We start from the raw sequence: 72,089 nt of genomic DNA, 5'->3' as shown, positions 1-72,089 counted from the left end.
TATGCCATAAACGCAAAATGCCAAAAAACGCATAACGCCAGATCACTGTCAGAGTTCAGCTTAATCTGTTTCCAAGATTTTTCAATTTTTGTATAAGTACATATCCTTGGCAACTTAACTAGACGGGCATCTGAAGCTACCTAACGAACCTAACCTACCGACCTATTGATTTAGTGTGACATCCGTGAAAACATTACACTTTGTGGAAAAAAGCGTAGGTAGGTAGGTAGGTTAGGTTCGTTAGGTAGCTTCAGATGCCCGAAGGGCAAACCGCCCAGAAATAGGAGCCCCGCGAAGCGGTGCTCCGTCTAGAACGGGTCGAGGGGTTTCGTACAAAAACGAAAACAAGGTTTGGATGATATCAAATAATTTGCTGGGTGTCATTAGCTTTTGGCATTATGCGTATTTGGTTTTTATACAGCTTTGGCATTCCACGTGTTTGGCATTAACAGAATTTGGCAATATACGTCTTTGGCGTTTCGCGTATGAATGGCGTTTTGCGTTTTTGGCATTATGCGTCTAAAGGGTATGTACTTGTAGCGACGCGACGAAATCGCGGAGTGAGCCACGCCACACCACACGCCACAGTCCACGGAAAGTCTAATCTAACTATGTCTCGCTTCGAATGATGGTTCCTATGACGTTCCGATTTTTTTTCTTGGGATGCCCAGTATAGTGGACGTTACCGATGTAAGGGTTAAAGTCTCTTTTGGTTGGGCTTAATGGGCGTAACAACTTTCTTTTTATTAATTTTAAAATTAGGCCCAACGTTAAAAGGAAGACTTAAAGTAACGTCATAGGCACGTGATCACTCGACGCTAGGGGTCCATAAATCATCTTAGTCATGAATAAACTTAGAATGTGTTCAGTTCACTTAAGTAACACAATTTCTAAATGATGTTTATTGAGCGTAGTTGAGAACGTAAACATAATTTCAATATTTGCTGCATGCATGTGATTGCACAGTTCTGTAGCTTTATTCTGAAATTTTGGATACGATGTATTAAAATAATATTAAGAACAAATTGGATACATACTCACAAATTTTGAAGCTCAATTAAATTTTCATAAATGTGAAGTCAGACCACACAATTACCCAATTGCAGAGCGCCTCCATCGTTGAGCGCCTCTGCAAAACTGAGCATGACTTATAGACGTTCGTTTTGACAAAACATGCAAGTTTTGATTTTTAGCTAAGGGTTCCTTGTAAAAAAACCGGACAAGTGCGAGTCGGACTCGCCCACCGAGTATTCCGTACTTTTTAGTATTTGTTGTTATAGCGGCAACAAAAATACATCATCTGTGAAAATTTCAACTGTCTAGCTATCACGGTTGATGAGATACAGCCTGGTGACAGACAGATGGACAGACAGACAGACGGATAGAGGAGTCTTAGTAATAGGGTCCCGTTTTTACCCTTTGAGTACGGAACCCTAAAAAGTAGTACATTATTGTAAAATATATTTAGTTACGTATCTAAGCGATTTAAAAATTATTAGACATAACGTTAAGACGAAACGTTTTACATAATCGTGAAAATTTGTAGATCAGACTCGCAACTTTTTTGCAATAGGGACATTTAGAGACCTTTTACGAATGGCACAAAGGGGCGTTTCACGAATGAGTATTATGCGCCAAAACCGAGATACACATTGATTTTATATTGTTGTTTTTTCAACCGTTTCTGAATTAAGTTCTCACAAATTAATGCAGTAGGTACGTGGTACGTATGAGGAGAACTCATTACGCTCAGAGTAATTACGTTATCAAAGAGATATTATATGTACTGTTAGTGTGTACGATTGTTTTAACGTAAACATTACTTGAGCAGGCACTGTCTTTTTCTTCTTCGACCTAGCGTTCTTAGGGCAAAGATAGGATCTATAGTACAGCCAGACGAAACCCATACTCCGAGACCATGCACTCTTGCCGGAGCCTTGAGTCGATAACGCGCTCTAAGAGATATAGCGCTATACATAGATATGCAATATTCAGTACAATACATAATGAATCACAGAAGAAAAAGCTTGCTATGCTGGAAGTTAAAAGTTCCCAATATGATACCAAAATATTACAACTATGAAAAAAAGGTTTAATTACTTAAGTACTTTTAATGCTCACATACTTATACAAATTAATAATCGTAACTACAGATTCAAACTGAAATAGATGTCATATCCCTACTAAAGAAAAAGTGACGAAGCCCTCCAGTGCGGAGGCCGAATTCGAACCGGCATCTTCAGCTTACGCAGCTAACGCCCTGGACATCTAGGCTACGCACACAGGCTACGCGACCACGGCCGGTCGTGGTACTTAGTATATGACATCTGTCGTATAGTAGTGTAACTGTTTAAAAAACACAAATAAATTTTCTTAATACAATAATTTGATTTGTTCCCTAAGTTGTACAGATACAAGTTTGAAGTCCTGATCACTGCCAGCAATCGACACGGGGCACAGGGTCGCGTGTACAACTCCTCGTTCCCTCGGGGGCCGCGTCTAAGTTTGACCGCGGTATATAAATCTTGCCACAGTGGACCCCAAGGTCTTGTTTTAACGCAGAGACAGCTATACCCTGAGGACCCATCCCTATTTGTTGCTAGCTCTTACTCGTAATATTTGTCCCTCGTATTTATTGGGTGGAGTTTATTAGCTCGATAATCGTTCCCTGTGGGAAGCAGGCGATAAAAGTGTAACAATAAATGAAGTCTCATATTATAAAACAAATATAATGAACTTCCAAAGTGGAAGTTTCTGTTGCGATAATTTTCTTATCTATCTTTCTGTATAAGACTAGCACATACATATAAGTGTCATTCAGAATTTTCTTTTAAACCTTAATAAGAGACGCATTTTTTAGCGTCCAGGCTAAATGGAACTGTATGTAACGGGGTGTCATTCAACAATCCCTTTTTTTTTGCAACCCTCTTATCAGTTCCGTTTTATACATGCATGCAGTGGTCCTTCACTTTGTAACCAAAACCAATAGTTATATGATCCAATAGTTGCCTGAAAATAATGATTTTTCATTTTATTCCATTTCAAAAGAACCACAAAGATTTTCTCATGAATTTGTTCAATGCTCATCTGTGTCATTGGTAATTACGTTTTAGGATCCCTCCGAACTGGATGATATATCATAACTGTTAAAGAGACACTTGTGTCTTCTTTAACGAAAAACTATTTATACAACTTTTAAAGATTACTTTGCTGTAGATTAATATGTAGTACCTAGTTAGGTACATGGCTGACCTAAGAAAAGCATTCGCGCCAAAATTTAATTACTGAAACAGATAAAAAAAACCCACGTTGTGGCAAGGCGGACCCGGCGATGCGCACATCGCCTTAACGAAGGATACATGACAGCGGCAGTACAAAAATGGCGGTGGCCGTCATTAAGCCGAGTGCCCTTACATTTAGCGCCGCGGCGCGTTAACAGCTACGGAAGAAGCTAAAAGCCTGGTTTCAACTTGCAAATTAGCCACGCCTGCTGCATAAAACACGTAAGCTAAGAGATTACTTCCTATGCCATACGTTGGTTCTTAAACCGACTCACAACGCGTCAAACCTGCTAAAATTTAACCTCTATTCCATAAACCTTAGAATCTAATTTTAAGCTGGCCATTTTTATCGACATGAGAGGTTGGTAAAGTTGGGTAGATTTGACATTTTCGCAGATTCAGTGAGGCGAGCCGCCCTAGTTACCTACATGGCTTTAGCTTTTCCGATTGTGTTCATGTTATTCGCTGACCCGAGACGCGAGCAGGTATGAAAGGCAATTGACTTTTTGGGAGTTATAGTGAATGATGTTATTAAAAAATACGAGTACATTTTTTTTACACATTTACTTATTTCCTATTGTACAGAGTTCTATCTCATAAAAAAACTAACCTATATTCCTAACCAGTACCTCTACCATCAGCTGCCAGAGTAAATTTCCAGAATAAATGCGTAGGGCCGTAGCCAACAGCACGGAGGCCCTTTAAGACAAATTAATCTAAAAGCAAGGGATACACGTGGCGGATACCATCCCCGAGCGCACAATATGATACATCCGGAGATGGTGCTGTGGTGGTGATGGTGATGGTGGTGATGGTACTCTTGTGCTGCGATGGGATCTAAGAGGTCATAGGCTATTGATATGCAAGTTGCATGGACTGGATAATGGGCTATGGGAGGAGACTAACGGACACCTGCCGTGACAATCAGTCTCAAATTTGTTTAAGACAGGTGGTGACTCGCCTACGCATTTACGAGCCCCGATGCATATGTTTTCGTCTAGTCAGACCATTTTTTGAGGTTCTCGCGTTTGTACAAAAATAATAAGTTTAAAAATCAATAACATTTAATGCTAATGCTAATGTATAGGTAGTTTAATTTTATATGGTAATATTCTCCAATAACTAAATCCAAATACAAGAAATACCGTTTGTACTGAAAGAAAAAAAACGATTTTCTATTTTTTATTTCACGGGTAGGAATATAACAGATGTGAAAAGGGCTATTACAAGGGAAAGCAACACGGCTCTACCAATGTACTGACAATTTTGTTTCGAGTCCATGCATGGTAAATAGTGTTAGTATAGGTACAATTAATATTTACATGTAACATAGGTAAATAAATTATGGTTAGTTATTACATAGGACACAAAACAATTACAATTTTTTTTATTAAAGTTACACAACATAAAATTACATCTTAGACTGGATGCTCCATCTAGTGCAATAAGAGTCTCATGCAATTTTATTATACGATCAAAATAAACTAGATTAAACATTACTATTACGGTTCCCATTACTGGGTCATTTTATCTTTATCTGTAAAATTTATTAGAATAAACAAAATTGTTGTGTGGAACTAGACGAACTAATTTGCATCGGGGCTCGTAGTGGGCCCCACAACGGCCGCACGCGCGGTGCGACAATAGTGCAACACTTCAGAGCGGCTGTGAGGTTGTCGAGAGGTGAGTATGCGGTAGCCAGATCCCGGTAATCCGTTCAGCAGGCCGCCGGCGTTGTGACATTTTACACTTCCAACTTGGAGCATAGGTCCCGCTCTTGCGACTCCACTCTGGCCGGCCAGTCAAGGCGAGCGCAGAGGCAAGGGCCAGATAAAAGGGCCCTCTGGAATAGGGGTCCGCGGTGTCGCCACTCACCCTCAGCTCGCCACAAGCTATTTTTTTTTCATTCCCCACCGTACATTTAATAAATATGGTTTATGGTGGGTAATAAATAACCCGACCAAATTACGTATAGGTTATTATTGGTTTGTTGTCAGGAATGTTAAAACGTACGCACGCATATAGCTCATCTATAGCATCCTACCATCTATAGTCCCTACCCTACCACGCATAACAGCGGTATGTAACATTTGAAAACAAGTTTGAACTTATTAAATCACATTTAGAAACGGGTCTATCGCGAATTTATTTTGTTACCTTTATTTACCGACGTTTCGACACAGGTTTCACTGGTCGTGGTCGTGGTCGTGGAGTTAGCCGCGACCACGACCAGTGAAACCTGTGTCGAAACGTCGGTAAATAAAGGTAACAAAATAAATTCGCGATAGACCCGTTTCTAAATGTGATTTAATATGTGTTTAAACCGCGAAAGTTTTAAATGTTAAGTTTGAACTTGTACTTTATCGCGCGAAAAACGATAAACGGATGAATTTTCGAATAAGATACGGTTGTTAAGCGTGGTGGCACGTAAAACAAATGCAACACGAAAACCCTCGTACGGGTGCTAGTGACAGAAAAATGTCACTAATGACTAATTGGCTTAACTTTTTAATTGCTTAACTTTGTGTCGCCCGCCTCACGGTAATCGCAGCTGGGCGCGTGTTCCCGTTTGCTGGACGAGCGCAAGTGAGTACTTGACAAAACCAGCTGATACGGCCATTTTATATTATCCCAGTCTGAATTATTTAACCTTATAGGGATTCTCACTCGGACTGTCACTAGTTTTTTTTACTCAGTACCGAATAGAAGATTTTGACTCAGGTTGATTTTGATTAGGTTGGTAGTGACCACAATGGTCACTACTAACATAACTACCACCACCACCTTACCATTACCTTGCCAGTTATCACCCACCGCAACATTAGTAGGTACCACTGCCTTATATCGAATCCTGGTAAGTGCATTTATGTTTGCTATAAACAAATACGTGTTCTTAAGGTATGGATGCGCTTCCAAAAATTCGGGATTCTCACTATATGTCTATATATTATAATAATGGGGATAAAATAAAATAATGGGCAGGAAATAATAATTAAATTAAATATAATTAATTAGTATAATTTTAGATTTAATTGTATAGTTTTAGGTTAAGTTTGATCTCACTGCGATGCTATTTAGTCAATGTTATGTACTCCATAATTGTCATATATATCAGTATTTATTACCTTTTAAAATGTTGTTAGTGTAAGTTATAATATGTATGATGTGGATGTTCTTAAATAAAAAAATAAAAAACAACAATGTGAAAGTCGCTAGGGACCTCATACTAATGCATCTGTGACAAGGTACGAAATGGTATAGAAATTAAATTCCATGACCGTATTATAACCAATGTCTACCCTTATAAATCAATTGCATTGGATTTCACGGGTCTATAAATCCCGGTCTTTTGATAGGCTCGCGTGGGGATATAGATTCAATACGTAGAGGCCCTTTGGAGAGCTTTAATGTCATGTAGAACGACTGCTGGAACCCGTTCACAGGCGCATCAATAGACATCCATGAACCGGTTTCAGCAGGCATTGGGGCTGTAGAAAAAGTGAACAGTATATCGGTCTATGGACTGAAGTTTAGGTGGCCAACGAGGCTGGGATATTGTAAAGACGTCCGGACACTTGCTATAACAATGTTTTCACAAGTTATCGAGGCAGGCGGTGACTTGCCGCCCACTAGATGGGCCCCTGAAACTGTCATCGTGAAGACAATCAGGAGCAACACCGGTGTGAGCGGCTCAGGGGTGTCGAGAGGTGTGCGCCGCTTTAAATCAATTATTGTTAATATTAAATATGTAGCAAAGTTTTTGCTACATACAAGTTCTGATCGTAAATGTAAAAATGGTCGCGGTCTTTTAAAATGGGAGAGTGAAAGTGTGCTAATTGCGGGTGACGACCCGCTACTCCCGCTAGATGAACCATATACCTAAGACGTTATATTATGGTATATCTGCCTAAGATCTGAGTTCTGGTGTGAGGGTCTGAGCCATCTCTTTCTCATTAAGCTTAGTATTTCTCGGCAAGCGTTTGTAATTACATCCATGACCGAGGGAAAAGATCCGTGAGATTAATTTGCGAGGAATTAGCCGGTGAGGAAAGCTCTGCCGTAGGCTGTTAAGGTTCTAAGCGACGCTATTTGCTCACCCAAGTACTGTCTGAAGCGTACAGCAAAGGTGGAGATAAATTGAGGGGAACGAAGGAAGTAACGTCTTACCGGTCGTCGGTACTTTACAATTTTCGCGACCGGTTAAGTCGGCGGTACTAGATATTTTCATATTCAGATACAGAAAATGCCTAAGTAAGCTAGACTAATTTGTATCAAGCAGATACGTCTGCGAACGAAGCTATGATTTTTTTTATTTAAGAAAAAATTAGGCCAGAACAATCGGATCGGGGTTCCGAAAGGTCGCAAGTTCGACTTGCCTATTTTTCCTTTAATTTAGAAATGCAATACTTTATACGAAAACGTGCACAGTGCAGCTAACAAGCTGTATATGCACATTCATACCATTTTGTGATTACTGTATGTATCAATATAACACAAATTATATATAAATTAAATAGTTTGTGCTCGCACTCAGTTGCTCTAACGCGGTTGAGCGCACGCAACTAAAACGTTTTCGATATCATTATGATACGTTTGAAATTCACAGACGAGAATAAGGTCCCAGGACTGATCACTTACCAGCTAGACGCAGCATGTGAAAATACTGAGTTGTAAACAGATTTAGTTTTCATCTATGCTGATAGATATGCGCACTATTTTGATATTGTACAATCCGTTTCATGTGTCTTTAAGTCAATATTCAATACTAATTTAATATTTGAACGTGACTACTATTTTCAGTTGCATCCACGTTTATATTACAAATATCAATAAATATTGACTTCTAAAAGAAGACTTGTGCAATTGTTGTTCCTATACTTAAGTGGCTAAGTAATTAAACTAAGTCGTGTGGCTCGCAACGGAGTACATAGGTACTTTACTTAGTAACCGCGATTCTTTGTAAATGTTTTACGATACGGAGTCTGGTAAGTAGTCTGTCCCAGTAAGCATGAGTGTAATATATGGCGCAGCTGAAGTGTTTAATACAGTATCAAGCAAACGGATGGACGCTTTGATAAACTCGACGATGTCCAAATTAGTTGCATTCTGCAATATCATGGAGTTCATGGACCGGTGCCGGCAGGCAGAATGCCGGTGCGTGTGAAGGGGAAGGTGTACAAGTCCGCAATCAGACCGGCACTCACCTACGGCGCTGAATGCTGGCCTTTGAAGAAGATCCATACTACAAAACTGCACACAACCGAAATGAAGATGTTGAGGTGGGCAGGTGTCAACTCTACTCGACAGGGTGAGAAATGAGCACATCCGCGGCAGCTTTAAGATCCGTTTGCCGCACACCCATTTTATATGAGATAATCTGATACATTATTTTACGCGGTAATCGTAGTATCGCATCATATAAAGCTACTCCTTTTCTTTCAAATCCCAAGATATGACGCAAACTCTACTGGTTATACCAATGGTGAACATCATAATATTGTTCTTTTTTCAGCGACACTCATCTAGTAGTTCAAACTAACAAATGTGCGTTTATAAAATTAAAAAAAAATTTTGTTGTTATTAATATTATTCTAATAGTAAATGTGCGTTTCTATAAAAAAAACCGCAAGTGCTGTCAGAGCACGACTGTTTGTAAAAGTATGATTTAAACTATCCTTGGGGCTTCCACAGAGCAACACTAGCAGAGCAAGCTATTGCTTCATATTGTATGTATCCTAATACCTTAGGCTTATGCTTGTTGTATACTAATTTTCTGTTACATATATATTTTATAAACCTCCAGGTCCTTTTAGTAGTAAGATCTATCATATGTGCGTACTATGCACTTCTGACATATGTATCAAATATGACTGTATGTGTTCTAAGTAAAAATAAAAATAAACACTTTTAAACGGCTTCGCGGCCCGGCCAGTGTAGAAAATATGAACACGAACTAAATGTCTGAATGTTTATTTAGTTGGCTGGAGGCGAGACCGCAGCACTTTAAAAAAAGCTAAAACTTTGTGGTGCTCCAAATAATGAACACCTGTTCTAATATGTACGGGTGTTGTTCCAACTTCTCTCACTTAAAACTTGTATCAAAGTAAAAAGTATCTTTTTAGGGTTCCGTACCAAAAAGGTATAAAAGGAACCCTTATAGTGCGACTGTCCGTCCGTCTGTCTATCACATTGCTAAATATCTCGATAACTACTTAAGCTATCGATTTGAAATTTGGAATAGTTATGAACAACGCTAGCCCGGACATCTTGGAAGTCTATTTTTTAAATATTTTTTATTAATTATGGAAAATACCCAAAAAGAGGGGGCAAAATTTCAAACCTTAGTTACCAGGTCAAGTGGGATATCATTTGAAAGAGCTCAACAAAACAATATTTTTATTTGTTAAAAAACATTTACTTATTTAATTTGCAATTTAAGCCCCTTTGCGGGTATTTATTACAATTGATATTTCTATGAGATTACACTATAAACACCTTCTTTGATATAAATCAAAAATTGTTGAAATCGGTCGACATGATAAATAATTATCCCTGAAAAACCAACATACATACAGGTCGCGCAAATTAGTTAGCCAATTTGCCGATAGATGGCGCTATAAACAATTATGCTTAGCCATTACAATTGTGCTTCTGGTAAGTCTCGTCATTCTAGTTACATGAGAAAATTTAGTTTGTACGGAACCCTTCGCACTTGACCGGTTTTTTTTTACTTCGAAGGAATTTAACTAAAATTGACCTGGATCGCTCATATTAAGCTTTTTTGCTAAGAGCTATAATGTCATTAGGTAATGACATTACGTAGTGTAGGGATAGAAATAGAACGCTGTAATGACAATATTTATGTCGTTCGTCTGTATATAATACAAGCAATAAGTTGGGCAATATTTTATAACAGAAACAACCTTTACTGTGCTCAGAAGGCAATTTGTTAATTTAATTTGATTTGATAATAAATATATTGTTTGATTTACATTTAACACATTTAATTCCGGACAAATATGTACCATCAAATACCAAAATATAATTTCAAAAACGCACGCTCTCAAAAAAGCAACAACGGTATATTTTAATTATAACAACTTGCTGCATGAACACTATTTTAAAGGAAATAAGCGACGTCTCTATTTTTGCTTAACCCGCCTGCAGCAAAATAGGAGTGCTGAAAATAGCCGTGTTGTACCAAAGTTCACACTCAAAAATGCAAAGACTGCCGTTTCAAATACCGGGGCATATTACTCGCTGTCTAAAAAGCGGCCAAAATAAACTACAAATGCAAAACTACCTGATAATTAAAGTAGGTATTTTTTTGGTATCCGTACTCATAAGAATAATTTAGGACAATTTGACTTAATAGCAACACGTGTTTTCATATAGTGTAGAAAAATTTAAATTTAAATTTTTTCGTAGATAGGTAAAAGCAATCTAAAAGTGGTCTTGCTGCAGAAATGCAATGAATTATTCTATACCAGTAAACCTTTAAAGAAAATAGTTTTTTTATAAAGGTACAGTGGACATGCTTAATATCCCTGGTGATATGATAATAATATACTCTTGGAGACCCTATACATCTCTAAAGATAATTTGATAAGTTTATACAGGGTTACCTTAGCCATTGGACAAAACCTGAAATCCCACGTAGGCTTACTTCTCAGGAATGCCCTAACGTTAATATTTTTTTAAATTAGAAAGAAAGAAAAAAAATTTTTTCAAACTAAAGTATTTCCAATAATTGAAACAAAAAGAAAGATATTGTATTAATCATTGGCAACGTTTTTGACAAATTGTTCGAAAATGTGCGGCAAAGATGACATTTATCAAAAAATAAAAAAGATAATCAAAAAGGTCAAAGAAAATTTCATACTTTTTATTACCTCAGGAGCTACTAGCACATACAGGCTGCTCCAAAGTAAAAAATCGTAATTTGTTAATTTCTTCGTAACCGCTACACCGGTTGTTATGATACTTTGTATACTGGTTCTAAAAACCCGCATATGTACATTTCGGCTGTGTCCAATGGCTAGGGACACCCTGTATACATATTGTATTTTAAAATTTTTGGTGTTTTATTTTTATTGTTAACTTGACGTGTATAAGTGACCTTGTGGCCTATTTGCTAAATAAATGATTGAGTTTGAGTTTAGCCATTACTCGAAAATTTCGCTGGCACACGCTGAAACTTAATCCAAGGGATGTATTCTAAAATTGAATCACATCGCGCCGCAGTGCATAGATTAGTATATGTCACCGCAGTGCTTACATACCAACGTCGTGTCACTACGTCACTAGAGGAATACGTAATTGTTATACGTGTAACAACTGCTGAAAACTTTAGCCTTTTATTGCTGTTATGTGAAAGTTGTTTTTAGGGTTCCGTAGCAAAATGGCAAAAAACGGAACCCTTATAGATTCGTCATGTCTGTCTGTCTGTCCGTCCGTATGTCACAGCCACTTTTTTTCGAAACTATAAGAACTTGGTAAGTAGATGTTGAAACTTGGTTCGTAGATGCATTCTGTGAACCGCATTAAGATTTTCACACAAAAATAGAAAAAAAAAACAATAAATTTTGTGGTTCCCCATACATAGAACTGAAACTCGAAAAAAAATTTTTTTCATCAAACCCATACGTGTGGGGTATCTATGGATAGGTCTTCAAAAATGATACAGAGGTTTCTAATATCATTTTTTTCTAAATTGAATAGTTTGCGCGCGAGAGACACTCCAAATTGGTAAAATGTCCCCCCCCCCCGGAACTTCTAAAATAAGAGAATGATAAAACTAAAAAAATATATGATGTACATTACCATGCAAACTTCCACCGAAAATTGGTTTGAACGAGATCTAGTAAGTAGTTTTTTTTAATACGTCATACGTACGTACGTGTATACGTTTATTTATTTATAAACCGTAAACCGCAATTTACCTCTCACTCACGTTTCACATAAAAAATACATTGTTTAAATTGTGTAATGTACGGAACCTTCGGTGCGCGAGTCCGACTCGCACTTGGCCGGTTTTTATTTCACAATTTTTAATAACACCTCTTAAAATTTGGGTTCAATTATAGAAATAGTAAAATACTTAGATAATTAACATTTATAATACTGAGGTAGGTACTCATTAAAGGTATGTAATAAATTATTATCCTTGATGAACAGGTACGAGTGAAGAAAATATTTTAGATAGACATAGGTATATATTGAATGAACAAATTAAATCTAAACAGTAATGGATAAGAATCCAGTAAGTAATAAAAAAATATCTTAAAAAAATTAAAATTAGTTATAACTTTGTTCCCGAAAATACTGCAACATAGAGTTAAGTTTCTTATGTTTGATATTTTATATTTTATACGAATAAAAACATAGCTACAAGACTATTTAAAGGGGCCCACTGACTATCAGTCTGCCGGACGATATCGGCCTGTCAGTTGTTCGGAACTGTTAAATTTTTGTTCTAACTGACAGGCCGATATCGTCCGGCGGACTGATAGTCAGTGGGCCCCTTAAAATTTTTGTTCTAACTGACAGGCCGATATCGTCCGGCAGACTGATAGTCAGTGGGCCCCTTAAGATGGTTGGTTCCATAACAACTTTATCAGAGGCAATTCTTTGAAAAATACAACCAAGAGATTAGAAGCACCTTTTAATAAAAAGTTAAGCTTTTGACATGTTTAGCGCCACTTGCACCATCCCACTAACTGTAATTTTCCGTTGATAATACCATACGTTTTCGTTGCTCAGAGAAACTTTTTTTAAGTATATACCTACAGAGATTGTGGTTATATTATAAGGAATTGGGAACTCTATCTATCCACTCTAAGAAAAAAACAAAATTACTTTCTATGAAAATATTTTAAGTAGACACACAACTATTTGTCCAGCGTTGGACACTGGAGGCCTTGGTATTTTTTTTTGCATCGTATATGATATTTATTTCCGTTTCTATCTATCCACTTCTTTTCTATAGAAATCTAACAAAAAAATAATCGACAACAAAATAAAATCGGCCCATAAATAGTTCGCAAGCAAACCTACATATTGTATGTTTAGGTATCATTACGGTAGATATATCTTTGTCATCTTTTCAAGTCGAACCCATAAGCTATGTATGTTATACGGAATGAAAGGAGAGGGATCGGGGCCGGACTCGGGCAAACTCCGAGTTGCGATAACTCACTTATTGATCCCGTTTGATTATTTCCATTTATAACATATCGTGTTCGGATCACAGCTATTTGAAATCGTAATTGGACTATTTTTACTTTTCTGAGCAGGAGAGGAATGTCAATTTAAAAATTAAATTTACGATTTAACCAAATTTATTTATTTATTAGATTGATATAAAATTCTGCTTTCACATTTTTATTTCAATACATTTATGGTATTAAAAACTAAATCATCTATATAATAGAACTAAATTAAAACGACTAAATAACACTTAAAAATTTGCGATTGTCAGACATTGTACATACACTAGACTTGTATTGACCGGGATATAGACCGTGATCCCATCAAAAACATTACATGTTAAAAGATGCAGGTCTCGCAACGCAGTTCTTCTACTACAAAAAAGTTTTGAGGTGTAATGTGATGTAAAACCAAGTCGGTTATTTTAGTCAGTGCCAGGGAGTGTTAAAACCGTAAGAATACTAGATACCTTTATTTTTTTAATACATATAGTGACTTGGCAATCGCACGGCTACATAGTGACATAAGGATAATTCGTCAACTATTTAAAATAATCCTAATTAAACATAGCGCGAGCCCTAATGACGTGCAGTTTGAGCAATACACATACGAAAATACGAGTACAAGTAAAGCATTGTGTGCGATTGCCAAGTCATTATATTTATTTAAAAAAAAGGTATCTAATATTCTTACGGTTTTAACACCCCCTGGCACTGACTAAAATAACAGACTTGGTTTCACATCACATTACATCTCAAAACTTTTTTGTAGTAGAAGAACTGCGTTGCGAGACTTGCATCTTTCAACATGTAATGTTTTTGATTGATCTCATCTCTTTTTGTATGCAGTCCTTCTTTTAGTGTACTAATGCCCATACCCATACACATCTTCATTCATACTTAAATCGTACAACGTAGTGGACCTATACTTAACCTACTAATTGTATGAACTGCAAACGTAACTTTGTTATCGCATATATTTATATAGGATTACAAACTTACTTGTGCAGTTATTAAATCTTTAAAACGTGACTGATATTGCAGTATTTTTAAGTTTTTATTAGCTTAATACGCTAAAAACAAATTACGTTTCAAATTTGGAGCTTGTGGGTCTGCTAGAAGTATCTTAGAATTATGATGATCGTGAGTGTGTCAGAACTTTGACATGCAATAATTCTTAAACTACATGTTCAAATTACATGTTATTGAGAATATATCTAAATCATGTTATGCTCTATACGTCACTGAAAATTCAGGGTTAAGATAAGATAAGATAAGATAAGATAAGATAAGATAATCATTTATTGCATAATTATAGGTTGTTACAGAAAGGTGGATTACATGTATTTTAGTGGAATCACTATAATTTGCCTTAAGGCGTACAATATTTGTTTACTTAAATCTATATTACCTAACTATGTATTTACACTATTTACAATGTTTTCATGTTGGTTCTAGCTTTAGCTATCACAAAATTACAGTATGTTGAAAATTGCCTGAGTGGCTTCTAGAAAAGGATGGTACGGCCGCGCCTCTTTATTTTGCTCGACTTTGCGGGGGCACTGCCGTGCCCCCAGATTACCCGGTCAATATAAGTCTAGTGAAACTAACCGTGAATCATTCAAAACTCTAATTGTACATACATATGTACTTTCTTACTAGCGACGCACATATTTTTTAATTTTATTGTTTAAAAAGCTTAGTTATGTTTTTAAAATAATCATACATTCATAAATTTGCTCATTGAATATCCTCTACTACAAAGGTTCGATATCATGTCTGATGTCGAGTCTCTTAAGGTAACAAACTAATAATAAACACTACTTTAGTGATAGACATAGATTTATTTAATAGGTAAATACATAGACAACATCCATAACTCAAGAACAAAATAAATGATTTATCTATCTATCAAAATACCTGTGACAAACACGCAAGTAAATGCCCTTACCAGGATCTAAACCCGGGACACTCTTTCTTTAGAAGCTTTAGCCCTCTAGCCAGCAAACCAGGTAAACGTACCCACCTAATTGTTCGAAAACTAGGCAAGCGACAGGTTTGTTACAAGCTTCTATTTAACTTATTATTATTCGTTGTTGTGACGCTTCCAAAAATGGTTTATTTGCCCTTAACAGACGGCGGTGGAGCTTTGACCGGAAATGGAATTTAAACCCGTTCTAATGAAAAAGGAAATTGAGGAAAATTTGGCAGCGCCGCGTGCTCAAGCTGTCAGAACGAAATTAAAATAAAACTGTGGGTTAATTAGCCAACTCAAAACAGATATTTGGAGAAAGTGTAAACTAGCGCCGTCTATTGGGAACAGGCGTGTTCAGATATTTGTGACCACCTTGGCTTCCGATGGCGACTGTCCATACGTACTGTTAGAAGTATTAGAACAAATTAAATTATTTTCAGAAAATACTTTAATTTGTTTTTATTTCAAGTAGAAACACTACTATATAAATTATAAACTGAAATATATGTCATATACTAAGGAAAAGGTACCAAGGCCTCCAGTGCCTCATGCTGGAATCGAACCAGCGTCCTCTGCTATCGCGGCATGTGCCTGTGCCATTCGGCCACCGGGCCACAGCGGCATAGGTCGAAATTTTCCAAGTATATGCACTTCTTACTGATGGCTATATCCCTAAGGTAGAACAGTATGGTTCGACCTTCTAACTGAATCATCCATCATCCATGTGATTCAGAGCTAGCGAGCGTTTATTTCAGTGTACATATGTAAATCCAGAGTGTCATTAGGCATTAGTATGTCGAGCACTGGGTTTACCTTACCTGTTTCTAGTCAGCATGTACCTCAATAGGGAATATTACGCAAAACTGCATAAAGGGCGTCACTAGCACAATCACAGGGCCTAGCGCATAACACGAAAATCCAAAGTTTGGTTTCTGCCTCTCTATCACAATTGCCTATTCGATCGATAGAGGCAGATAACGAAATTTCGATTTTCGCGGCCACCTGTAAACAAACCGCCTTGATGCATCAATGTCATAGTGAAAACTAAGGCCTAAGGGTTTAAAGCCTAGTATGTATAAGTTACTCTATGGTTTCGTATGTGCATTAGTGCTGCACTGTGAATATTGCAGTAATATTCCCTATTAAGCGTGAAATCTTGGAGGATATAACCAAACGGAGACGCCTTGTCTGTAATTTTCTGTACAAAACGGTCTGCCGATTTTTGCGGGGGAGGGGGCACGTTCGTAATCGTATAAAAAAGCCATGTCTGATAAACGTCAGTCCATACAATGTGTATGACCATTAGTCATAGAGTTTCGACAGACGGGAACGCCTGTTAATTACTACTCCGTTTGGTTATATCCTCCAAGCGTGAAATGCATACAAAGATATTTGGGTAATTAATGATTAGAGTTGTGGTCGATACTGGTTTGTAATTAGTTTGGTTAATTAGGTATATTAACTAACCTGTGTTTGAATTATAAATTGAGCGAAAATAGCTAAATGTTTTGCTTTTTGACACTAAACTGTGTTTTAGCATGAAGAATGTATAATATTTATGTCGTTCGTCTGTATATAATACAAGCAATAAGTTGGGCAATATTTTATAACAGAAACAACCTTTACTGTGCTCAGAAGGCAATTTGTTAATTTAATTTGATTTGATAATAAATATATTGTTTGATTTACATTTAACACATTTAATTCCGGACAAATATGTACCATCAAATACCAAAATATAATTTCAAAAACGCACGCTCTCAAAAAAGCAACAACGGTATATTTTAATTATAACAACTTGCTGCATGAACACTATTTTAAAGGAAATAAGCGACGTCTCTATTTTTGCTTAACCCGCCTGCAGCAAAATAGGAGTGCTGAAAATAGCCGTGTTGTACCAAAGTTCACACTCAAAAATGCAAAGACTGCCGTTTCAAATACCGGGGCATATTACTCGCTGTCTAAAAAGCGGCCAAAATAAACTACAAATGCAAAACTACCTGATAATTAAAGTAGGTATTTTTTTGGTATCCGTACTCATAAGAATAATTTAGGACAATTTGACTTAATAGCAACACGTGTTTTCATATAGTGTAGAAAAATTTAAATTTAAATTTTTTCGTAGATAGGTAAAAGCAATCTAAAAGTGGTCTTGCTGCAGAAATGCAATGAATTATTCTATACCAGTAAACCTTTAAAGAAAATAGTTTTTTTATAAAGGTACAGTGGACATGCTTAATATCCCTGGTGATATGATAATAATATACTCTTGGAGACCCTATACATCTCTAAAGATAATTTGATAAGTTTATACAGGGTTACCTTAGCCATTGGACAAAACCTGAAATCCCACGTAGGCTTACTTCTCAGGAATGCCCTAACGTTAATATTTTTTTAAATTAGAAAGAAAGAAAAAAATTTTTTTCAAACTAAAGTATTTCCAATAATTGAAACAAAAAGAAAGATATTGTATTAATCATTGGCAACGTTTTTGACAAATTGTTCGAAAATGTGCGGCAAAGATGACATTTATCAAAAAATAAAAAAGATAATCAAAAAGGTCAAAGAAAATTTCATACTTTTTATTACCTCAGGAGCTACTAGCACATACAGGCTGCTCCAAAGTAAAAAATCGTAATTTGTTAATTTCTTCGTAACCGCTACACCGGTTGTTATGATACTTTGTATACTGGTTCTAAAAACCCGCATATGTACATTTCGGCTGTGTCCAATGGCTAGGGACACCCTGTATACATATTGTATTTTAAAATTTTTGGTGTTTTATTTTTATTGTTAACTTGACGTGTATAAGTGACCTTGTGGCCTATTTGCTAAATAAATGATTGAGTTTGAGTTTAGCCATTACTCGAAAATTTCGCTGGCACACGCTGAAACTTAATCCAAGGGATGTATTCTAAAATTGAATCACATCGCGCCGCAGTGCATAGATTAGTATATGTCACCGCAGTGCTTACATACCAACGTCGTGTCACTACGTCACTAGAGGAATACGTAATTGTTATACGTGTAACAACTGCTGAAAACTTTAGCCTTTTATTGCTGTTATGTGAAAGTTGTTTTTAGGGTTCCGTAGCAAAATGGCAAAAAACGGAACCCTTATAGATTCGTCATGTCTGTCTGTCTGTCCGTCCGTATGTCACAGCCACTTTTTTTCGAAACTATAAGAACTTGGTAAGTAGATGTTGAAACTTGGTTCGTAGATGCATTCTGTGAACCGCATTAAGATTTTCACACAAAAATAGAAAAAAAAAACAATAAATTTTGTGGTTCCCCATACATAGAACTGAAACTCGAAAAAAAATTTTTTTCATCAAACCCATACGTGGGGTATCTATGGATAGGTCTTCAAAAATGATACAGAGGTTTCTAATATCATTTTTTTCTAAATTGAATAGTTTGCGCGCGAGAGACACTCCAAATTGGTAAAATGTACCTTATCTCTACGCCGATGACCTTAAAATTATCAGACCTATTAAAAATTCTACTGATCGTATTCTACTTCAAGACGACTTGGACAGGTTGAGTAATTGGTGCTCCCAGAATAGAATGACGTTGAATGCCAAAAAATGCTTTTACATCTCTTTTACTCGCAATAAAACTATTGTGCCCACTTGTTACACTATCGGAGGCACGCAACTTGAAAAGGTTGATACAATCCGTGACCTGGGAGTAACAATAGATAGTAAGTTAAATTTTAATGCCCATTACACAAACATCATTAAAAAAGCGTCTCGTATGTTAGGATTCCTATTAAGAAACGCTAGGCAGTTTAGGTGTGCTCGTACTAAAGTATTGCTTTATAATACACTAGTAAGAAGTAACCTCGAGTACTGCCCCCAGGTTTGGACACCTTACTACGAGGTGCATAAGAATCGAATTGAGAAGGTACAGAGACGCTTTTTAACACATTTAGGATATTCCTCTTCCAAACGCCGTAAACTCACATCATATAGTAAACGAATGAAATTCTTTAGATTTATTTCACTAAGTAACAGGAGAAAAGTGCTAGATTTAATGTTCCTCTACAAATTAGTTAATAGTAAGGGGCTGGATTGCCCAGAATTGTTAAGTAAGATTAAAATTACTATTCCTGCTAGGCTACCTCGTCCTGGTTTGTATAAACTGTTTAGCATTCCATTTGGAAAAACAAATTTAGGTCGTAATTCTGCCCTTTTAAGAATGGCAAAATCATACAATCACATCCCAGGCTCTGCGGGAGTTGACATATTCAACGACAAACTTGAACAGTTTAAAAGAAAGGTGACGAAATATGTTGGCTCACTGGATGTCCCAAAGTAGTTAGTTAGTCATAGTTTCTTAATAATTCTAAAGTAATACAATAAATAATTTCTAAAATATTAATAAAATATTTTTATAGTAAATATTTTAGTTAATGTAATGTACTAATTCCATATAGCCATAAGTTTACTGCATGTTCACTATTGTTCACAGGTACAAGACACTTATATAAGTTGTGGTTACCTATAATTAGATAAGCATCAGTAATGATTGTTATATAGATTTAAGAGCATGTAAGATGTATTATCTGTTGGTAATCCTAAATAAAGAAAATAAAATAAAAAAAATGTCCCCCCCCCCCCCCCCCCCCCCCGGAACTTCTAAAATAAGAGAATGATAAAACTAAAAAAATATATGATGTACATTACCATGCAAACTTCCACCGAAAATTGGTTTGAACGAGATCTAGTAAGTAGTTTTTTTTAATACGTCATACGTACGTACGTGTATACGTTTATTTATTTATAAACCGTAAACCGCAATTTACCTCTCACTCACGTTTCACATAAAAAATACATTGTTTAAATTGTGTAATGTACGGAACCTTCGGTGCGCGAGTCCGACTCGCACTTGGCCGGTTTTTATTTCACAATTTTTAATAACACCTCTTAAAATTTGGGTTCAATTATAGAAATAGTAAAATACTTAGATAATTAACATTTATAATACTGAGGTAGGTACTCATTAAAGGTATGTAATAAATTATTATCCTTGATGAACAGGTACGAGTGAAGAAAATATTTTAGATAGACATAGGTATATATTGAATGAACAAATTAAATCTAAACAGTAATGGATGAGAATCCAGTAAGTAATAAAAAAATATCTTAAAAAAATTAAAATTAGTTATAACTTTGTTCCCGAAAATACTGCAACATAGAGTTAAGTTTCTTATGTTTGATATTTTATATTTTATACGAATAAAAACATAGCTACAAGACTATTTAAAGGGGCCCACTGACTATCAGTCTGCCGGACGATATCGGCCTGTCAGTTGTTCGGAACTGTTAAATTTTTGTTCTAACTGACAGGCCGATATCGTCCGGCGGACTGATAGTCAGTGGGCCCCTTAAAATTTTTGTTCTAACTGACAGGCCGATATCGTCCGGCAGACTGATAGTCAGTGGGCCCCTTAAGATGGTTGGTTCCATAACAACTTTATCAGAGGCAATTCTTTGAAAAATACAACCAAGAGATTAGAAGCACCTTTTAATAAAAAGTTAAGCTTTTGACATGTTTAGCGCCACTTGCACCATCCCACTAACTGTAATTTTCCGTTGATAATACCATACGTTTTCGTTGCTCAGAGAAACTTTTTTTAAGTATATACCTACAGAGATTGTGGTTATATTATAAGGAATTGGGAACTCTATCTATCCACTCTAAGAAAAAAACAAAATTACTTTCTATGAAAATATTTTAAGTAGACACACAACTATTTGTCCAGCGTTGGACACTGGAGGCCTTGGTATTTTTTTTTGCATCGTATATGATATTTATTTCCGTTTCTATCTATCCACTTCTTTTCTATAGAAATCTAACAAAAAAATAATCGACAACAAAATAAAATCGGCCCATAAATAGTTCGCAAGCAAACCTACATATTGTATGTTTAGGTATCATTACGGTAGATATATCTTTGTCATCTTTTCAAGTCGAACCCATAAGCTATGTATGTTATACGGAATGAAAGGAGAGGGATCGGGGCCGGACTCGGGCAAACTCCGAGTTGCGATAACTCACTTATTGATCCCGTTTGATTATTTCCATTTATAACATATCGTGTTCGGATCACAGCTATTTGAAATCGTAATTGGACTATTTTTACTTTTCTGAGCAGGAGAGGAATGTCAATTTAAAAATTAAATTTACGATTTAACCAAATTTATTTATTTATTAGATTGATATAAAATTCTGCTTTCACATTTTTATTTCAATACATTTATGGTATTAAAAACTAAATCATCTATATAATAGAACTAAATTAAAACGACTAAATAACACTTAAAAATTTGCGATTGTCAGACATTGTACATACACTAGACTTGTATTGACCGGGATATAGACCGTGATCCCATCAAAAACATTACATGTTAAAAGATGCAGGTCTCGCAACGCAGTTCTTCTACTACAAAAAAGTTTTGAGGTGTAATGTGATGTAAAACCAAGTCGGTTATTTTAGTCAGTGCCAGGGAGTGTTAAAACCGTAAGAATACTAGATACCTTTATTTTTTTAATACATATAGTGACTTGGCAATCGCACGGCTACATAGTGACATAAGGATAATTCGTCAACTATTTAAAATAATCCTAATTAAACATAGCGCGAGCCCTAATGACGTGCAGTTTGAGCAATACACATACGAAAATACGAGTACAAGTAAAGCATTGTGTGCGATTGCCAAGTCATTATATTTATTTAAAAAAAAAGGTATCTAATATTCTTACGGTTTTAACACCCCCTGGCACTGACTAAAATAACAGACTTGGTTTCACATCACATTACATCTCAAAACTTTTTTGTAGTAGAAGAACTGCGTTGCGAGACTTGCATCTTTCAACATGTAATGTTTTTGATTGATCTCATCTCTTTTTGTATGCAGTCCTTCTTTTAGTGTACTAATGCCCATACCCATACACATCTTCATTCATACTTAAATCGTACAACGTAGTGGACCTATACTTAACCTACTAATTGTATGAACTGCAAACGTAACTTTGTTATCGCATATATTTATATAGGATTACAAACTTACTTGTGCAGTTATTAAATCTTTAAAACGTGACTGATATTGCAGTATTTTTAAGTTTTTATTAGCTTAATACGCTAAAAACAAATTACGTTTCAAATTTGGAGCTTGTGGGTCTGCTAGAAGTATCTTAGAATTATGATGATCGTGAGTGTGTCAGAACTTTGACATGCAATAATTCTTAAACTACATGTTCAAATTACATGTTATTGAGAATATATCTAAATCATGTTATGCTCTATACGTCACTGAAAATTCAGGGTTAAGATAAGATAAGATAAGATAAGATAAGATAAGATAAGATAAGATAATCATTTATTGCATAATTATAGGTTGTTACAGAAAGGTGGATTACATGTATTTTAGTGGAATCACTATAATTTGCCTTAAGGCGTACAATATTTGTTTACTTAAATCTATATTACCTAACTATGTATTTACACTATTTACAATGTTTTCATGTTGGTTCTAGCTTTAGCTATCACAAAATTACAGTATGTTGAAAATTGCCTGAGTGGCTTCTAGAAAAGGATGGTACGGCCGCGCCTCTTTATTTTGCTCGACTTTGCGGGGGCACTGCCGTGCCCCCAGATTACCCGGTCAATATAAGTCTAGTGAAACTAACCGTGAATCATTCAAAACTCTAATTGTACATACATATGTACTTTCTTACTAGCGACGCACATATTTTTTAATTTTATTGTTTAAAAAGCTTAGTTATGTTTTTAAAATAATCATACATTCATAAATTTGCTCATTGAATATCCTCTACTACAAAGGTTCGATATCATGTCTGATGTCGAGTCTCTTAAGGTAACAAACTAATAATAAACACTACTTTAGTGATAGACATAGATTTATTTAATAGGTAAATACATAGACAACATCCATAACTCAAGAACAAAATAAATGATTTATCTATCTATCAAAATACCTGTGACAAACACGCAAGTAAATGCCCTTACCAGGATCTAAACCCGGGACACTCTTTCTTTAGAAGCTTTAGCCCTCTAGCCAGCAAACCAGGTAAACGTACCCACCTAATTGTTCGAAAACTAGGCAAGCGACAGGTTTGTTACAAGCTTCTATTTAACTTATTATTATTCGTTGTTGTGACGCTTCCAAAAATGGTTTATTTGCCCTTAACAGACGGCGGTGGAGCTTTGACCGGAAATGGAATTTAAACCCGTTCTAATGAAAAAGGAAATTGAGGAAAATTTGGCAGCGCCGCGTGCTCAAGCTGTCAGAACGAAATTAAAATAAAACTGTGGGTTAATTAGCCAACTCAAAACAGATATTTGGAGAAAGTGTAAACTAGCGCCGTCTATTGGGAACAGGCGTGTTCAGATATTTGTGACCACCTTGGCTTCCGATGGCGACTGTCCATACGTACTGTTAGAAGTATTAGAACAAATTAAATTATTTTCAGAAAATACTTTAATTTGTTTTTATTTCAAGTAGAAACACTACTATATAAATTATAAACTGAAATATATGTCATATACTAAGGAAAAGGTACCAAGGCCTCCAGTGCCTCATGCTGGAATCGAACCAGCGTCCTCTGCTATCGCGGCATGTGCCTGTGCCATTCGGCCACCGGGCCACAGCGGCATAGGTCGAAATTTTCCAAGTATATGCACTTCTTACTGATGGCTATATCCCTAAGGTAGAACAGTATGGTTCGACCTTCTAACTGAATCATCCATCATCCATGTGATTCAGAGCTAGCGAGCGTTTATTTCAGTGTACATATGTAAATCCAGAGTGTCATTAGGCATTAGTATGTCGAGCACTGGGTTTACCTTACCTGTTTCTAGTCAGCATGTACCTCAATAGGGAATATTACGCAAAACTGCATAAAGGGCGTCACTAGCACAATCACAGGGCCTAGCGCATAACACGAAAATCCAAAGTTTGGTTTCTGCCTCTCTATCACAATTGCCTATTCGATCGATAGAGGCAGATAACGAAATTTCGATTTTCGCGGCCACCTGTAAACAAACCGCCTTGATGCATCAATGTCATAGTGAAAACTAAGGCCTAAGGGTTTAAAGCCTAGTATGTATAAGTTACTCTATGGTTTCGTATGTGCATTAGTGCTGCACTGTGAATATTGCAGTAATATTCCCTATTAAGCGTGAAATCTTGGAGGATATAACCAAACGGAGACGCCTTGTCTGTAATTTTCTGTACAAAACGGTCTGCCGATTTTTGCGGGGGAGGGGGCACGTTCGTAATCGTATAAAAAAGCCATGTCTGATAAACGTCAGTCCATACAATGTGTATGACCATTAGTCATAGAGTTTCGACAGACGGGAACGCCTGTTAATTACTACTCCGTTTGGTTATATCCTCCAAGCGTGAAATGCATACAAAGATATTTGGGTAATTAATGATTAGAGTTGTGGTCGATACTGGTTTGTAATTAGTTTGGTTAATTAGGTATATTAACTAACCTGTGTTTGAATTATAAATTGAGCGAAAATAGCTAAATGTTTTGCTTTTTGACACTAAACTGTGTTTTAGCATGAAGAATGAAGTCTAGTAATATTGCGTTATCGTCGGTCTATCATACGTAACGGTGGTATTCCACCTGTATCGTCCCATTTCTTGGTTCAATGTGTATTTGCGTCTAACATTTTGCTTAAAGAAAGAGTGAGACGAAATGCGAAACGAGAAAAAAATTAATATTTAAGTGGGGCTCCCATTCTATCTATCTATCTACATTATATTTACATTTATTCACAGATTAGTAGTAATTTGACATTCTCTCCAACTTTATAATGGGTTCCTTACAAAGGTAGATCGAATCAGTTCAGTTGGAAGTTAGAAACAAAATGTATTAAAACGTATATAGATGTTTATGTTTTATTAACTGGAAGGCTATAAATATATCACAAACTATTATTATCACCGCAATAGTTGGAACTACAGATGATGTGGTGCATAATTGTTATCCATCGTATTTTCTCGGAAACGTTCGTATTTGTGATGTTACTTCAGTCAACCTCAGTACTTTTTCTACCGAGACTGACTGTCATAGCAAGACACGATCGTAAGTTTCCGTGAAGATACGATGGAAAATAATTATGCACTACATCTGTAACATTTTTAAAAGTAATGGTTCTCACATTAATATTTGTCCTAGAATAGATTAGGAAGTTTCAAACAGACCCCATGCGCCAGAAGCCTGTATAAAAATACGATAGCTATTGCAATACCCTAGTTATAATATTTCCTGTTATCTCATTCCCTGTTGATTGTACCAGGTAATTATAACCGTGTTTCCACTGATGACAATCGAAACCAATATGGCGGATCACGCGCTTACATTCGTCCGGGTAATTAGTCAAATTGAAAAACAATCGACGATACACGATGTATTTTTGTAAGAGGGATTGTTGAGCGATATTAATAGAAGGATGCCATGCACTACGATACGTAACGGCAATGTGAGATTAAATACGACTACGTAATTAATTAATTGGATAAAATGGCATACTGGGTGCAAGTCATGCTGGGGTTTGGAATAAACGATGTGATTCTTGGACCTAGCACCAGTGTTTTAATAATCTTAAGAATAATTGTTTCTTGATCTTATTAATTAATCTTGTCACACATTTTAGTGTACAGATTTATATCGGCACCTATTGTGAAACTGCAATCGTGTTGCTGTATTATGCTATGTATTTTGCGAAACATGTTTTCGAAAGTTTACTCATTACATAAAGGTGTTTCACGTAGCCAAACACACATTAAATTCACCTCTATAACATTTGCATAAAAAATTAAAGATCTTTTTTGAAAACAGCATCACCACTAACCTTTGCTCGCAGGTAATTAATCTACTTCTTAAAAACCAGAACGTCACTATTTCAAAAACCAGAAACCAGTCTAATCTCAGTGGGTTACTAAACGCGAAATAGGTTGCAAACTTACACGCAAGTAATATAGAAAGCGGCCATGATGATTCGGCCCCTAATGGACATACACTCAATTAGGTTTTATTGCCGCAGCGCCGTTCAATTTAACGCCTACTGCGGCCTCGCTCGAGTACTTCTCTATATTTTTTTTATTGACATCGAGGGAGACGATGATTTCTTTTTCACTGAAGTAAATGTGACCCCGTTTGTATTCACCCGGTATTACTTCAATATATAGTCGAGCATGAAACTCATTTTTTATCGGAAAGCGTTGATTCTTTTCAATGGAAATTGTTAACGCTTTCGACTGCTTTAGGGACGTTTACAAAAACATTTCATTGTATCGCACATCGTTAAATATCATATTTGACAACTCAATAGTTCAAAATACATGATTATAAAATGTATAATTATGTAGGATAATTGTTGATATACATATAAAAAATTATATTTATTTGGGATACTTAACTCTTCAGAATCACAGTTACTGTTACTCTTTAAAAAATGTTTTAAAAGAGTAAATCCATCAGGAAACTTGTAAACTACCTACTTATATCATATATACATTTCCACAGCCACGTTTGACTAGACTATGGTGGTCGCATTATTGCCTACAAAGCTCTTGGCTCTGATATTTAATTCCGGTATAAGCAATTAATTTGTGTTTTCTAGCTATCCATGTATAAGCATGTAGAGTAGGTATTTCGTTATCTTGTCTAGGCTTTGCCTAGGTTGGAACTAGGTTAATCTGTACAAGATTGTTATTTTTTATTATAATAAACCATGTTATACTTTTACTAACATTTGCTAGGGCTAAAAGACTAAATCATTATTACGCATGGAGACATCAATTAAAAACAATATTTTTGATTTGAGTTATTTAAAGATATACACGGTGTTTCATGACCCACTGAAAACCTAAGGTTGTTCAGAATCGATAGGAGAATCGATCGCGCTGTTTTAATGGGGGTAATTTTTTTATTATCTTTTATTATTTTTACATGCCCATTCTACAGGCTTATAATGCAACAATATCAATAACTAGCATTTGACACGTTACTTGTCAATGAGCAACCAGGGACCGGCCCGCTATCCCTTATCGGGGTTTTATAAGGGTATTGCATAAGGCTTAACTCACCATACCCTTTGCCAGACGAAACCCTTTGTTTTGGTTTTAAAAACCCTTATATAAAGCTACCACATTTGAGTAATCGGTAGCCCAAATACCCTTACAAAACCCTTATCATCCGCTCACCAACACCTTGCATATTGCTTATAAGGGTTAGCCTTATAAAGGGCTTCCCTTTTAGCATATAAGCGTGCTAATTTAAGTCGTCTACCTTGTTCATAAAGCACACATTACTTTGAATCCGAGCGATCGTCGGCGGCGATGGCGGCGTTCTTTGACTAGGCACGTATTTTCTTTCCTTTTCATACACTACCGTAGATATATACTAATCCTGTCTCTTTCACGCAAAGGGAAACCTTTATAAAAAGCGCTTAAAGATAAGGGTAACCCTTATTAAGAGCTAGCCTTATTTTTGGTTAGCTTTTCGGTAAGGGTTAGTCAAAGGTAAGGGTATGAATGGGCTTGCAGTTCAAAAGGGAAAGTCTTTCAATGTGTTAGCCGTGTTTAAGTGTCGCCCATTGAAAGGGTTTTATCGCGGAAAGGGTTGTCCGGTCCCTGTGAGCAACACCCTTAACTGGCCATTGGTTGCAGTAAGGTATGCAAATGGTCTGTCAACAGTGTTTCGATGGTAACTAGCAATTGTTTGATGTCACTAAAACGACGAAGCATCTTGTGTAGAATTACCAGTCGAATGGAATTGTTGAGAAAACTAAACAACTAATATTTTTTTTTAAATTTATCGGATTAAAAAATAAATACTCAAGATGAGTTCAAAATAAATAAAAACTGTTGGGGTGTCTGAGGTTTTCAGTGGCTCAAGTAACACCGTGTATAAGTAAACGCTAAATAATAAATTATAATTAAACTTATTTTTCATATACTAAAGAAAACCATCAGTAGGAACTTTGATGTCGCCTAAAATTCAAAAGTTGGTTGACATCATAACATCAAATTTAAAACAGACCCCGATATATAGGTATATCGACGCCGTGTCTCTTAGAAGACATAAGTACATATCCACATTAGCAATTGACTGCCAACTATGAATTTTCCTACCTCCTAGGTTTTCTTCTGTTCCTCATTATACGATTGAGTATGCTCATTTTACACCGTATATCCATTTTCAATATTAATATATCAAATAAAGCAAGGCTTTAAGAGCAATTTCAACCTGACACGCTATTTGTAAGCCATGCCGAGTTCTGCGTTACTTACACATGCTCCAATATCATACGAGCCTCTTGTTTCTGAGATGTGTATTGAAATGTCATTATTAAAGCAGGTAATAAGATTCACATGCCAAATCCCTATGTGTAATTCAATATTTGTAAATTAATGTTAGTACGTGTATAGATATCGCCAGGAGAGTTGAGGTGAATGATTACAGACATGTAACTTAGGTAACAGTTTTTTTCTAATAATACAGTCACATTCAAACATTATAACAAAATAACATAAAAAGTAAAAGTTGATTAACACAAGTGTTGTTATTTGTACTTGTTGTTGTTATGTAAGTACCTAAACAAATTTACACGCAGTGGGCAAAATAATCAAAACCATTGAAAAGATCCGAATGCTACCTTAAATCCCATTCTTAATAGAAATAGTTCTCTCTGAATACATTTCAGCACAAATAGCAGGAAAGTTATTTCACAAATTCGCGCTCGATTGGACTAGTACTCTGGGCGCAGCGTTTCGAAAACTCCGAGAAGTACTTTTTACAAACTTTTCAATTGTATTTGTGCCACAGACTTTGTTACAAGTTACAAATTTCCTCGACTGAAATCACAAAAATTAAAGAGTCATTCTTATTGATCGAATTGCTGTTGATATTGTTTTTATCTCTTTTTAAGTGCTTCTCGATTTTTCTTGAGTATTTATATTTTAATGAAGGTTCATGCTTACTCGTCGCATTGTTTTGAACCAAAAACTGTTTACGTCGTCGAAAATTGAATGCGGGCTGAAAATGGGGCCGAAATGTTAATCGATCCGTAATTTTTTTTCATGAAACCACAAAACTATAACTAGTTATTGGTTTAAGCCAACCACAAACTAGCCTAATCATAATTATATCCTCTTCATTTTAGCGCTTTGTTCGTGGCATCTCAAAATAACCCAGGAGCATATATGATATTGATAAAGCTTGACGTATGTAATCTATGTATATCTGTTATATGTATCCCTTCGAATATATGTATGTATACTTCCTAATACCCACATACACGCAACGATCATGTTCCGCGTGAATGCCATTTTACACTGGTCTGTAACTTTTTTTCGTACATTTTTTCCGGTAAATAATATAAAAACTTTTCGCGCATGAGATGCGGTCCCGAATCCCGCTTAAGAAAAACCAGGTTTCACTATACTTACATATAACAAAAATAAAGCTTAACATGAATAGATCCTATGTAGTTAAACAAAAGCTTGTCAAAAACGCTCCACTGGCACTGCAAGTGACGAATGTCTGGGAACTGAGAGTAAGTTTTAAAGCATATTCGTCGGGACAAACCCTTTCGCATTACACGCTTGCTGTAAGCTACCGAATAAAGCCACAGGTCACTACTTATCACTAGATGCAGCATTTCATCGTTATATCTTGTAACCAGACTTTTTTTAGCTTGGACGTCTAGGCGTACGCGGGGCGATGCATCCTTATACTCTCGACATGCCATGTACATATTTCTTTTATTTATTTAAAAAATGGCCACCTACCGGTCGTACCTACGATCGGTGTGGCCAGTGGGTAGTGCTAGTGACCCTGTCTGTGAAACCGATGATCCTGGGTGCGAATCCCGGTAAGGGCATTTATTTGTGTGATAAGCACAGATATTTGTGCCTGAGTCATAGGTGTTTTCTATATATATATGTATATTTATCTATATAAGTATGTATATCGTCGCCTAGCACCCATTTGCTTAGTTTGGGGCTAGGTTGATTCGTGTAAGATGTCCCCTAATATTTATTTATTTATTTAGCTTACGTGTGACAACATCGTAATGGCAACATATGTAGATTATAAACATAGGTAAGGTACCTAATCAGTTTTTATTTTAATAAACAGCATTTGAAAGGTGACATGATGATGGCGGTAGCCTGACGAGCAGTCTCAAAAGTAGGTATTAGCTCTTTACCCATCACGACAAATGGTGTTCCGGACATTCGAAGCCAACACGTACCTACCTATGCAGTAGTATGCAGTATGCAGAGACAGCACCCGCCAGTGTATTGAGAGTTGATAGAATCTAAAATGAACTATAAGTATAGGGTGAAAGCGATGGACCAAATACGTGGCTATATGATAAAAAACGAATCAAAACGATAAAACCAGCGGGCGATGGGGTCGTCACAACGCCTAAGTACCTATTATATATAATATTGTCTTCGGTTACCGCGATAGTTACTCATGAAATAAAACTATGAAAACGGATTATATCGCGTATATTGAATTTATAATACATCCCGACGTTTCGAACCCTTTACAGCGTTCGTGGTCAACGGGTGACTGAGGAAAAATTACAAAGTGCAAAGATACCCACATACTAAAATAATGAACAATCATAGACTACAAACTTTAAGGCTGGTTGTACATGCAAAATCGGTTCATAAGGCTAGTTATACTAGCTATACTATGTGGGTATCTTTGCACTTTGTAATTTTTCCTCAGTCACCCGTTGACCACGAACGCTGTAAAGGGTTCGAAACGTCGGGATGTATTTATTATATAGTTTATGTTTATTATTATAGATTTAAAAGTTTATAATTTGGTAGCTTTGTCATATACGTCTGTGTCTGATACACATGTCAATGTGCTTCAGTTTACGGGTTCTAATATTTGGTAATCTATGACACCGAATAAAACCACCGCCGGCGCGGACGGTACTCGTTATACGCTGAGAATTAACGAGATTACGGCTGTTACTGTAACGACACTTGTTTATTGACCACAAATCCTGCTCCGCTAGATTTACCTACATCTGCAGCCTTTAATTTGTCTACAATGTCTACTCCGTAAAACAAAAGGACAAAAAGTTCCCTCCAAATCCAGAAATCTTTCTACGAGTATATTACATTCGTAATACCAAAATTTATAAAATAAGTCATGTTAACTTTTCATTTGGTGTTTGTAGATGTACGTCTATCACCTTGGCTAGGCCCTCTAGTCAACTGACAATCGTTTATCGACAAACACCAATTGAAACTTTGATAATGTATGAAAATAATCACGTGACTATTCGCTCACATCTCTGTCATCCGGAGAATTTTATTATTTTCAAATATATGTCGATAAAAGATTTGGTTCTAACCAAATCTTTTATCGACATATATTTGAAAATAATAAAATTCTTATACCATTAGCATTTTTATACCATTTTCGTCCCTTTTATAAATGGGAATTTTATTGACTTTAGAGGGGACTGCATATAGCTAGTTTCTAGTTTACACGTATTTGTCCTTCTGTCTGAATTTATTTACTTTTCAAACGCCCTATATTTGTAGATATCCAGTTCATTACACTCACGAGGTACGCACACAACCATTTTAATGAAACCCACGCCCGCGCGATTCGAAACTTCGTTTTCTCGGCTTTTAGTATTTAATTGTTACGGGCAACTTAATTAACCAGGCAGTGTTAATATATACCGGTCGTTATGAATGACCAATATAGCATCATTTAAATTTTAAAATGTATCACGTTGACCAGTTTAAGTATGCAGTTTTACTTTGCTCATTTGCTACAATGCTACAAGCATTATTGTATACAGACCGGTTAAATTAATTATTTGTCCGCAAAGCTTAAGATCTGCTACATTAAGCGAATTTTATTCCACTTATTTATTTATCGTATGGCATTACAGTTACTGGATTTAAATTCCACTGCCGAAGCAACATAATTAGTAGCGGGGGAAATTTCAGACGGTTCTTTATTTTAATTCTTTAGTAGGAACTGTCAGCATTAAAAAAATATGTCCAATATAAAAACCGGCCAAGTGCGAGTCGGACTCGCGCACGAAAGGTTCCGTACCATTACACAAAAAACGGCAAAAAATCACGATTGTTGTATGGGAGCCCCACTTAAATATTTATTTTATTCTGTTTTTAGTATTCGTTGTTATAGCGGCAACAGAAATACATAATCTGTGTAAATTTCAACTGTCTAGCTATCACGGTTCATGAGATACAGCCTGGTGACAGATGGACAGACAGACAGACAGACAGCGGAATCTTAGTAATAGGGTCCCGATTTTACCCTTTGGGTAAGGAACCCTAAAAATTGTATCTTCATTATCGCTGTATTATGAAGTAAAAAGTAACATTCATTTCAGTTTTCGAAGGCCGCACTGACATAAAGTGAGAGCTGGGAGGGCAGCCATTGTCAATGGACAGGGAACCTTGCCACGAACACTAATCGCTTGCGGTATCTACACGACCGCTTCTCTATACATATGTAGTCCCCATTTTCCTTCCTGAACATGATGAAAAATATTTTTAACCAATTTATTGTATAATTATCTGGGAGACCGAGCTCTGCTCGGAAAACATACAAAAACTCAAAAATGCGCGTTTTCCCAGAGATGACCTAACTAGATCGATTTTTCGCCCCCGAAATATAATATATATAGCAAATTCAATCGAAATCGTTAGAGCTGTTTCCGAGATCCCCGAAATATATATATGTAGATATATACAAGAATTGCTCGTTTAAAGGTACTGTATAATTAACTGCCGTTTGACTTTTTTCGATTTTTTGAACATTATGAGTTAGGAGCGAATTTTATGCAAATTCGAAAAAATTGCATAGAAGTATTTACTATAACATAAATATCCAGAGAGGAAAATGGGGACTACATCGTATGAAGAAGCGGTCTCGTGTCGTCATCCCCTTTCGTCATAATATGCCCAATATAAGTAACATAACGCGGGTGAGTTCTCTAAACCGCCATAGCCACGCACTTGTCGGCCGGGGTGTGGAGTGTGCTTGGTACTCGAGTGCCGTTGTTCCCCGCTGTCCTAGCAGCGATAGCACACGCCTCGACGCCACACCTGGTACTATTGTCGCTAGCTAGCGAGCGCGGCGATCGCTCTGAAACAGTCTGACTCGCAAGTACACTTGCAAATATTAACAAATAATAATATGTACAATATGAGTAACATATCACGGGTGACTTCTTTAAGCTGCCATAGCCACGCACTTGTGGCCCGGGGTGTGGCGTGTGCTTGGCACTATTTAGGTACTCGAGTGACGTTGTTCCCCGCTGTACTCGTAGTGATACGAGTAGCACACGCCTTCCACCTTCCACCTAATTATGGTCGCTACTTAACGAACGTTCAGGACCATTCTAATCACTTGCATTCAGAGATCTAACACAACTAGGTATACATAATCAAAGTAATGATGCATGTTTGTATTTAAGAAAATAGTTTTTTGATCAATTTTTTTTTTTTCAAAAAATGGTACAACATGAAACAATGAGAACAATGGGGAGTCAGAATTTGATATTTTATTTAACATATTTTTGCAGTTTTTGGACAAAGTTTTTATAAACTGAAGTAGATGTCATATATTAAAGAAAAAGTGACGAAGCCCTCCCCATAAAGCATCTTAGTTAGTTTTCTTTTCGATATTTAAGTTATTAAAATAAAAAGTTTTTCCATAACTGGGAACAAATCAAATTATTTTATTAAATATTTTGATTTGTGTTTTTTAAGTAGTCACATTACTATACTGTCTGGTAAGCATTTACCACTTATACATTGACCTACAAAAGTGCATACCTAAGATAAGTAAATGTTTACTTAGTTTAGGTATTGTTACCAAATTTCCATGAGCGACAGAAAATACAAATTCGTCCCGGTATTAAAGTTTTTAACTTGACCTGTACCTATTTTGAGTTGAATCTATGAATGTACTAGTAATTAAGTATTTTTTTTTTGTACAATTTAACCTTATGCTAACAAAACCCTAAAACTAAACCTTAAATATAAAAAACTTCCCCCAAATCACCCCCTTCCGGCATGGTCGCAAGGACGCTAGCGGCGTTACCCCTCTGCACCGCCAGACTTAGCCTCTGGGCAAAGAAAGCGCCCGCTCTATGATCGCCTGTGATGCCTATCAACCGGACCGACACTTCCTTTACAAAATTCTTGGTGTCGGTCGACCACGGGCCCAATGTCTCCATTGCAAGCGCCGCAAACTCGTACTCATTCGACAAGAACGCGTATTTGCGGCGCTTGATAGTTTGGGCCTGGTCCGCGGCAGTCCCAGGCTTCCGAGCCGACCCTTCCACGTGGGACGGAGCCAGCGTGTCCACGCAGGTGGCGTCCCACGCCAAAGGGCGACCCAGACTCCAGCCATCAGGTCTCTTCCCGTCAGCTGCGCAGAGACCTGACGGCTCCAAAGTCGCTGGGAGAGAGGCAGTGCTGAGGGCGGTTAGTATAAATTGTATATTTACCATTGTATAAAACCAATTAGCATAAGTTTTAAATGAATAAATATTATCTTATCTTATCTTACTATATATAAATTATAAACTGAAATAGATGTCACATATAAAAGAAAAAGTGACGAAGCTCTCGTGGTGAAGGACGGATCCGGTCATTTAAATATCAAAAAGAAAACTAACTAAGATGCTTTATGGAGAACAAATTATATGGTATAGTTAGATTTTTTTAAGAATATTCTTTTCGTGGCCCACCAATAACGATGTTTCCAAATCAGAGACCTTGTATCTTGGCTAAGCCTTCATCGTCAACTCGCCTAAGCAAGGGGAATCATAGCCCTTATTTTTCATTTGTTTCTAAGGTTCAATTACCGCAATGGAAACCGGAAACCCTACGATACTTCTATTATGCAGCGTTATAACACCGGCAAATCGCACGCCGACTCCCTCTTATAAGATACTCGTAGGTACCCCACTCAATTTAGTACGAGTAAGATGCAGAATTACAGTAGCAGCAAAAAATATTTTATAGGTATTCCTATTTTCTTGCAGGCATTCATTCGAAAATCCGTGAAATTAGACTTTATATCATGTAAATAATGATTGTATCATCATCACGATCATATAACGATTGTATCATCATCACGATCAGAAAACCTCGGGCAAACTAATTATTTTAAAAATGTAACCTAGTTTGATAGAATTTTCCTTTTCATACGCCCCTTTATTGTAAATTTCATCGAAATCGCTTGAGCCGTTTTTGAGAAATTACTAAAATAAATATGCAAATGTACATTTGCATTTAAGTACCTGAAAAAAGATGATAGCTTATTTTCCGCTACGTAGGTAGGTTGCAAAATGAGAGTGGTTTCGGGTAATATTTATTTCTAATAAATGCGCACCTGCAGCCCAGCTGTACAGGTATTCACATTGATATTTCCAAAAGTTTGAACATCAATTATGGAATTCATATTTTTTCATAACGTAAAATGTGCCTACTTTGCTCCTCTCTGATGATGTTGTTTTTATATTTTTAAAATTGTAAAGTGCCTTAAAAGTAATAAGGCATTACTATAATAATTGCTAATATAATTATTTTGCGTTGTTTATCCACAGTAGAATAAACATGGACGTTTTTAAAACTACGCATAACCGCGTGTTTAAAGGAATTGATTGTTAATTTAGTTCTCTTAAATTACGTACTTATTAAATAAAAAGCAACAAAAGTTATCATAAGAATCGACTTAATATCGAATTTGTCCAAAAGCCTCAATCCAGGGTCATTGTATAACGTAAAATAAAGAAAAAGACATCACGAACAAATATATTTTGTGTCTAGTATTTTTGTTGTGAAATATTATATTGTAAAATATGTCCGAGCTTTGATTTTTCCGCTATCACTGTTGATGCAACGGGATTGGATGTCATGGCTTCATTTTTCATGTCAACTGGATTTCTTTTATGCTTTGTTACAATGCCGTGTTCCAAAAAACATTTTGTCGAGAGCGTTGATCACTTCCAACAGATCGAGCTACATTATCCCATCAAAGTATTTAATTAGGGACCTAAGAAGTTGCTATTTGTGCACATTTACAATCCTATTTCTCTTTATAGCAATTTCATACATAAATATTTCAATCGGTATTTTTTCTTTATTAGCCAATAAAGGAAAAAAATCGATTCGTCACTGGGAAAATGAATCGCGCTGGCAAGCATCAATTAGGTACCAACACTCCTCCTGAGACCCAGAAGCATTTGTTTTGTTTTTGAATTTGGAACCCTTAGTTACTCAACAAAAGTTCAAAATAGGTTTTGGAATATGTACAAAAATTTGTACATTTGTTTTGTTTTGTATTTGTTCTTAGGAGGTTATCTTATGTCGCTTGGGCAAACTAGTGCATAGGTCCAATAGAAACTAGGTAATCAGTATATATTAGTGTTATAGGACTTATTTTATGGCTCAATTTATTGTTTTTATCTTTTCGCTTTGCTACCAGACAGTTAAAAGCGACCCGACACTAGACAGTTGGATATCCAAACTGTAACACGGTTTTACATTATGATTAATGTCCCTACGTGACAAACAAGATTCCGAGGGCGAATTTTTGTCTACTATTTGCATAGATAGGAAACTTTGTGATTAATTAGCAACCGTTGTACTGAGAAATGGGGGCTGCGTCTGACCACTTCATTCTCCTTTGACAAGATTAATGGTGTTGCGTCACGCAACCAATGTTACTATCTCTCTGCCTGCTTTACTTCATATTAAAGTAACACCCTGTTTAGACTATGAGATGGTCTACACGTGTAACTGTTAATGATGTTTATGCTTAAGAGGAAAGGGGACGATCGATTCTCCATACAAACGTAGTGCTCCGTTTCCTCCCTGGATATTGACATTATGGAAAATATGTTTACAGAATTTTATGTATTTTACACAGTACAGTGATTCTAGTAATGTCACTCTAAATAATATAGAGCCGTTTCGAAGAACTATAAACAAGGTAGATTTATGTACCTAAATACAAATAACCTCGTCTAATTTATAGTACCTACTTAAAATCAATCAATCTTCTTTTTTAGAACGTAAGAGCTTAGGAGCTTAATTTAGTTATTTAGTGGTAAAATAACTATATGTACATATAATACTGGGATGTGTGCTCTTCTTAATATACATAAACGACCTCCCAAAAATTACTAACCATAAATGCGTAGTATTTGCCGACGATATCTCCCTCCTATTTAAACACGATAATGACTCAAATAATAACTTTTCACACATAAAGGAAACCTTCTTTGACATATCACAATGGCTACAAGACCATAACTTAATTATAAATACAGCTAAAACAAAGACTATACAATTTCGACCACACCAGAAAAGACCGACTGACTTGACATCACTATTACTAGATTTAAACATAAAAGAAGAGACTGAATGTACCCTGCTAGGACTAACTATTGATACCCACCTAGACTGGAAAAAACATATAGCCAAAGTTAAAGCAAAATTATCTTCCTTCCTTTACGCGTTCAGCATCTTAAAATCAAACACACATATCCAGTGCGCCCTGTCCGCTTACTACGCATATGCACAGTCCTGGCTTAGTTATGGTTTACTGTTGTGGGGCCATAGCAGTGACGCTCACGACCTCTTTATAATACAAAAAAAATGTATCCGTATATTGGCAAATATTCCACAGACCGACAGTTGCAAACCTCATTTTCAGGAACTTCAAATATTGACTCTCCCCTCTCTGTATATCCTGGAAATAACTTCATTCGTCAAAAACAATTTACACCTATTTGAATTTAATAAGAGTGCACGTCGCAAAAATAATCTCATTCTTCCGGAACCAATCTTAGATATTTATAAAAAAGGACCGTACTACCGAGCAATAAAAATATATAATAAGCTACCTACAGAAATAAAAAATACACAAAAAAATCACTTATTTACAAATAAACTCAAGTCCCTTCTATTAAAAAAACCATACTATACCATCGAAGAATTTATGCAGGATGATCTATTATGATAGTAAACAAAGTTCCTATACTAAGAAAATATTAAAAAGCAATAATATAACGTTAAGAAGTGTTATACTTATTATATTTAATTTATTTAGTATTTAGTTAATGTAGTTTTAAGGCTAATTGTCATACCCTACCAGGGTGCCATGTGATCTTTTTTAATTGTAACATCTATTGTATTGTACCATGGTTTGCAATAAACGACTTACTTACTTACTTAAATATTAAATATATATGTCGCAGGCAAATTGTAAGAAGCCGAAGACAAATTGTAAAAAGTCCGCATTTTGTAAAATACCTTATGTCATTAACAGCACAGCTTGTAATTTGCGCACGCGTGGCGCTGCACATCAAAACTATGAAAAACGCTGCCGTGGGGTGTCCGTCAAATCTGGAGTTCGTCGGACTTATTAGGGGCGTAGGGGGCGGGGGAGGCTTTTGGATCTGGATGGCTCCGGCGCTGCGGAAGAGTCGCCCTTCCGCCCTCGCATGGCGAAGCACGGTCACTGCACTCGGCTCCGCAGCTCCAGACCTGCCCCAGCCGCTCGCCTCGCTCGTTCCCGCACTCCGTCACAGCGGGCGACGGCTGCTATCCCTCCGCGCCTCTGATTTCGCAATTGCTGTCTAGGGGTAGGACAGACAAGACCACGTAGATAGTGGGGTGCTCTGATTCGGTTTTGGGTGACATGAGATTTTGGTGGCCGTGAGGTGAGGATGCCGGTGTGGTATAAAAGTTAATAAAAATTAAAATTATAAAACAGCAAACCATGGTCACCGTCAGACAACCATCACGTTCATGTTGACATTATTGAGCGCACATACAATTTGCCTTCGGAAATTTACAAACGTGAAAACGTTTGTAAATTGACGACACCGTTTGTAAACGGCGGATTCTTACAATTTGCCGACGACATCTACATAAAATGATGGCACCTTGTTTCCGATACCTAGGTAAGTTGTCTAAGTAGGTACATAAATAAAAGGCATACCTAAGTATGACGTTACTTTGGTTCGTATGACGACATTACGCTTCACAATGAATGACCTGTGAATAATGGCCACAAATAACATTAATATTTTAATAAATTCGTCAGTCATACTCAGGTAATGTGTACTATAAAGTTGTTCAGAAAATTCGTTGGGCCTAGAGTTAGAAAAAACTCGAGTCTACTATGTTTACTGAATCCAGCGCTGAGACTGCGGCTGCGCTTACAAGAATCCATTACCTTTTCTTAGAATCTATTGCGCTAGTTAGGCCTGGCTCGTCCCATGTCCCACAACGCCCTTGACGAGGGGTGACCTCGGACGGAGCTGACAGATCGAATTATTATTTTCGTGTTATTTGATGCATTGGAATAAAAACTACCTCTTCCGAGATTAGTTAGGGGTATAATTGACAGCAGTACCTTTTGATCGGTGTTTATGTTAATTATTAATATTTCAGGGAAAATAACCTTCGTAAAAATGTTAGGTTATGTGTCAAAAGCTAGCAAAATCTGTTATATTTGTTTACATTTTTGCAAGTTCTATTGACGACGACTTTAGGGCGCAATAGTGGGTAAATTGAGTGCCCGGTATATTTAGAAAATACCAGGCAGCTGCGTACGAAGAGCTGTTTAATTAATAATTCCTAGCTCCATCCATTCGCTCTCATGCGTCGGCTCCGACAGGTGGAGCCACCTAAATGAGTAAGCACGCAGCACGGACCATTAAACGAAATCCATACGTTACCTCAATATATTACCATGTGACTCGGCACAACATTCGTATTAATCACTCTGGTGTAATACGTCGAATGGTTTCGCATTCGTTATTTAATAACACTGAGGCGTATTCTGATTGTAATAACTGGTTGTGAATTCGACCTGGATTTGTAATGGATATGATCTGTCGGTGTCGTGATATATTTTTTTAACCAGAAACATCACTTAACACTGACAGAACCTGTCAGTGTTAAAAGTGACGTTTCTCGTTAAAAAAATATATCACTTCTGATGATATTCATAGCAAATCCAGATCAAATTCTTAACCTGTTATTACAATCAGAATACGCCTCAGTGTTCGAATAGGTGGTCGTTACGTCGTATATAAAAATCAGATGATGTTTTTTGAATTACGACCGCAGATAAAAATGAATTTCAGTTTATTCAGTCATATTTTTCAGAAGTCTGTTTCCATAGAAAAAACATTTGCGTTTTATTTTGTCATATTATATATATCGTTGTCTGAGTGCCCAAAACACAAGCCTTCTTGAGCTTATTGTGGAACTTAGTCAATCTGTGTAAGAATGTCGTATAATATTTATTTATATATAGGTAAGTAATAAAAACAATAGGTACCTACAGTTTATTTTAATAATAAGTAAAATGATTACTTTATTTAAATTAGTTTTAAAAATTAGTTTTAAATGATTCACGGTTAGTTTCACTAGACTTATATTGACCGGGATATAGACCGTGATTACCTTTTGTATTATTTGTGAGCTCCCGATATTTCGACGCAGTTACATGCATCATGTTCACGGGTGACTGAAGATAGCGGGTGGGTGTCAAAGTTGTGTAGACAGCGCTCTGTCTACCCTCATTCTTGCGCGTCGGCTGCGTTCACTTTCAACGTTACCAACGGTCGCATTCACACTTGTTGGTCCGGTCGCGTTCACAATCGTTAGTCCAATGGTTGGTTGGCAAAGGTAATCACGGTCTATATCCCGGTCAATATAAGTCTAGTTTTAAAAAATCCATTAAGGTAGTGTAGTGTGTACTGTAAGTAACATTTGATGCATTTCTCTGTTTGGCAACGAAATAGTGTTTCGAAGCAACAAGCGTAAAGAAGCACTTAATTTCCTCAAGTTTATAGTTAGGGAGCATTAGTTCCGATTGGTAGTTAGGTTAGTTTAACTGAGTCAGTAGTGCGGGGAAGCTCGAGCAGAGCTGGAGCCCGATTCAGGTGTAACAACTTGTAACGGGTTTGAACTGATCGAATTTAAACTGTTGTAAGACATACTAACATTAAATATTTTTTTCTACTCCCGTACATTTATTTGTCATATAAAGGGTCGTGCACACATCTTTAAAACCCTACCTTATAGTTGTCAAGACAAGTCTTTAGTCTATTTACCAAAAACGCATTTGTGCATACATTTGACACTTTTCGATACTTCGTGTAATTACCACTTAAAAAATATTTTATGAAATACATTGTTGCCAACCTTATTTTAAATGTCATCACTTAACAAATAAGTGATCCATAGACATGTTTTTTTTAATTTAATTTTGTTTTAATCCTTCAACAGGAGTGTCTCTGATTATACAATTTAAAATAGGTAGAAACCGTAGGTCCACTAGATGCCATGAAAAATATTTGTTTTTACAATTTTATTTCAAAGTAAGTGCTTGGTCGTAGAAAAAATATTGTATGCAATCAAAAATACTCGTGGCGTCTTCATTAACGCCTCGCCTTTCGGCTTCGCCTCATATTTTTACACACGCCACTCGCCTTGTTTGTCCTCTCTTAAACAACGGTTGCATAAAATACTATTACGGTTAACTCACTTGTTTTTAGTCACTCACGCGACATGTTTGAACATGGTTTTGATACGACCCCGACGATCGTCTTGGTGATTGGTGTGCATCTCACGCACGACTTTCACTTCATTTTGCACCAATCAGCGAGTGCTGCGTGTGCTTCGAGGTCGTATCAAAATGAAATCAAAACCGTAACACGTTATTAAATCTGAATTGGGCTTCTGGAATCTCTTTGCGGCGACAGCAGACCGCAGCGGTCAGAATTCCCTGTCACTTCGGGGAACGGAATATATGCGCTGATAGCAGCATACGCTGATAGCCGAGAGGTAAGGCGTGAGGTTTACAAATCGTATGTCATGACTCGTGTTTCAATTCCCGGCTACAAATGAATTTTATGGAACTTAAGTACAATATGAAGGACACATTTTTAAATTAAAGGTAAAATTCACCGCTACGGGCAAGATTCCAACTTGCGACCTTCTGGAACACCGTTTTAATCGCTCTCAACAACTAAGTTACCGAAGCATAGTTCTTGAGAGCTTTTAACATGCGAATTTTTGATTCTTCGTTTTGGAAAAAATGGATTGCATTATTACGTTAATTTAAAAATTAGTAGTATCGTTTGCAGGCGTATTTGTTTCATAAAATATTGTTAATTTAACTTAAATTTAATTTCAATAATATAGCTAATTCCAATAAACTTAGATTTTACTGACTCAAAATCACGAGTTTTACCTCCATACTAAGGTCGGCGCTTGCTTATGAACTTGAACACCTTATGTGTGAATGTCACGCCCTCGCCATACAAAGAATGAAGGACTTTGGAACAGGCTACCTGGTACCAAAGGAATTCAAAAAGCTACCCATAAGGTCCATCATCCGGCATATGGAGATGGTGGGGAAGGCTCTTGAGTAGCGGACGGATCTTTTCTAGGGGGTAACTGCACAAAAGATCCCTATGGGTCGAAGTGTATCCGAAAGGGCCCCCGAAACTATAAGATAAGATAAGATAAGGTCGGCGCTTTCGCCCTTTTTTAAATTTACATTTTATCCTTATCCGTATTATGAACTGTCATTTTCGTGCTATTTTTAACTTGGAAACTTATAATTGAACTTGACTGGCTGCTGGCACAAGCACAAATTATAACAAAGACAGTTCGGGCATTATGTTAGGAATTAGCAAGGTAGAATCGCTTCGCGGTGACGGCAGACCGCGGCGCGGATAGATCCCTGCCACTTCGGGACAAGTTAGGTACCTAATATAGTGTTTAACCGAAATGAAACAGTAAGTGAAAATGATAAACAACGAAGATTTGTTGTTAGGAATTCTGCCGATTTAATACAAAAGTAAGGTGAGATAGGATAAGATAAACTTTGGGAAATCATATACTGTGTTATTTATTTATTGATTTAACCTTAATTGCACATTGCAAGAAAGTACAAATGGTGGACTTAATGCCATAAGGCATTCTCTATCAGTCAACCATTGAGCCAAACAGAATAATATAAAATATAAACTAAAGAACTTTAAGCCTAATTCTGATTAAGGAATGTGAAGGTTTTGATTTTGTTGACTCGAAGTGCACCTCATGCGCACCATTAGGCGCGAGCGAAATGCCTCAAATGCCTAATAACACGTCTCGCAGTGCATTTCATTTCACTTATCAGCATGCGCGGTGGTCAAGGTAATATGAAAACAAAATCAAAACCATAACGAATTGTTAATCTGGAATCTGCTTCCTGTTGATTCCTGTTCAGTTGGAATCGTAATGTTCGTGCGAGTCACGTTAATTTTCATGGCGCAAATATATTTTAAGAGCGCAAAGTAATGATAAATTAAAAACGAATGCAAGCTTGATTAGCTTTATAAAATAACATTGACAATATATTAAATATATTAATAACGGGTCACTCACGTGTTTTAAGTCGAAAACGCTCGACATGTTTCACTCCGTACCGAGAAGCGTCATCAGGAGCTTGCGTCGACGGTGACGGACGTATTAATATATTTAATATGTCTGTGTCTCACGGAAGTTTTGTTATTAAAATTGACAATATATTTAAATTTCGGAAAATGGACCGTAAATTTAGATCGAAACTCCCACTTGTTTAATTGCCCCTCGGACGCAAAGTCCCTTAAAATAACACAATGAAGCTGAAATTGTCCGTATTGATGGCCATAATATTAATCTCCCGGTAATCGGCGTGTTGTGGTGTAGCCATCGTCCCATCCGACCCAAATGAGAAAACTTTGATACCCTGAAACAATGCTGGCTTCGAGGGTCGATCAGGGCCATCAGGGGCGCCGCGCGCCGATACAATTGCTTGCCGAGTTGATCGGTCTTTCTAAGGACTGATTAGGCGATGACGAAGCAATAGCGATACATTGTAGTTCCTATAACTTTACTGTCGTTCGTATTATTTGAGAGCAATTAAGTGTCGAAATCGTCTGTCGCCTTTAACCCATTATAGGTACAATATAGGTATATTGTAAAGTCAAAATTACCACCCTAAAGATCTATCTTTTTGTATTTTTTCTTATGCAGAATATTTAGGACCATGAAGAGGCAGTGAGGCTTGAATCGTGGATTTTTTAGGGTTCATTACCTCAAAAGGAAAAAACAGAACCCTTATAGGATCACTCGTGCGTCTATCTGTCTGTCTGTGTCTGTCTGACTGTCTGTGTCTGTCTGACTGTCTGTGTCTGTCTGTCTATCCGTCTGTCACAGCCTATTTTCTCCGAAAGTACTGGACCAATTAAGTTGGGTACACATTGTAAGTTTGTGACCCAAAGACGGACATGTAACGTAAACAAATGACTTTTAAACATAGAGGCCACTTTTGGGAGGTAAATGAGAAAATTAAAAAATAAAGTTTTTAAAACTATGTCGTGTTACCTTCATATCAAATGAAAGAGCTCATTTTGAGAATCACAAATGTTTTTTTTTGTAATTTTAAAATAAATAATGTGCAGTCAAGCGTGAGTCGGACTTATTTACTTAAATTTGATCCGACTACTATGGGTTTTTAAGAAATTTCACTCACGTTTCACATAAAAAAATACATTGTTAAATATTGTGTAATGTACGGAACCCTTGTAACGCGAGTCCGTTAAAAGGTTAAAGCGTTCGTAAAATTATCATCATCATCATCATCATTCTAGCCTTCAATCGCTCACTGCTGAGCATATGCCTCTCTTCGTGTACGCCACTTAGTCCTGGGCTAATCTCATCCAAAAGTGCCCCGCGATTTTTCGAACGTCATCCACCCAACGAGCCAATGGACGCCAGGCGCTTCTTTCATCCGAAAGCGGCCACCATTCTGTCAACATTTTTGGTCCACCTGCCATCACTGCCTGGCAACGTGTCCCGCCCAACTCCATTTAAGCTTGGTAATGACGTCTCCCACGTCTTGCACCTTGGTGCTTGGTTGGTAAAATTATATTGTATTGGAAGTGTCATCGTTCACTGCTAAGTGAGTCCTCTAATTAGTGGTCTGTGCAACTGGCCCTAAGTCTCATTTCAGTTAAGACAATCACGAAGTCTTTACTTGATAGTGGGCTCGTTTGACAATTAGATTTTTTTCTTAAAATTTACGCTCAGGTACAGTCAGAAAGATTTTATCGTACGCAAGTTACAATCACAAAGGGATTAAAATTAGGTTTAAAAAAAACCGCTTAAACCAGCTCTCTAATCAACGTGTGCAAAAAACTTTCTACTTTAGTAAAAACACAAACGAATCGGCTGCAGCCCGTACACGTAGCTCATTTCCTCGGTAATGGCGTTATACTCCGCCTCCATTTTCAATTTCCTTTCACCCCTTTCTGCATTTTAGGTAGATGTCCGTTTCGGCCGACGCGGGCGGCGCGGCGGTTGTAATTGCCCTATATGACGAACCTGTCGAATGACTTTAAATATTAACCTACTATGTTAATGAAAAATGCGTGTCAGTTCAAGCATATGGAGATACGACACTAAAAAAAATAACGAATACCGTGTATCTTCACGATAACCGTTAATTATGCAGGGTATTTTTTAGACTATAATATCGGCTGAATTAACATTGTACGAATAACTAAAGTAACTTACATCTTTGATTATAATGGTATTTCTTTTTTGTACTAGCTACTGAATTTTTAAAGGAAAAACGTCGTTTATTACTTCGAGGTTGCACTGAAATTACCGACTGAAAATAATGCTACAGCAAAACAAATGCAAACTGTAATTCTTCCCCATTTCAGGTGTTCAACACTACAATACCTACAATTTAATTCTTTACACTGCCATCGTTACTTCCTATACATACATTCAAGCTGCGTTCACTTGGTTAAGATTTTTAGCACTAACAAATTGACATTTCATAATTATTTTTAATTTTCCTAAAATCCAAAACCATTTCGAACGCAAAAACAGAGCTCATAAAATATATTACAGTACATATGGTACTACTTTCTCGCACTAGTGTGTAAAAGAGCACTTTTCGTGCATATGTCGAAAGTTTAAAGGGCCATATGTACTGTAAAACGTTGTACGACACACGTGCGAATAGGTAATTCGCAACTCGTGTCGATTTAAAACACTCCCTGCGGTCGTGTTTTAATTTATCGCCACTCGTTTCGAATTTCCTATTTTCCGCACTTGTATCGTGAATAACTGTTATGGTATCTTAATTTATTTTCTATAATAACCAAGTCAAGGACAAACTTATTATTTGAATGAATGAATGAATGAATATATATTTATTGCCACAACAGCGAATACAGAAAACACAATATCAAAAAGTTACTTAACCTATAAACATTATATCTATAATCTATAATCTTAACCTAATATCTGTAACTTAATAACTAAACATTTGCTGTGACAAATGGTTTGTGCGTCAGCATAATGCTGCCAGCATCAACACAGCGTGAGTGACACTGCAGCGCTGTTTTTCAGCCCAGACCAAGATACCAATTAAAATAAATTAAATTAGCTCCGTATTTAACTACACAACACAAATACAATTCTCACTTAGCCAAATCTCAAACTTCAATTTATATAAATAACAAAGTGCTGAAAATCTCTAAGACTACTCATCTATTTTTATTTATTTATTTATTTTATTTTTACCTAGGTACGCAAATTTGCCGTTTCCAGTTGTTTATTAAATATTAAGCGTTTGCAGTGTTTTTTAAATGTAATCAAACAACGTTTATATCTAATCGGTGGTGGTATATTGTTCCATATTTTTGAGGCAGCGTACCTAAAGCTACCCTTAAACCCTGCATAATTATGCTTAAACACCATTAACTTATTTACTACACGTGTGCCTTTAGTATTTGAAGAGGGGCCTCTATTTTTCCATTATCCTATCATGAAATCCTGAAATTATGACAAGAGCACTATTTGCAAAGTAATAGAGTATACTTAAGTATACACAAAAAATATATTCTCAAATCAATCCAGACATCTTTTAGATATCGGAAAACATAAAAACAAAAGTAAGATTTAATAAATAAAAAATTAAGTATAATGTTACTGAAATCAGTTTCAAACTCAGTTTGCAATAGTTTTCTTCGCATCAATAGGAAAAACTAAGCACATTACGTAACCACGTCAAAAATTTAAAGGGCAATATGTTGTGGAAAACATTGTACGATACACGTCCGAATTTCATATTTTTCACACTTGTAATCATGTATCGTCATGTATCGTAAATAACTTATAGCAATTCCAATCTTAAAATCGTATTTGACTTGCATTTCTTTTTTTATCATATAGACGAGGTGTATGACTCTTAAATTACCAATGACATTGTTGTTGTCGCATAATAAACAGATTTAACATTCAGACGATCTATACTTTCATGGATTTAAAAGATTTAGTAATATTTCATAAGCACTGGTATATTATTACGCTCGAAACCCACTCCGAGTGCTATTAGGGATCCGTGAAAATATTAAAATATAAGAATATAACTTTTGTGAATGTTTTATGAAATATTAAACGGATTATATCACGTATAATGAATTTAACATACACCCAACGTTACGAGCCCCTTACAGTCAATGGGAGCCTGAGGAAAAATAAATTTACCACTGTCGAAATTACATTCTGCAAAACTATCCACATAAAAAAAAAACTCATTTTTTTTTACATAAACCTAGTTATACATTACAATTATGAATTACGTAACACTATTTTATCATACTAAATATAAAAATTCCAACACCATTCAAAAAATGGTCTCACAGTCCTGTCTAGCTTGTTCCTTTGTCAGATAAATTCTTTGTTAATATTTTCATTATACGCTATAAATGAAACCCTTTAAATGTTTTTATTTTATTATTGAATATTAAAAAACAAGTACCATCAGTAAGGAAAATTAATCTAGACCGGGACGTCGTTAAGGTAAAATAATCGAAAAAAGAGTTAATACCTACAAAATTAGTTTACAGAAGACAAGATATAAAAAATATAGGTATGTAAGGAAAAAACAGAGGCACAAAACTTATTTAAAGTTTTATGTAAAACATTTGTTATTGTTTTATGTACTTACAAAGCAAAATATATTTTCAGGCATTGGCGCATTTCAGATGGGCGATGGGCGTATAGGGTATTCATCGAATCGAGGCCACTTGGATACGTAACTCACAAAATTACATAGGGATCCCGTTGTTTGACATAATTATTGAAAGTCATCCAGAAATGTAAAAGTAATTCAAATCTCGATCGGGCTCCTGCACATTATTGCTATGTCGACGACACACTGTTATTGACGTCGAATTGGTGTCATCTTTCTTAGAAATGCGTTTCTGAATAACCCTCAAGCTGTCTGGGAGGCAAATTAGTCTAATTTACCCGCAAAGGCACTACTGATTTAGAGCATGAATGTGGTGTTAATTCAGTATGTTGCTGAAAAGAAATTTGTTTTTGCCCGTAACGTTACTATGTTCCCTTTTTCATGATGGGAAAAGCTTTTTCTTTTTCTGAATTTGGACATCGTGGATGCATGGTTCATAAGTTACAAACTAAGTTAGCGACTGGGACTACATAAGTAATTAGAGTACCGTATCACCACTCATTTTAATTGTATAAATAAATATATTATTAATCTGAAGAGACGATTCCGACATGTTCCAATTAAATCGATTGAAAGCAAAAACATTATGCAAAAGCTACGGAACTCTTGTGCCGCTGTTTATACCGACGACTGACTTACAGCGGTATATAAAGCCAACTCTGCAAAGTTGAGCCACATTTTACCGCAAACATGTCTGAATTTACGAATTTCGAACCAATGTTTCAAGAAACGTATAAGTTCATATTGGATCGTATAAAGTCGAATCAGGTATTTGTGTTCTTTTTTATTTGCTCTTGTTTTGTTTTATTTTTGTGTGTAGATAGATATTATCGTTTCTAGGCATATATATATACGTTTTAGGCATTTTAGATATTTAATTTATAAGTCTATGTAATTGATCGCTGGCGTCTGTGTTGCTACTATTCTGATGTTTAGAAAGATTTTCAGATGAAACACAGAACTAAGACTTTGGTACAGTGAAACAGTGATATCATACAGATTATAATCCATTTAGGCGTTTCTTGTATATGTTGGAGCTTAGAAAGTGTCCTTTTGCTGGACTACGAGTCTCTTCCTTAACTTCCATCCTCCCGATTTATAATAACTTCTGACCATTTGTTGAGAAATGCGTCCAAGTCCTACCGAAATTATTTTTTCTCCTCTCTTTCAGATTTATATAATGAATGAAGGGTCATGGCGGGGGTGTTTGTGTTGGATTAAGCTTAGTGTGAACATCCTGGCGGCAATCAGCCACACGTTTGGCGTGTTCGAGAGGATCGGACAGGGAGCTGACTTAGTACAGCTATCCACTGATTTGTCAGCTGTACTTATTCTTTGGCAAGGTAGCAAAATAATGGAAGCACAATTAGATTTTTTTAATAACAACATGATTAATTTTGTGTGATACGATTATCACTTGTGACTACGTTTACTATGTCGTGCTTTAAACTAGAGGCTCTGTGAGCTGTAGACCTTGTGAGCATAACATCACCAGAATCGGTTGAGAATTGCCACTTGCAGGAAACATACGGACATACGAAAGCATTTTTGCCCGAGCTGAAACGGTTTACTAATGTATTGCCAAAAATCGTTTCCCAAAGTATTACGCAACTATTTTACGCAAATTATCATTTGGCAAAAAAACATTTCGCAAATTTTCATAATCCAACCTAACCTAACCCAACCTAATACGTCATTTTCATTTCGCAAGTATGGGGTTGGGAAATGAAATGGTTGCGAAGTAAAAAACTTGCTAAAATTTCATTTGGCAAATGAAACTGATGCCATAAGTTTGTTGGGAAGTGAAATTTGGCGAAAAATATTTTGGCTAAACGGCGGTATCCCAGCTGAAACAGAGACCTTCGCTAAAGCTTTGTCAATAACAAAGTATGTATCTATACATTACGAAAAGGTCTCTAAAAGGGATTTACAATTAATTGCAACTTGCACTTTCGGTGGCTAAGATAACAATTTCTAACTACACGATCGAAGTCGCTGGCCGTCTTAGTTGACCAGAGTATGTCATCTTCTTTTAGCGTCCCTCTTGTACATACAATTCTGTCTGAACCGAAAGTTGCTAAAGAACTTCGTTTTACACATGGGATCGAAATGGCGGACCGACGATCAGCTGCACCCGGACATGATCGCAGTCAAACATGAGTATGTTACCACATTCCTCAGATTTATTACGGGTAAGAATTAAGATAAGCTTTTAATTTGCTTGGCACCGACTTCACATATATCAGTTGCTGGCGCATATAAAAGGGATAATATTTGATTATTTGATTTTATCTATTTTGTTTTTCTTTGGTTATACGAAATAGTTAGGTACCTATATAATAAAAAAAACTTTTTTGGCAATACTGTTACTTTTGCCTTCTAATTTGTAAGGTTTCCCGGAACTAAATAATCATGGTATCTACATATTTATTGTACTATAATATCCGCGATTGTTATGCCATTTAGGGTCCTAGCTAAATTGGTTGTTCCGTACTTACGCTATGAAATGTCCAATTTAGCTAGAACCTAAATCTAAAATAAACAATCTAAATTATTTTCGAAAAAATAGGAGAAAAATTATCTAAAAAAGTGTCTAAAAATTGTTAAAATGAATAAATTGTGACGATTCTTCACGATTCTTTACCTATGAGTTTTAACATGCGACTTTTTCATTATTGAAACATGTACATGTTCATCGCGATGCACATACTACGTAAGATTATTTCGTCGCCTCTGACACACATTGAATGAATCGGAGACATTTTGAAGATTTTTCGATTTGCCGCTTCACACGCGGGCGGCGCGATTGATTGACTCCATGATTCGACGACGTAACGTTTCCCATTTATATGAAGATCTCCGGAGGGCGAGCGATCACCTAGAAATGGGGGGTTGGAACTAGAGATGTGGGGAGGAAACATTCCTGGAAGCCTTGTTCGATGCATATGGGAGAATTCCCAAAACGAGGGAATATTTGAACACCGTTTGAAGGTGTAACGACATTTTTTTATGAAATCGCCTGTAATTGCGTCGCCAAACTGTAATTGCGTCCTTTTCATGTAGGTATGGGCTCCCAACTCAACTATAATATTCATAAGCAAACGATGTAGTCGACTATAATGAATTTGACCAATTACGTGGCGCCGCGGTCCAGTGGAAAAGATACCAACGCGCTACTATTTCATGAGTAATATTCATAGAAAAATGACTCGTAGAAAACGTATTGTATACAATAGTGATATATTCAAGCTTTTCAATCTTGTCTTCATTAGGCCACTCAGCTAGCTACGTGGTCTAAACACGGTACTCGACTCAAAATCTCTATTATACACGATTGTATAAAATACTATTGCGCAGTACCTAATCCGAAGTAAAAGGTTGTGTCACATGGAGTGAATTGATAGGTATTTTGTGAAAATATTATTTTACCCGACATATAGGTACATAGATGAACAGGTAAGCCAGTGGCGGAGGCCTGATTCTAACCGGCGGCTTCAGCTTACGTGCCTAACACTTTGGACCTCTAGTTAGGCTATCCGGCCACGGCTGTACCCGTCAGACTAGGTGTTATGGAAGGACGGTTCGAATCCGGCCTCCGCCACTGTAAGGTTTGGTCACTTTTTCTTTAGTATATGACATCTTCTTCTGTTTATAATTTACATATAATATATTAGTGTGACTACTTAAAAACGAATCAAAAATATTTAATAAAACAATTTGATTTGTTTTCTAAGTTGTAACAACTAACTAATTAAAACTATTTATGGTAAGGTGCCCGAAAAGACACTGCCGGTGCCGACGGCGTGCGGCAGTAGGAAAAATTAAAGTCCTCAATATATCTTTGAGCGAGCAATATTCCCATGAAAGGAACCTCACTAACGAGTATTCCGTTTCTTACACGACACGCCTCCGTCATGTCGTTTCTAATTAGTTATTGTTCAGGAATTACAGCGGCGAAGTTTGAATGAGCATTTTTATTATTATTTTCCGCAACAAAAATAAAACAAAGAAATAGCAAGCCTCTATTTTCTGTTTCTTGATGTATTTACTGTTCTGTTGCGCTGACAGCACTGCATACACTCGTAAAGTACGTTCATAAGTGTGATGTCCGAATAATAAATGGGCAGATACGCTAGCAACACTGGTATGCTGTCATGAGGCTTGGGTTAAGCGGTGCACTGTATCGATGATAATAATTTGTTTTATTTCATTGTCCAATGTGTTTCATTATCCAGAGTTCATAGATTGATGAACTAAAATGTGAACAGCACAATAAGTATAGAGTGTCTACCGCGGAAATCAACATTCCAGCGGAGCGGAAAAGAGATGTGGATAAACCAACTCTATTGGTTGATTCCTGCATGTCCTCTCATTTCCGCTCATATCTACCTTAAATGCAAAGGCAGCTCACCTTGTTTTTAGGGTTCCGTACCCAAAGGGTAAACACGGGACCCTATTACTAAGACTCCGCTGTCCGTCCGTCTGTCTGTCTGTCTGTCTGTCTGTATGTCTGTCCGTCTGTCACCAGGCTGTATCTCATAAACCGTGATAGCTTAGACTGGTATGTTATAAGGTTGAAATTTTCACAGATGACGTATTTCTGTTGCCACTTTAACAACAAATACTAAAAACAGAATAAAATAAATATTGAAGTGGTGCTCCCATACCACAAACGTGATTTTTTGCCGTTTTTTTTTAAGTAATGGTATGGAACCCTTCGTGCGCGACTCCGACTCGCACTTGGCCGGCTTTTTTCAGTAAAGTTTACAAGTTATCAGCAGTGTGAACAATGATTACCTACATACACTATCTAATACAATTCATTTCTTTGCAGTATTCTACAAAGCTCTAAATATCTACATGTTTATGTACCTAATGCCGCGTTTAGCGTATATAGCTGTGAAACATTTCATTTTAAAAGATAGTGTGACTTTCGTGACGCCATTCTATGTGAAGATGCCATTCAAATTCGATGACAACTTTTTACTGTACAGCCTCGTGTACTTGGCCGATTCTAAAATCTGTAAGTACTCCAAGGATTTATTTTTTCACCTCAACAGCTCGAACAAGGATACTTTGCTACTTAAAAACAGTGAGCAAAACCGCATTTTGCTCACTGAGTAAGACAAAATGACATTCATGTGACCTTTATATTCAAATGTTATTGCAACATGCAGGAATTGCGGAGCCTAATACAAATTTGAAATACTTGGATTCCATTATCTCTGTCCCTTTCACGTCATTAGCAAAAAGAAAGAGACAAAAAAGTTCAAACTACATTCAACGGTATACGGTAGACGGGTTGTAATAAACCCCCGAACGCGTCGTTCGAAAACGTCAGAACGCATAGTTCCAAAACACGTACGAGTACCTATTAATTCTTAATAATTATTAAATTAAAATAAAGTTTAAAAATTGATGAAAACACTATACCTATTTTACGTATTTTATTGTACAATTAAAATACTGAACTTAAAAAATACACAGATTATCACGCAAAATAAATAATTTTACTTTTAAGGCGGTTCCCTGAGCCAGAAGGCGAAAAATCTCCTTATATGATCATGTTTTTCTAAGAGGCGTTGATATTCGTAGACGTGGGAAAATATATGTAGTTATTGACTATATTTAGATCAGTACGGTTTTTACTCACTATTATTTTTGGTCGCTTTTGGCGACATGTTTCGGATTCTTTGGGAATCCTTCCTCAGGCACGAGTGTCCGCGGCGGTTGTGCATCTAAATATTTTGAAATATGTCTCACGATAGTTTAAGTTCGAGTTCTTGACTATATTATCTTTAATAACATAGCTTCCGGAACACGAATTATGACACTTCGCTCGATACAATTAATTCCCAAAATAACCTCTAACTCGGACTTTTAATCAAACTTTACTCGGTTATTTATTATGTGATACTATAAACAAGAAAAGAAGAAAACACAATCTTAATAGTAATTTCATAGCTTTCGAATTTCGATATTGTAAGGTAACGTTTTTAAAATAAATAAAAATCGACAAAATTCGATCAAAATGACTCGCGCGCATGATTTTTCCCGTCTTTCTTGCAAAATGTGACAGTGACAGCGGCAAACCGATGGAACGGCCTTAACAATCCCTCCAATAGTTGACAAATAGTACCTAGTATCCGCAATTCGGATTTCGGACCATTTCATACAAAGGTTTTTTTAACAAAAAAAAGTTGTAGATGAAAGTGTCAATTGATGTTCTATATTTCCATATTATTTTACTGAAAATTTATTTTTCACCTCAGCAGCTCGAACAAGCCTACTTTCGTCACTCCAGAGAATGACGAAAGTGCGACTTTCCTCACTCCAGGGAGTGAAACTAAGTAACTTTTTAATTTAGTGAAGGCCATGAACTGCCACTTCATACTTCGGAGTCTATTACAAATTAGAAATACATTTTAACCTTTAATATGTTTTCACTACTGAGGTGAAAAATTATATGTGTCACACGAGAGCAAAGTTATTTTACATCTCGTGTGTTTGAGTCCCTCGCTACGCTAAAGATTTTAACTTAGAATCAATCGCTTCGCTCGTGATTCAATTCTAGAATCTTTCGCTTACTCGGGACTCAAAATCAACACTCGCAAGAAATATCAACTTTCCTTTCTTGTTGCACAAATAACTATTGTTTTGCTTTTGTTTTTGATTGCGGTAATTAAACTTAATTTTTAGAATATCTTAAGAAAACACGAGTGAATAAGTGATGAAAAAGGATTATATTTTTCAGGTTGTCAATACGTTTTCACTGCTGATGTGAAAAGTTGTGTGTGCTACACGAGATCAAAGTTATTTACATCTCGTGCACTTTTGAATGCGCGCGCTTTTCTAAATTATATCATAGAATCTTTTGCTTGCAAGGAACTCAAAATAAGCACTCAATGAAATATCAAACTTTGCTCTCTTGTTATACAAATAACTAGCAAATTCTCATAGCAAAAGTCTACTAAACTACCCAACTTTCTGTAATCAGTTCTGTTGAGAAAGATGAAAGATTCTATCTCCATTGTTGAATTATTACAATATGAGGGTTGGTCCGAAAGTTTTAAACAAATACCTACTGTTTATAGCACACATGGAGTCTAAAAAACTGATCATCATGACTGTTAGGTTAGGTTAGGTTAGGTTCAACACGTCAACTCCATCGGTGTGGGTACTCTGGCGCAAGATACGCCAGGGCTGCCGGAAGGAGTCACGGTAGAATCTCAGGCATCCCATGGCTCCTTCAAAACGGTAAGACGGGTGACGCCGGAGTGGCTTTTAGTGGGTATACCGCCTCTCTTCCTCTCTTTAGGAGAGCGTGGCTGCAGGAGGGAGTCCCACATATCCCCCAATGGCTCCCCAGGCCGGGGGAATGCGTAACGCATTTTACCACTCCGTCAAAAAAAAAAGGTTCAACACGTCAAAGTAAAACAAATATTAAAAAATCTAAGCATTTTCTAAAAATTATATTACACCACCTGAATAAACTACTAAAAGATCCGTCACAATAGTCAAAATGGTATAAATATTATTCAAATCGCATGAGTAGAGCCTGATCAGCTAACAACTTTTGGACCAACCCTCGTATTTGAATTATTCGAATATAATTGCGATTCAATTCCCAATATCGGGTAATTCCGAAAATGGACTATGAAATATGTAAGGGTATTATGGGTGACTTGTCGGAATTATCAGCACTCTGGCTTGATTCTGAATTTTTCGAATACACCTTAGGTGCTAGAAAAAAGAAAAACGTTTACGGAAGTTTCTTGCAAATTGAAAAAAGTAAGTTTAGTTAAAGTAGGTAATTGAGTAAGTAAAGTTTAAGTTGTTCTACTTCTTTGGAATAAAGTCTCATATATGAAAAAAATACTCGTAAATTGCTTTCACGTAGACTTGTGTTCATATCTCCGACGGCTTATTTGGGTGAATCATTTTTTTCTTGCTACTCGTTGCCATGGTTAAGGTCGCCTGGGTCACTCCTAAAATCCTGATTTTATGATATTTAAAATAACCAAACATACATTTTTATGGAAGTTATAAGCCCTTCTCGTAATGTGTCGTCTACTTGATATTTCATATTTATTTATTGCAACCATGGTATTATAGGTATTACAAAGTCTGGGTCATGGATCCTGTAAGGGCATAGCAATATTATTAATACTTAGCATATTAGTGTCACGTCAATTTACTGTGGCTACAAAATTTACTATGACAGTACCGCTTTATCCTATTATATCCTCTTTGCTAATACTAAATCATTACAAAATGTTCTGTGTAATATGTAATATATACTGATATATCCATAATATAATATATATGTAATATATATGTCGGAGCGTGACTCCAGAAGGACACATTGCAGCGTTACATTTCAGTTTTAGACGCCTGTATATAATCGATTAGCAAAGTTTTGCTATGTATTACTTAGTTGATAATGTAATTTATCGAGTTATGTAGTTTATTTTCATTAGTATTGTTATTATTTTCATTTTTATTTTTATTTTGACGATCATGATAGAAATTCTTATATTTTTGACATTAATGCAAACTTATTATGTAAATTGTCTTTCATGAAATAAATCATCTAATCTAATCTATGATAATATATACATCATCATCATTCCACGCCGACGAAGTCCACGACTGTCCACGACTTCGTCGGCGTGGAATGATGATGATGATGATAATTTGATTAAAACTATATTCCTTCCTGGACCTCAAATTATCTCCATATCAAATATCATCTAAATCAGTTCAGCGGTTTAAGCGTGAAGAGGTAACGGACAGACAGACAGACAGACATACTTTCGCATTTATAATATTAGCATAGATATTGTAATAATAATAAGTAAGGATAAATAAATCCCTCGCATTTGGAATTAAATGTTTAAATACCGTGCGTAGTTCCCGTTCACAAAACACACAACATTATAAATAGTAAGTACGAGTATATCACATACATGCAGCGTGAGTCAGACATGGACCTCACGTGGTGAAAGTCTGGCCGAGACAATTACCCATTATGCACCCCGTTAAATCATAGTGTAATCAGAGGATGTAACTTGCTGCTATTTACTATATAGGTACTCTGATATTACATGCAGTATTATATTCTGAAATAAAATTAAATACTTGAGCTGATTTCATAGAGAAGTAAAACTAATTGTAAAAAGTGTGTGCGTGTAATCTTTACGCGCGGTTGAAGCAAAACTTCTTTGACGATGACGTTTATCGCTATGTTGGCACTTTGACGTGTGTCCTATTGTGCGTGTGTCAGTACTGAGCGTTACTTCCGTCAGAAAAACAATCTGAGTTGCAAAAAACCGCTATTCAGCATGTTTCCTAATTTGGTTTTATCTGAAAGTTATGTTACATAGTATGACACTATAAATAAATAAACTTAAATATAACTAATGTCATAAAATTGAACAGACATGGTTTTTCCTCTGGTCTGTAATTGATAAACCGTAAAAACAGCTACAATTCAGTACTTCAACAACATCACACAAGTTCAATACATGAGCAAAGTGTGTGGTAGCAAAAAAAGGGTTCATGGCTCAGTGATACACTGTTCTCTTTTTTTTATTAGAACAGATGGAAACAAACAAATATTAACGCTTAGGATTTTTTCTTGTTATCAAAGTTTAAGAATTGCCCAGAATTTGTTATTTACAGTATTAATAAAACTGCCTACATAAATGACTTTGTACATAATTAAGTATCAACACCAATGTTCTTTTTGGTTTTGTTCTAGTTTTTTTTTTTTTAATTAAACAAATATTTGGCTTTAGAACTATAAAGTTGAAATAATAGCCCCACCACGAAGATATTTGAGTTTATTTTGAATCATAGTTGGGAGCTTTCGGACTAGTTGGATGATTTTACGGAGTTTAATATTAATAATTATATTACAGTACAGGATGTAGGCTACCTAGTATGTTTCGACCTGCTATTCATGAACGCCGCTATGCACCACCTCCGCTTGATGTTCGTAATGCTGCAAGACGACCTGAGACACGTACACGAAGGAGGCGTGGAACAGGCGGAGAACACGTTGAAAAAACTCATCCCGCATCACCAAGATTTACTGAAGTAAGCAATATTCAAAACACGGTAAACATTGCACCGTACAGATTCAGGCTACTGAAGGATGAGACTGATATTTATACTGTGGCACAACGACCTTGTCAGTACAAAAAGGAGGCAAATTTAAAAAATGTAGGGACGAAGAGTTGATTCCCCATAGAACATTAAATTTGAACTTCGCGCCTTTTTCTACTGACAGGTTGGGTATGCAAACATTTCTTTGATACTTTTCATAGAAAATAAACTGTTTTATCATATTCATTTCACATTGTTTTTACGATATTGGTACAGCTTGATATTTGAGCTGAGCAACGCGTTTGGTGCCATCTTCATAATTCACTTGGCTTTCTTTTCTGGAACAATGTGCTTCTTTGGTTTTGCTGCTCGGGTAAGTATAAATGCCTTTTCTGATTTTTAGAACCAGCCATGGTTTAGAATGAGGTATCTTCTTGCACTAACAAGAGGATATATTTCCCTCCGGATATTTTATCATTCGTTATTAATACATTATTTTAAAATACAAAAAAAAAACATCAGCATAATATATTAGTAATGGGGCGAATCATTTCTAGACCGACACTTTATACGTCTCTGGCGTTACCAAAAATGTCTTTGGAGTTACCAAGAAATCTCGTTTCAAATTTAATACTTGTGTAAATTTTAGGTCAATCTACCTATAGAGCAAATCGCTTGTTTTAAAAAGTTCTGTAAAAGTTAATTTGCCCAAAAAACACAATAAAATGAAAAAATCTCAAAGCCACCCAATGAACGGAAGTTCACGCTACTTTTCCGAAATTATTAATTTACGTTTTATACCTTTCTAACAAATATATTTTTTTTTTTTTTGTTTGTGTTCTTGATTATTCCTTTTGTGTATTTTTGTGATGTTTTAATATGTATCTGTGTTATCTGTCATAACATTGCCGAATGGGCCCTACGGAAGACCAGCGCTGGCTTTATAGCTAGCATTATGCTGAGTTGGGTCCATTTCGTGATTTCTTTTTTTTTCTTGCTGTTGTTGTCTGTACATGTTCGTACATATGTTGTGATCGTCGTGAATAAATATATTTTATCTTATCTTTAAATACAGTAGTTTAAATGACAGATTAAGGCAAACGAATAGCTGATTGAGGCTTGCAGCGCATTTATAAATAAATCCATTAATGTTTACAACTCAAACGCAATTTTTACATTTGGCGCCCAACGTGGGGCCGAGGCGTGGTGTTTTTGATTTGATTGGTTTCACTAAGGGTCGGTAGCACTAAAACGTCTCTCACCCTTATAACGGTCAAAACATTTTATTGTATGAGAATTTTCATGTTTCACCGCTGGATGACGTTGATCAGTCCGTCAATAGTAGTTGGTGCAACTAACTCTAAGAACTCATATTGCCCGCACTTACGCAAGCAACGAGAAAATTGAGCATTAGAACATAGTAGCGAGGCATCATACAAATCTGTACAAGCCGAAGCCTATTTTATAGAAGCTTGTAGGAAAAATGCCAAATCGTCTGCTGAAATAAGTCAATCAGTGGAAATCAAACGCCATTGGTACACAGCCAGGTGCGGCATGCAATCTTCACATATTGATTTTATTTCGACATAATTCGCAGTGTGCAGCTAGAGAAGCGTTTCGTGTGATGTGATATAAAATTGAGATTGATTTATATATTACTAATGCTATAATATAAGTCCCTGATCTCTTTTCGGTGATTAAAAATGTTTCAGATACATTGCAGCCCCGAAAGCATCAAAAACTTGTTCGTAGCAAATATTATTTTAGTTTGCATTTATACATGCTGTTATTATGGGCAAAATCTTACTGATGCGGTAAGTTTCAATTAGAAATAATCTTATTAAGGTACTCAACTACTCGTACAATATAGTAAATCAAAATCAAATTAAAACTAGGAAATGCGATAGCAGATTTATTTTTACCCATTTTGAAATTTTAATTCATTTTCAGAGTGTCGACATCGCTCAAGCGGCCTATGAAAGTCAATGGCATCTCAAGTCACACGAATACAAAAAATGCATTCTTATTATCATGTTGAGGTAAGACAACGTTCGTGTGGGATAAATATTTACGGTATTGATTTCACTACAAATCGAACAAAAGCCAATGATCTGACCTTTAAAACCTACCGATTCAACCCCCATATATGTTCAGCGAAAATTAATGGTTTTGGAGATTTGGAGTAAAATTATTCATGCTAACCTCAATTTTGTAACTTGATTACGAGTATTATAAGTATGAATGCAGACCAAATATACCCATACAAAGTAATGTCAGGAAACCAGGTTCTACTACTTTATATTTGTTCTCATAGTTATTAATATTTGAAGCCAAATTTTGATGACGTCTCAGAAAACCATTAATTTTCGCTAAACTCGGCCGTCTATTTCGCTTAGGCCTCCGTTTGACCGATAATGAACTACTGAACGCGACACCCTGTACGTATGTTTTTACTTTTTATGCCAGCTTTTCATTTTTATTTGCTGGCAACATATACCTACGCAATTATGTCACCGCTGGAGTTGCAAGCGTCCAAAGGCTTACGGCTACCAGGTCTATCAAGCGCCTGTTTATTACCATCGTAGTGTTAAAAAAACAGGTAGATAAAACTGCCTGCAAATATAAGCTTACTCTCAGAGTGAGGGACTTAAACAATAGACACACCTAAGTTTTCTTATTTAGTCAATTTTGTTACGAAAAACTTTTTGTCACTTTTTGAATCAAAAGAAAACGAGGATTTACAAAGACAGGGTCTCAAATATTTACAAAACGGTTTTCGTATTTTAGAACAGATTCCATGCATTGATACATTATGCATGCGTTGCGGCAGGTTATACAGAAGACTGAGGAGTGTAACCTCCCCCTTTGCCTTGCATTTGTGGACTACGAGAAAGCCTTCGATTCGATCGAGACTTGGGCTGTGCTGCAGTCTCTCCAAAGGTGCCAAATTGACTACCGGTATATCGAAGTGCTGAAGTGTTTGTACGAAAACGCCATTGCAGCGGGGAGTCAGACAAGGAGATGTAATCTCCCCAAAGCTGTTCACCGCTGCATTGGAGGATGCCTTCGTGGTTCTGGACTGGAAAGGACGAGGCATCAATGTAAATGGCGAGTACATCACTCACCTTCGGTTTGCCGATGATATCGTGGTCATGGCTGAGACCATGGAGGACCTCAGTGCGTTGCTGAACGAGTTGGTCTTAAAATGAACATGGACAAGACGAAGATCATGTCTAACGTCCATGTTGTGCCAACTCCCGTATTAATCGGAGGCTCTGCGCTCGAAGTTGTTGACGATTATGTATACCTAGGACAAACAGTCCAGTTAGGTAGGTCCAACTTCGAGAAAGAGGTCACTCGTCGAATCCGACTCGGTTGGGCAGCGTTCGGGAAGCTCCACAGTATCTTTTCGTCCAAATTGCCGCAGTGTCTTAAGTCAAAAGTCTTTTACCAGTGTGTGTTGCCAGTGATGACATACGGATCTGAGACGTGGGCGCTAACAATGGGCTTCATAAGATGGCTCAAGGTCACGCAAAGGGCAATGGAGAGAGCTATGCTCGGGGTTTCTCTGCGTGATAGAGTCAGAAATGATGATATCCGCAGTAGAACTAGGGTCACCGACATAGCTCGCAGAATTGCAAACCTTAAGTGGCAGTGGGCGGGGCACATTGCTCGCAGAACTGATGGCCGGTGGGGCCGGAAGGTTCTGGAGTGGCGTCCGCGTACCGGAAGACGAACTGCCGGTAGGCCTCCAACGAGATGGAGCGACGACCTGGTGAATTCGGTGGTTGCGAGCGGCACAGGATCGGTCGGAGTGGCGAGCCTTGGGGGAGGCCTATGTCCAGCAGTGGACGTCTATCGGCTGACATGATGATGATGATGATGATGAGAACAGATTCGATGCCGACGAGCGCTAGCCGAGAGGCCTGACAGCCAATTAGGATATTTGGGTATTATTGTACAGATGTAGTGCATAATTGTTTTCCATCGTATTTTCTCGGAATTAGTAATGCGCGTTGTTGAGCGCAGCGTAGAGTTGCGGACTCGGTCTGATGATCTTAGCCTAATTTAATCAAATCAGAAATGACTTTCTCCGATTTTAAAATAGTGTTGCAGTTATGAAAAACGCGCTTTGGGTAAGTATCACCGAGAATGTAGGTGCCAAACTTCATTAGAGTTTGGTCTCAGTTTTAATTCGCTTGAAGCACAAGTGAAACTTATAAAAAATATGATTATTATTTTTTTCCCAAAGTGGTGCTCATGTTATTTTTAATTTTTGCTTAGCATTTTAGACAAAAACTGATCACTATACATAATCAATTCGTAATGCGTTAGAAGTGCATTTTCAAATAATAATGATTTCAGACTTACCAGACATTCATACATGTGTACGTCGAACAATTAAACACACCTAACCTATTTAAAGGTTTCTCGTGCTCATTTTGCTCAATCTGACAAGAAAACTTCCTCCACAAAGTCAAGTTTGTTGCAGGTCGCAGAAGGCTCAGTACATCAAATCCACAAGTTTCACCAATGTTTCGTTGCAAACTTTCACCAAGGTACGTAACGCAAGCCTTCTGGCGCGACGCAACTTGTATATTTTACACGTTTGAATTATTTCTTTTGATGGCGGGAAATATGTCGAGGAAACAAGTTAGCTACACAAACTTAATGAAGCAGACAAATCGCCAAACGAGAAGTACGTGTCGTTGAGAAGTTCCGTTCTAGTCTCAATTAGCAGTTCCACTTTATCAAATGTCACTTATTGATGAAAATGCAAAAAATTTATCACAAGAACTAGATTTTGACAAAAGTGAAGTGTCTAATTTGTAAATATTTTTCAAACAATTTTTTTTATCGATTTTGAAATAACGGAGTCCTGAGTTAACAGACATTAAAAAAACATCTTACCGAATTGAGAACCTCTTTTTGGAATTTTGAAGTCAGTTAAAAATTTAACTGTTAAGCATAACATAAATACATCCCGCTTATTTTGGCTGTTTTTTTTATTTATTTTGTAGGTACTTATGACCTTTTTTTACATATCAAACTGACTGATATTGTTATGCAAAAGTAAGATCAGAATAGGTACCTATTGATTAAAAGGGGCCTTACGTCGGCAACTCGGCAGCATGCAATGGCGGCTCTATGACAATTTTATTTACTGGCCAGTATTAAAATTGGATATCTTAGCCTCGGGCTGTTCCCCTAGCCCGATATTGGTTAGTTCGAGCCACATAGCTCGGTGCTCACTTTTTATATCGTTCCTCTACAGAAATATTACATTTAAGAGTATTTGAACTTAAATGCCCTCGAGCTTTGAGCAAACGGAACTCCTTGGTCATTTGAAAGACATTAGAACCAGTTTTTATTGAATGTGCTTGCCATTTTAGAATTTTAAGATAACGTTTCATAACATATCGTAGCTTTGCTTATTTTGGAACCAATGGTTAAATCAGTTTAACTGTATTCAAATAGTTACGTGCTTATTTTTTATTTACAAAGTTTATATTTTACAGTAAGTATTTATAAAGAAATATAACCAGTTTAGCAACATCTGCTGCTGACTGTTTTAGTTTCAAATTAAAAGCGATAACGAATTCCCTTGATTGATAAGTAAAAGTTCGCTTATCGAATCGAATACCGGCTTGTAGCCGTTTTGCCGCGGCGTTGACTAACTTTCAAGTTCTTAGAAGTTTCCGTTTGACGCCAAGAAACTTAGTTTTAATAAGGGACTTGTCAATGAATATATTTTATTATGCAAAAGCATAAAACCTGCAGATAGAAAACAGACTGTATAGGTATTAGTTATGTCTGTTTTCTATCTGCAGCTCTTATATGCTTTTGCATAATAAAATAACCGGCCAAGAGCATGGGCCAATGGCAATTTTTTTTTGTTTTTTATTTTCTCAGACGTTACGTTCTCAGAGTGATTGATTATATAATACTATACCTGTGCCAAACGTGTAGCATACTAGTACTTACGATCACTGAGATAAGCCGCGGTCGGACTGACAGACAGAAGGACATGTCGAAACTACAAGGGCTCCTAGTTGATTACGGAATCCTAATAAATAAAAAGTGATGCTTTATGCAACAGAAGAAAGTAGGGTTGATATAAAAACATTCGAATAAAAACTTCCTTGATTTGCAAGAAGTATCAAAATTAGATATTCGTCATTGTAGTCGTATCGTGGGAGTAACTAAATATAAATTATTTTCTTTCATAATTAATAATATAACTGATCATTTCCAGATACTGAACGTGACTTGGTCGCTCCTGTCGCTCATCACTAAAGTGTATGAAGCGTAAACACACAGAAGAAAACTACAAATACAATACTCGTATTTACTTCGGTCACCTTCGGTGGTAGGTCAACACTTGTATTTTATACCGATATTTTACCGACCGTTGTCATCTAAACACACGCTGAAGTTTTAGACAATATGTTATCGTCTCGTTAGAAAACATATAAGCATTAAATAATAGCACAATAATTGATTTTTTTTCATATTTAAACTCTCGCGCTCCCGCCATCTGTATTCCCTGATCAATATGACCTCGGTCTCTTTAAAACTAGAGTGAATAGGCTGTTACTGAACCGGTGAGCTCCATCTTAGGCCTTGTCTTCACTTTCCATCAGGTGTGACTAGGGCCAATCGCCGATCAGTTTATAATAATAAAAAAAATAAAAAAACTTCCTGTTTAGAAGAATTAAAATTCACCATATCATTTTCTATTTTTATCAGGGTTCATGTGTAAGTCCCGATAAACTTCGTACATGCTTGTATCAAGCGCATACAAGTGAATGCAAAGTTGGTCGCATGCAGGAATTTGCAGTTCATTGCATGTCTGATTCGTAAATTTCCATATCAGGATAATGAAAACGGGTCAAAGTGATCTTTGAGTGTAGTTCGTAAAGGAACTTGGACTATTTTCTCTTTCTGACCTACTCAAAATATTTAAAATAATACGTTGATACTTTCGGCTTTCAAAATCGCTCCTGCTACGGCTTATAACAGCTTACTCGCCGAGCTGTCAAAAAATAAATTCGAATACTGCCTTAATTTATGCACTGTTTTTAAACATGAAAATGTTGCACAAAATATAGATCGTGGAGACTATGCGAAAACATAATCCTATTAAAGGATTACTCACTCCATTATTATAAGCTGTGCACCGGGTTCCACGCACGCCTCAGTTTTTGTAATTACCATGCCTAACCCTACCACAACCAAGAGGAAAAACTAGGGCTTATTAGGATTGTACGACCCAGGGTTCAAACCCACGATTTCTGGTTTAGAAGGCGAACGCCTTTTCCAAAGAAATGTATAATCATCTCGTAATGCGTACGCCCCTACCCGTAATACTAATTACATCAATGTAATTTAAATCATTTTCAATTACATTTGCATTTATTTTGCTCCGTTCGATTTAAAAACAAAAGATATTCAATTATGTTTCCTTCACTAAAGATTCCGAATGCAAATGTTTTTTTGTATGGTGTGCCTCAGGAGGCTAATGTGCAGCGCAGCTCTTTTTGTATAAACCAAACCGTTCTTACAGCAATAGTAGATTGTGTCACAAGGGAGCAAAATGACATATTTACGGCGAGGGTGTACAATTGAATCCTTAACGAAGCGAAGGATTCTATGATAGAATCCCGAGAGTAGCGAGGGATTCTAAAGTAGAATCCTGAACGTAGTGAGGGATTCAACTGTGTTACGCCTAAGATGGAAATAATTTTGCTACCATGTGACACATGTTGCTTTTCACATCAATTATGAGGTAATTAATGTTTAAAAGTATTATTTAAGCTAAAAAAATAATGCGCAATATAAATATAGTGTCCTAGAACGGAAAAGTGTTACTTTGATCCCTCCTAGCAGGGAAGAAAAGTGCCAATTTGATCCCTCCTAGCAGGGAAGAAAAAGCCCTTTTTCGAATTGGTGATGTGAAAAATAAATAAATAAAATTCAACTCTATAAGTAAATACTGCAAAAAAATGGTAGTCGCTCCATATGAGATAACGTTAATGTTCCTCGTTGTCCAGCTCTGCTAATTGAGCATCCAGAGTCTTATCGATGAATTCCATCTGTATGGCAGCTTTTTGTTTTGCGGCTTCTAACAAAAGTTGCTTCTTCTTTGCTGTTCTAGAAGCCGATGAAGTATTTTGTTTTGTGCCAAGAAAAAGAATTAACAACAGCTTTGTTTAAATTTTGGCTTACGCTATTATAGATCAGGCTTTGTCGTTTGGCGGCAGTTTTAATTGGGTCGCGTTTTGCAGATGTCACAGCTATTTTCTTACTAACCGATTGCCAAAGGAGGGTTATGTTCGACCTACGCTGTTTTGAGGGATGTATTCTTTTTTTTTGTGGTACTATTTTGCTAACGGTAGGTTTAAATTAAATATCATCGGGTAAAATTACTTCATACCACATTGTGTTTACACACACTAATCACCGAAAATTATTTTAACAGTTTCCCTTATGACAGTAAAAAGCGATTTATTTAGCTATAATTCTCACACCAGAAACATATATGTACTGTATTTGAATCTGCTGAGGGACGTCTGATCACATCAATCATTATGTAGATATCTAACGGCATACAGTCGCCATCAGATATATCCGAGCGGTTAAGGTATTCACAAATATCTGAACACGCCTCTAATTATCAAAGCGCTAGAGGGAGTGTTCAGATATTTTCCGCCGCTACGTATGTGTGCGAAAGTGACGGGTGACAGGCGATAAAATTGGAACCATACTGCGCCCGCTGATGGCGACTGTACATGAATAATAATATGGTTCATACTACATACCAACGCGTGTTAACTACATCAGTCGCTGTTCTAATAACTTCATCGTAGTGGCAGCTAAATTTGCCTGTTAGCAACATTTAAATTGACATTTCCAAGTTGGAAAGTTAGGTTGACATGGGTTGACAGGTTTCCGCCGCCCGGTTTCGGCCACTCCTCGCTGCAGGTCTACACACAATGCCAATTAATACGTGATTATCATGACGTAGGATATGTTATGATAAAATGACGTGAGTTTGAGAAATTAATTTAACGTTCTTAGTGGGGTTTTACCAGCCTTTTCTCTACTTGTACTTGACGTAAATAATACTGAGGGTGTTTGGTAGCTAAATGGCAAAGAGGCTTCAAGTAATGTTTGAAAATATATTTTTCGCCTAAGGAGCAAGAAAAAGGGTACTTTGTTACTTAAAAACAGTGGGCAAAATCGCATTTTGCTCACTGAGTGAGACAAAATTACATTCAAGTAACCTTTATATTCAAATGTAATTTCAACATGCGGGGCCTAATACAAGTTCGAAATACTTAGATTCTATTATCTATGTATGTGAATGGGAATTCACGTAGTTAGCAAAAAGAAAGAGACAAATAAGTAATCAGAACGCATCGTTCCATAAGTCCATAACACAACACGAGTATTGAATTCTTAATAATTAATTAATGAAAATAGAGTTTCAACTTTGATAAAAACACTATATTTTACGTATTTTATTGGACAATTAAAATAATGAACTTAAAAAAATACACAGACCATTACGCAAAATAAACAATTCTACTTTTAACAATCTCTATTTATTTTAAATTTATTTAAAAAAAAATTGTAAAACCAAATAATTCATTTGTCAAGAGAAAAGAATTACTTATCAAAAGTTTTCACAACCAAAACTTAAATATTGCTCAATAATCGATCCAGTCGTACAGAACTCTAAAATAAACACTGGGCGGAATATCATTTCCAATAAAATACGTATTCATTAGCATGGAACTTATCGAGAGAGCCGGGTCGAGCTTCGTTACGAAATGGAAAAAATACATTCGTCTCCGCTTACGTAAACTTTTAATTGATAGGGAAAAGGAATTTACTCTCGTATTCTCTGACAGCTGTACCTATTTGACCCAATAGACATTTGCAAGCCGTTTTTTTTACCCAACAGTAGCAAAATACAGCTCGCCTGATAGTCAGTGGTACCAGTAGCTTAAGAATACTTGCATGGACGCAAGTTGCAGGACCTGTGGATATCTACACTCCTTTTGTTTAAAGAACCTCATACTGTAGTCCCTCGAGAAAAGCCCGCGGCTTCGTACTGAAATTTACAGTGGGAACAAATACCAATTTTTAAACATATTTCAATGAACATACTGAACTATTTAGTATTGTATAGATTATATCATTATAGCAACTTTACTTTCTTATACATACTTCAGACAACCTTTATTTTAATAACAAAACTTCCGTGAGACACATACATATTAAACATATTAATAACGGGTCACTCACGTATTTTAAGTTGAAAACGCTCGACATGTTTCACTCCGTACCGAGAAGCGTCATCAGGAGCTTGCGTGGACGGTGACGGTGACGGTGGCGAGCGTTTTCGACTTAAAATACGTGAGTGACCCGTTATTACTATGTTTAATAAACCTTTATTTTATTTTAATGATCCTTAATAATAATTAAATAAATTAAAATTTTATTTTCCTTAATTGTCGTATTGTATCAGGTGAAGTACTTTGACACAATTGTAATGCAACATATGTAATACATACGATGTGGCTATGCTTAATAAATAAAATAAAAAATAAAATAAAATGATTGTAAAGCAAAGGAAACTTTTTGGAATTTTTACTTTTATTATTTGCAGTGCATAGGTTCACATTTAAGTTAGTAGGAAGAAACTGCAAAGTCCCATAACCGTGTCAGCCATAAACCGGCTATGCAAATAAACATTAAGTTTTAAACTGCGCCTGACAACAGCTTAACAGCAAGTTTTCGCATTATTTTTGTGGAGGATACGGAAACCTGAGCGTTTTTCTATATCGGTTATGAAAAACTGTTATATTTTCATGTAACGGAAAACGATTTTAATACGTTACTAAACTGAAAGATAGAATGGTACGAGAAAATATTTGTATCGATAAGTATTACGTATAGAAACAGAAAAATCGTAATCTATACATATATGTCTACCTACACACTACACACAGTAGAAAAAAAAAGGTTGCCTGTAAAGTGGGTTTACAGACATTGCGTGAAAACGTCATAAGAAAACATTGATGAAAAATTGCATACTTTTATTTATGAATTGAATTATTATCTGTCCACAACGTGGCCGTAACGTTACCATGGAGATCTGTCCACAACGTGACACTTTTTCGTGCATGCTACCGGTGTTCATCGATTTATAAGACGTTATCACGTCAAAAAATATTTTTAACGTTTCTCCCTGTTTCAGTTGCAACAGCCTCGACGCGATTTGCAAATCGATATTTCTGAAGTTTTCCCGATTCACAAAACAAAACATTTTTTCGCAAATCTGAACGGTTACGTTACGTTTCACGCAAAACTTGAAACGGCTCAACTCTAATACGAACCAAGTCCAGAGCGTAGCCAGGCACACCAACTCCTAATAAACAAAATAAGGTGCCTATAACATTTTTAAATAATTTATAGGTCGCGTACAATGCCATTAAAAAGGTTATTAGAAATAACGAGGTTCTTTATGTTTTTGAAAGTAGGTCACAAGGGCACGGAAACAATAAATTTTGATTGTGATTTTAGTTAAGTTTGATATCACGTTATATCTTGTTCAAGATAATAAAAATAAACCAACTATTATAGTATTTTTCATTTAGCTTAGGTACGGTGACATCCATACAATCAAAACGCAAAAAATCAAAAATATGCACCTACCTATTCAGATGACAGCTGTCACTGTACCCAAGTTGTGTGAAAAAAAACTATAAATTAGTCTAGAGGCCAATTCGAAAATACATTTTGATATCTAAGTTTATAGTATTTTGTGCCAGAAAAACGCCGAATGGAATGATAATTCCAGCCTGCATTTCGCTTGTACTGGCGCTCGTACAGTCAGCATCAGAAGTTTCTAAGCGGGCCTGGTGTTAAAAATGATCTTGACGCGACGTTATTGTTAAAAGAATAAGAGCTCCGCGTCAAGATCATTTTTAACACGTCGCCCGCTCAGCAACTTTAGCTGCTGAGTGTATTAGCGCGAGCGAGACGCGCTGGCGAATGATACCTAACTGAAACATTAATTAAGTAGGTATATGAATGATAGAGCGCGTATAAGTTTTACATGGGTACAAGACTTCTACTGGCCCTATTTTCTTTGTATTACAATTTTTTGCAACAAAAACTGGTACAGAAATTTATGTAATTTAAGGATGTCGTTTGAATTTGTATGGGAGCGGCTTTTTGGCGGCGGGTTTGTTTGACATAATTATTGAAAATCATAATGTAATGTTTGTCATGTTATCATTACTCACAATTCTGAAACCGTTAACTTTTCAGGATTTTCCTAAGGTTATCCTATAGATAGTTTTTTGTTTTATGATAATCCTGAAAAGTTACGTGTTTCTGAGAAAAACCAAATTATGACAAACGAAAATGTGGACAAACAATACATTATGACTTAAAACTTTATGAGAAATAATAGAGACCCGGCGGCGGGTTCGTGTGACTCTTAAGCCCTAAATTATTACAAATACAAATACCTAAATGGACTTCAGTCGTTCTAGTTCAGATAGTAATTCGATTTAAGCGCTTTCACGTTAAGTTCTTGGCATGCTTTGAATATTGAAGACTAAAATCCTCAGGCTACGAGTACACATACATCAAGAGAAGATTGAATGTAAACTTTACATAACACTGCGCGAAAATGGGAGTATTGCATTAGGTTAGCGGCGGGCAATTTGTACGTTTCAGGGAACACTGGACGGGTGGCGTCGCGCAGCTGGTGGCAGCTGCATCTCTAGTTCTAGACAAATACCGTTTTGCCCGAAATTTCCATCTCCGTGATATTTTTCACTCCCGCTAAATTACATACCGTAAAACCAGGGCCAGACACTATAATGAGTAATGACAATGACATTACTTTAAGAAATGACAATATTGTAGTGATTGGAATAAAGGAATGACGGCAAGTAGGTATGTAATTAAGTTCGTTTAAATAATCTTGCTTTAGTACTGGAGTTATGTCAATGTAATTACACTGGAAATGAAATTAGCATTACTATTGACAGTGTAATGATTGGAATGATGAAATTACGAATGACAGTAAGAATGCGGAAGGTAATGAAGTTATTAAAATAGTCCAGTACTGTAACTGCTCCACAATTTTAATACGTAATTATAATTAAGTACAAATACCAACGGTCTTTTTGGTTGTGTCTGAACTTTTCTTCCATCTATAAAAAGATTTAGCCATAGAGTACATTCAAATAAAAGACACCTAAACGAAGATATGCGATTTTTTTTTGGGCCATAGTTGGGAGCTTT

The 72,089-nt window shown here is 36.4% G+C and overlaps 1 protein-coding gene across 2 annotated transcripts; it reads left to right on the top strand.

The window, feature by feature from the left end:
- Positions 1-49,252: 49,252 nt before the first annotated feature.
- On the top strand, positions 49,253-65,141 carry LOC134747546 (odorant receptor 85b-like). Of its 2 annotated transcripts, XM_063682119.1 has the most exons (10): positions 49,255-49,415; positions 49,819-49,990; positions 50,684-50,839; positions 53,482-53,670; positions 58,571-58,748; positions 59,034-59,130; positions 60,470-60,571; positions 60,708-60,796; positions 63,250-63,316; positions 65,014-65,141. In XM_063682119.1, the coding sequence occupies exons 1-10, from the start codon at positions 49,338-49,340 to the stop codon at positions 65,068-65,070; spliced, it is 1,185 nt and encodes a 394-aa protein (XP_063538189.1). In that variant the 5' UTR covers positions 49,255-49,337; the 3' UTR covers positions 65,071-65,141. The 2 variants fall into 2 exon arrangements, with proteins under 2 accessions (XP_063538195.1, XP_063538189.1); XM_063682125.1 differs by lacking the exon at positions 53,482-53,670 and having other exon boundaries at positions 49,253-49,415.
- Positions 65,142-72,089: the final 6,948 nt, after the last annotated feature.

Source organism: Cydia strobilella, chromosome 1 (genome assembly GCF_947568885.1).
Source record: "Cydia strobilella chromosome 1, ilCydStro3.1, whole genome shotgun sequence".
In the NCBI taxonomy this organism is placed as follows: domain Eukaryota; kingdom Metazoa; phylum Arthropoda; class Insecta; order Lepidoptera; family Tortricidae; genus Cydia; species Cydia strobilella.
The sequence above is the reverse complement of the archived record's forward strand: the minus strand, read 5'-3'. Positions and strand labels throughout refer to the sequence as shown.

Coding starts and splice junctions, on each gene's coding strand:
- LOC134747546 (XM_063682119.1), top strand. CDS start 49,338: ATGTCTGAATTTACGAATTTCGAACCAATGTTTCAAGAAACGTATAAG. Junction 59,131..60,469: donor TCTTTGGTTTTGCTGCTCGG/GTAAGTATAAAT, acceptor AAAATGTTTCAG/ATACATTGCAGCCCCGAAAG. Junction 63,317..65,013: donor CGTTGCAAACTTTCACCAAG/GTACGTAACGCA, acceptor GATCATTTCCAG/ATACTGAACGTGACTTGGTC.